This window comes from Haliotis rufescens, unplaced genomic scaffold (assembly GCF_023055435.1).
Source record: "Haliotis rufescens isolate VD_foot unplaced genomic scaffold, xgHalRufe1.0.p SCAF_18, whole genome shotgun sequence".
NCBI lineage: Eukaryota > Metazoa > Mollusca > Gastropoda > Lepetellida > Haliotidae > Haliotis > Haliotis rufescens.
In genome coordinates this window covers 10167943-10240031 of record NW_025963868.1, presented here as the reverse complement: position 1 = coordinate 10240031, position 72089 = coordinate 10167943, and the positions used below count along the sequence as shown (strand labels likewise).

Here is a 72089-nt window from a genome sequence, read left to right as displayed (position 1 = left end):
TGCTATAATTTTGCTACATTTTTGCTACATTCTGCTATAATTTTGCTACATTTTTGCTACATTTTTGCTATAATTTGCTACAATTTGCTACAATTTGCTAAGCAATTGCATAAGCAGCTGGTTGATCGGTTTTTAATACGAGTTTACAGTGCTTCGTTGCCGCTAACACTTTTCTGACTTTATCTCGTTCCCCCTTGGTATAAATGACATCATTTTCGCGTAAACATTCCTCGAATGAATCTCGATCTTTGCAATGAAAGAGTGCTACCCATTTGGTCTGCTCTCTGAGATCTTTCAGGACAGAGTTGTATTTTTGAGTAAGTACCCAAACGCTATGTTGAGTATGCCGACCGGAGAATGCTAAATAGGAAAGCATATCTTTCTTTTTTGTGAGTTCTTTACTCGCGCTGCAGTCGTCTATTATGAAAAGGGTCGATTCTCCTTTGTATTTTTCGTGACATACTCGGAGGCAGTCTTGTAAACGATCGCCCGGATCGACTCTGTGTACCCCGTCGTCATTCATTACCCAATCTCTCGATAGGTATGTTTTATTAACGCTTATAGTCGGACACAGAATAATGATATGATCGAAAACGTCCCGATAATGACTTTCTAAAATATCTAGAATAAAGGCTGTTTTTCCACAGCCTGTTTGCCCGCATATGATAGCGCAGTGCGGATCTTTAGGTAAAAGATTATCAATAGATTGCTTGCACGAATCTCCCATTCTGTATATTAAGTTGCGCATCAATAATCATGTACAAATATATGTTTAATTTACCAGCCGCTTCCTGGAGCTTCGTTATCTGTATGGTGGCACCCTCGCTAGCATTTTCTATTCTCCTCCCACTGCCGTGTAATTGGTCATCGTCCGTTGTTCGCATGTCGCATGTTCGCCATAGCGCGTACTTCGTGGTGAGGTATTCACCCATCGATACACTCCCGAGAGACAGATCTTTCACGACCGCGTTAACTTCCGGAGAACGTTTTATAGAAGGAAGTTTTTTAATCTCATCCCACTGGTGATACGCTAGCATTCCTTGGCTAAATAGTTGATTAGGAACGCCCTCGAAAGTCAATTCTACTTTTGTAATCTTGGGATTGTAGAACTTCTCGGTATTTCTTTTAAACGCATCGGAGGGGTCCTCGAACAACATTAAAATACCCTTCAGCGACCTCGTGGGAACGTTTAGATTGATATTCCACATCGTATCTTTTTTGTCCCTCGTGATCTTTCGGTGTCGCAGCACGCGATCGTACAAAATGGCTAAACTTCCCGTATACTGGTTACGAATTTGTCTGGCTAATTCGGGATCCGTTATCATATCGTACTCCAGCGAGATATTGTCAATGGAATAGCTAGCATCATCATTAGCAGATCTGATTACTCTACCGTAGTCATTAAAAGTGAGTTCGTATTCTAACCTATCGCCTAGGGATGCTTGATAAAAGGGCATGTGGGAATCTAGTAATTCAAAGTCTAAGGGAACATAGAATCTGTTACCTAATGCGTCGGCAACGGCCTTATCTTTTTCGTTGGTATCAACACCATTTTCAGCACCCACGCGCAGTCTCAATGTGTTCTTATTACAAATACCTTGGTACTGTAAGTTTTCCCGCTCTTTATCCGTTCTCCAGAGATCCATGTAGCAATAGTATACATCGCTATCGTCGATACTCAAAACTTCATTACCGCTAATTTTAATGGCGATTTTCTTAACGATAGCACGACCTATGTTCTGAACGGGCTCCCTGTTAACGTCTGTAGAAGTCAAACTAATCGTAAACGCTAGTCGGACAGTTCCCGGAACTAACACATCGTGTGCGCCGAGATTAGGAAAGCGAACCAGAAGCGTTTGATTCTGATCTATGGTACTAGGGTTATTAGTTATAGTTACAGACTGACGAATTGCCTTGACCCCTAATGGATCTCGAAGTCTACGTTGTGGGTTTAACTTGCGTCCGTATTGCGAAGACATTGTTTATATTGAAATTATGTACCCTATGTTTAATATAAAAATGGCTAATTTTGAACATAATGAATTAGATCAAAGAACATTTGATGACTTTGATAACCCAAACGAAGAGGGTACTGATGAAACCAACTTTGGTGGCACGAATCTTAACGATGAAATTTTACAATCAACCATCAATGATTATTACGATGCATTAAAAGATGATAAAAATTATGTTATCCCAATAGGTCGTGACTATTCAAAGTTTAAGCTAGATGGTAAAGGAATATTGCGAGTGCGTGACTCTCCGCATATTGATCTTATGCATTATAGTACTCGTAAGCCCCTAGCCTTGTCTACTATAGCTGGTAAACATAGCCGCGAGTTTGTTCGTGATAAATTAGGTTTTGTAGAATACGGACGAGCAAAACTTCCCGCGAAGACTACTAAAGTTCTTCGAACCGTGCGTACTGAACTCGGTAATACAGATGATTTGGAAGAAGCCTCTAATGTGGCCACGAACGGACTCGGAGAAATCTTAGATACCTATTACGATAATTCCACGGTCAGTGTATCACCATATTCGGAGTTTAGTATTAGGGAATTACGAGGTCTTGACAAGGCAATGCGAACAATGCGGGGAGAACTCATCAATAATACAGCCATGATATCCGAAATCGACAAGCATATAGCTCAAGAGAAAACAAAACTCGAACAGGCGGGTGATGAGTTCAGTAGACGCCGCGTAGCGGAAAGATTGCGTAACTTAGAAGACGAAAGATCGGCCCGCCTCGAAGCTGCTTCCAGTAATAGAAAGGCACTTCGTTCGCAAATCAGTCGTATTCGAGAAACTATCGATCAAGTCCTCAACGATGACACTACACTGGCCGATAAAATTAAAACATTGTTCAGAGAACAGGGAATAACCATTGCCAGTATTTTAACCGCGTTGGGATTTATTATATCGACTTTGACTCTCTCGTTAACAGGTGGTAGTACAGGTGGAGGTTCACCGCCCAGCGATAAAAATGGTATTAAAGAGTGGATAAAAAAGCATTTAAAAGCATTAGGTTCAGCACTGGGAAAGCTCGCTGAGAAAGCCGCAGCCGCACTTCCCGGTATAATAGGGAGTGTTGTTTCCTGGCTATTGAATTTATTAGCTAAGACCACCACTTGGCTTAGTCAAAACTTGTGGGGGTTGATCGTAGCAATTGCAGGGCTGTTGTACGTGTTCGCTAAGAACTATTTAACCAAATCATGAGTAAGCCAACCGAGACTCCACCCACTACGAGCGCTGTTTTTTCATCGATATGTTGTTGATTTTTAGCCTCAATATGCGGTGGTACTTGAGCATTAGTAGATGGTTAAGCGATAGTTGGTGTTTGTGGCTTGACTATTCCCTTTTCGCCCGTGATCGTTTGCGTTATTAATTTGACGTTAATATCTGAATTTATACCTGGTTTTTGTTGATCGGTAGCGATAACAATTTTATTATTATAGCCTATCACTTGACCGATCTTAAGTTCCATATTACTCGGGGACATGTATAGTCCCGGCGCATAAACGAAGTCCACTTTGGATTGAGCGTACTGTAATGCATCTTGAAAACGCTTTATAGACGATGGTATGTCAACTGGTGAATTAATGGCGTCCTCCACGTTTGCGACAAACTGTTTTTGCGCATCGAGCGCCGTCCCAGTACCGATAATGGATGTTCGTGTTTGCGATTGTGCACCGAGAATTGCCCATACATAAGTTCTTATCGATTCATTAAATCTTACAAATCCTGGGTTAGTAAAATTATTTTCCGTTTTATCATTAAGAAATTCATTCCAAGCGTTTGCGGTATCGTTCATTTGTATAAATTTTGTAACAATATAAGCCAAACCACCCTTAAAACTCATAAGGGAACCTCTCCAATCGTTACTCGAAAGTTCCCAGCCATGATTAAGATTATGCAATCTTACAAAAAGATTGTCTTTCTGTAAGAATTTAAATGGATCGAATGGTTGATGAGTTTTTTTAACTAAATCATCGCTGACTTCTTTAACAGTTCTTTGTCCGCTGTACGGAACACCTAGACCATGGTTTGCTCCTTTAATACGCCAATCTTTACTCGTAGAAATATTAAATTCATTACAAATACGCTCATACGCGGACCTATCATAATTATTATTTGTGGAATTCCACGCTCGATCCTGCGGTAATGGAGCACTAATTTCTTTAAGTATACGTCTAATCTGATAATACACATGAAATAATAAAACAGACTTATTTAGCATAAATCCTGGGGCATTAACAGATACGCCACATCCCGTTGTGGCACACCATATGGCAAAGTTTAACTGGTTCTGCCAAAATTGCATCGGATTGTGAAACCAATCGTGCACCATTTTATCGCTAGTTGCCGTGACCCTGTACTTTTCAAAGATATCTGGGAATTTAACGAAAAATTCAGCACCAGAGGCAGTTACTATAATCGATTGATTAGTAATGTATCTCGATTTCATATTTAAGTTATGATATAGTATCATTGTATATTTAATATGTATGTTACACTACCTGGAATAACAAATGGTCAGTCTATTGAACTGCTTCATACTATCGATAACTCGGATGGACAACTCGAAGTAGCTCTATGCGATGTAACATATTACCCACTGTGGACCAATATAAGTGCTGCAAAAAGGAATAATAAGATGATTTTACCAGGTGAAAACAGGGGTAGTGAAAAACTCATTATTATACCTGATGGGTATTACAGCGTATGCTCACTCAATGATGAAAATTTTAAGTCTAATGGAATGAGTATCACACAAAATGAGTCGAATGGGACAGTGAAAATATACACTGGAAAAACAGGTATAATTATTGACGAGAACTTAGCAATTACACTTGGATTTGGACAGTCAGTAGTATTACCACCTAAAAAAACAGTGAATGTATATGCATTACCAGATTTAGTTCCCTATAAAGAGTTGTGTATCCATCTTGATCAGATCAGTACGACGTATAATATTCAACAAGAAAGTCCTTCAACTCTACTCAGATGTGTTCCAGTTAAAGATGAAAAATACAATAGTGGTAGAACGGAATCTTTCTCAACATTACAATATAAAAAATTGAAGCGGGGTATTATTTCAGACCTCAAAATTTCTGTATTAGATGTAAAACATCAACCTGTACATATAGGATACTTAAGTGTAACACTCCATATTAAAAATAATGGTTAATTCCATATTTAAGTTATGATATAGTATCATTGTATATTTGATATGTATGTTACACTCCTGGGAATAACAAATGGTCAGTCTATTCAACTGCTTCATACTATCGATAACTCGGATGGACAACTCGAAGTCGCACTATGCGACGTAACATATTACCCACTGTGGACCAATATAAGTGCTGCGAAAATTAATAATAGGATACATATATTAGATGAAGATGCTCCTGACAAATACATTACTATACCTGATGGGTATTACAGCGTATGCTCACTCAATGATGAAATTTTTAAGCCTAATGGAATTAGTCTCTCACAAAATGAATCGAATGGGATGCTGAAAATCGACACTGGAGAAAATGGTGTAATTCTTATCCCATACTTAGGAATTACACTTGGATTTGAGCTTAAAATTATAAGTTCTAACGAAACACAACATGGAAATACATTGTCCGATTTAGTTCCCTATAAAGAGTTGTTCATCCATCTTGATCAAATAAGCACGACTGATAATATTCAACTAGAAAGTCCTTCAACTCTGCTCAGAAGTGTTCCAGTGAAAAATGAAAAATACAATAGCGGTAGAACGGAATCTTTCTCGTCATTACAATATAAAAAATTGAAGTGTGGTATTATTTCAGACCTCAAAATTTCTGTATTAGACGTAAAACATCAACCTGTACATATAGGATACTTAAGTGTAACACTCCATATTAAAAATAATGGTTGATGCATCAGGTCCTGGAACAGTAAGACAATGTAATACAATTGCGCTTTCCGATCTCGGAGACACAGAAGGATTTGATAAACCCGGTTACAATGGTAAGTTATACGCTTTACACTTACACGATAATGTATACAAGCGGAAAGAAGTCACATTCACGGGTAATCTAGGAGATTTAAGCGATGTCGATGTTAGTAGACTCATTAAAAACACTTCGTACAATATTACTCGCAACGACGATAATAAATGGGCTATGATCGAAGCAAACATCGAGTGGCTACTGAATATCGTCATTACCCCACCTTATGTGATGATGGGTAAGGTACATAATTTAACTAAGATAATAAATAGTGGCATCGTACTCGCGGCTTATATCCCGTCAAAACGAAAAAGTGTGTTGGTCACTCCCCTGCCAGAAAACCCAGGTCATATGTTATATAGTCGTCCGTCCTTAAAAAACATTAGTTTAAATTTGGTTACTGAATTCGAAGATATTAAAGTTAACCTGAGTGCAATACCTAATATTTCTACGCTTATTATTGAAGTCTTGTTCGGAGATGTACCGGTAGATGCCTTCGAAATATTACCAGGTCTATCGATTAAATGGTTCAAGAATCACGAGCGTCAACGTTGCAGTATTATTCATATCGGAGCATCGCCCGTTGCAACCCTCGAGGGGGTCCAAATTATTAAAAGTGGTAGTATTTCTCTTTCTAAGATATTCTTGCCGTATAATATACATTTAATAAGGTTGATGTATAGTCTCAAAACATTTAAGCAAGACCAATTAAAGACTATTATATGATCGTTATATACACTATGAGTTTATATCCGGCGCTCAATGAAGCATTTGAAAAGATGGAAACTGTTGATGGATTTCGATTACATCAAATAAGCGACATAAAACATCGAATAGAGAAGGATAGGGAGTTGAGACTTGGATTATATAAAAGGTATCGCAGAGCCGTGAATGCTCTGGACGGAGTTAACACCGCTCTTGTAGTATCTGGCATGGGACTCGGTGTAGCGGGTATCGGTTTACTATCAACTATTATCGCCGCGCCTATCGTGCTTGGCATGGAAATAACCGCTGGAGTCTCGGGACTGGCAGGAATAGCGATAAAATTCATTTCTCGTAGGTTACAAAAGAAAGCATTAAAACACGATAGTATTCGGATACTCGCCGAAGCAAAGTTGAACAGCATTGAGGATCATATTTCGACAGCAATGGCCGATTGTAAGATATCCGAGGATGAGTTTCGTTTAGTGCTGTCGGAGCTCAACAAATACAATAAAATGAAGCAGGAGATTCGATCAAAATCTCGTAAGACCAGTGGTATTAGCGAAGACGAGAAAAAAAAGTTCATAGAAGAGGGGAGGCAACAAGCGCGTCAATTATTCCGTGCCAAAACCAAAGAACTGGTTGGAGATTAAAAATAGATTGTTTACTATCGTGTGATTACATTTAGACAAATGCTAACATAAATATATAATAATGGAGAAAGCTATTCAATGGAAAGAATTACCACAAGGTTTTTATTATATCAGTGATGCCAAACCAACCAAATACGGTTATCAATTGTTTCTTATCAATTTACAAAAAGAGTGTAGTTATATAGTCTGGTCTCCTAGTAAAATGAACGAAGAACTTAATAAAAATGTTGAATATCGCTTTATCGATAAAAATAATAAAGAATATTTTTATTACCATTTAGACTCATCTAAAGCAATGATTGGCCCCAGGTATTGGTGAGCTAGAGCCAATTTAACTTAATCTCATGACTATCATTAAATCGCATCATCATTTTGGCATAAAAAATTCCTCCTGTAGTAGCAGTATAGGTATATGAATCCTGCTCCAGTGGAGTTGCGGCAGAACCATCATTACCTATACTACTAGACGACTGAGACAACTATCCTGTGTCACAAAACAAATCGACGTGGGTCATTTCATCGTTCAAACGTGACAATAAAATAATTTCATCCATACCAAATGTGGTCATACCTTCTCCCTAGGTTTCCCTGGGAACTTCATATTCATCACACATACACTCCCTAAATTACGGGGCTTTGTGAAAGAGCAACAACAGCGTGATTATTCCCTCTCCATCTGACTGTCTGATAATCAATGGTTGCTATGCACATCTGTCATCACAGTGGAGTGTTCCACAAACACAAGCTAAATTACGGGGATTTGCGACATAACAACAATACAGTCACGTTGACGGGAAACAATGTTATCCCTCGTGCGAGAATAGTATTCTTAATGATTAGGCTGGAAAGGAAAGTTGCTTTTCCCGAGCATGGGCGCTTGTGCGTCCCGCGTCAAATGAGCAGACTGCTTATCAACTAATAACTAAGAATCCCTACTTAATTTCCCTCTTACGTTGGCCTTAGAAACATTATGGCTAAATCATATTGTTTCTTTCATACATACTGTGTACCTTCAGTCCAATGTCAGAATCCCAGATGAAAATATAATCGACATCTAACTCAGCTTATAGTATGAGACGATGAATAGGCTCGCGTGGTTAAGATCAGTGAATTGGTTGAACGTGTGTTTCCGTACCCTGATGTTGTGCTTGTAAAATCAATCATAAACATCAAACATATGAAATATTGATGAAAAATGAAAAATGTAAATGAAAAACAGTTACTTATTAAATGGAGAACAAAGCAAACACTTACAATCGCCGATTCCACCTCCAATAAACACCAAAAAATAAAATGGCAAAAGAAGCTGTCTTGGCCTCATGGCGAAAAACACCTTGTCCGCTGCTTATCCTCTGCAGAATGGAAGTTTCAGTGCGCAGTTGGTGTGTACCGGCTAATTGCATCTAAAGTAGTTTTAACATAGGTAAATATTTGACATAAAGTGATGTAATTAGCAGCATGTCAGTGAGTACACATCATATGACAATTCAACCGGTGGCAGCCAGACAGGAGCGACATTAAATATCTAACACTAATCGTGGCATTTATGGTAGCCATGGATTCGAAATATCAGATCCATCACATAAGGACAAAGTCATCCATACCTTCCATGTATGCATACAGCTTTATATTATTCTTGGTTTGTGTGAAAACAACAATCCTTGATAGTTAAATTCATCAATTCACAAGGTTCTGTATATACTTCCTTACATGTTAATAAGATTGATTCAAAAAATAAAAGTGACAAAACGTATATTTCCATGGTCGTGGAGTCTAGTGTTCGTCTCTGAAAACACAATCAGCATGAGTGTAGGAATTAAAATCAACTAGTGATGATACCAGGTGTTGCTGAGCGCATCCTGAACCAAAAACACATGCTTCTCGTAAGAGGCCACTAACGGGATCGGTTGGTCAGTCTATCTGAATTAGTTGATGCATGTCATCGTATCCCATATGTGTGGATCGATGCTCATGATATCAATCAATGGCTTGTCTGGTCCAGATTCGATTATTTACAGACCGTCGTCATACTGTTGGGATACTGTTGAGTGCAGTGTTAAACAAACAAACAAACCACACACATGCAAAAAAAAGAGTCAAACCCTTTCCATAATCATAAGTGAGAGTCCATTGTACGATTCCAGTACGAGGGCTGGTCATAAAGTTCTAAGCCTAACAAACAAAACCAACAATTGTGAAAGTGTTTTAAAGTTATTTTTCAACAAAATCTCTCAATACACTTCATATATCGATAGTTAAGCTTTTCAATTCCAGTCAGAAAGAAGTATCCTGACGCCACCCTGAAAAACCCATTCACGGCAGCATTGAGGTCATTGTTGTCGTCATAGTGCTTTCCACCAAGTTCTTTCTTTCAGTTTTGACAACAGGTGGAGATCACTTGGTGTCAAGTCTGGCGAGTATGGAGGGTGTTGGAAGCTCTTCGGTACCCACATTGTCGCCCAACATCCTTTGCATGTTGAGAGGTGTGAGACGAGGCATTGTCATGAAGTAGTAGAACAGGATCATAGTGGTAGACCCGTGTTTCATCACCCGTTATGAATCTTTTTTTATATCTTCCAAAATCCTCCTCAAACAGCTCAAAATTTTCTCTGGCAATGTCTGTTCTTGTTTCCTTAAGATCGGAATTTAGAAACTGTGGCACCCATTGAGCTGATATATTATTTAATCTGTAAATGTTCAAGTCAAATAGTGTCTTCCTCAAGTTCAGCAATGGTAATACATCTGTCTGACAGGATACGTTTTTTCCATCTCCTTGATTGAATCTTCATGGGTGGAAATTGAGGGACGACCAAACCTAGGGGCATCATCAAGGCTTGATTTATCAGCCTTAAACATAGCTGTCCAACGTTTAACGGTGGAATAGCTAGGGCACTTATCCCCATACACTTGTGACATGCAGTCTTGAATTTCCTTGGGAGTACTTTTGTACGAAGTAAAAAAAATGGTGACTGCTCAGTACTAGTTCTTTTACATTCCTCTGTCCATTTGAACCCCAATCACGTTCAACTGGCTGTCACTAATATATGAACGGCCTCAACAGACCAATACACTTGCAATAAACTACTCAAACAATTTACTACGTTGACTTTTTCACATTTTTTTATTGACCTTAGTTGAAAGTTAGTCAGGCTTAGAACATTTTTACCAGCCCACGTATAACAAGTCTGTGCTTTCTTTATAATCAAGACACACCAGGACATTTAAGGATCATGGGAAGACTTCAAGCTCTCAAGTCCACATATTTCCAATTTAATTGGATGTATTAAACATTGACATTACAGCTACTTTCACCTGAATCCTTAAAAATAAATGAGTTGTGTGAAAAACATATAAATAATAATACCCTTAAAGAGAATTAAAGAGAAACATGAATGAAGTGCTTTTAAGGCCAAACGCTGTCAATACAGAGGAGAGGAATTCTTGCGTCACCATCACCTCAGGTATTAAAAGGTAAAAAAAGCCGAATTCAGAACAAAACACAGGGTTCAATGTCACAGTTATTCAAACAATTCAGCAACATATCAGAACGCCAAAGTGGAAACATCCCTGTAAAGCATGAAACAACTTAACATAGCCATTCCCAGATTGCACCAATTCAAGATCTTAAACAGTTCAAGAGAAGCAATATCTACTTAAGGACTCTCTTCATTGAAACTTACTGTAGGTAATAGTGCATCAAAAGACAGAACACAATGTCTTAATATTGCTTTACCAAATGCATCAAGTTGATGCAGCAGATGTTGTGGCGAAATGTGTACCAGTCAAGAGGAATTTACTTACTGTGGACATGATGGCTGATAAACTCTGTTCGTTAACAAGAGCACCAGGTCCATCTCTTCTGAGAACCACGGGCAAACATTCCAGTCTGATGACTGAAGACATAAACTGAGGGCCAAAAGAAACGTTACCAACATTAACTGATTTGCCACTTTGAAACAAAGATGCCAACCTGTTCAAAAACAGTAAAGAACACATCTCACGATTACAGCCTGCATGTTCTCTGTCGTTCTTTGCATGTGCTTTACGGATTTTAGGAGATATTGGTGTTTTTCAGCAATTTTTTAAACATTCTTTCCGAAATTATCGTGCAATTTCCAGGTCTAAATTACGCACGGATCTGTTCCCTATCATTGGTTGCGATGATTAACACCAACGAACATGCCAAGACTGACCGCTGTCCAGAGGGAGAGAGCCAAAGGTATGCTGCAGAAGGGAGCGACACAGAGAGAGGTTGCCATTAACATAAACTGCTCCAAGATGACCATTACCAGACTGGTCGCACGTCTCCGACAGATTGGCAGAACCGCAGACAGACCACGGAGTGGCAGATCAAAGGTCACGACCCCGCAGGATGACCGCTTTTTACGGGTACATCATCTGAGGAACCGATTTCTTACTGTGACGTCATCAGCTGCCAACAGCTTAGGACATCCGGTCAGCAGACAAACAGTGACCAGACGGCTACGACATTATGGTCTCCGGGCTTATCGCCCTTTCAAAGGCATGACCTTGACCCGTCAACATCGACGTGCCAGATTGACGTGGTGCAGGCAAACTCAGCGATGGCAACAAAGGGAATGGCGGCGAGTGCTGTTTAGTGACGAGAGCAGGTTCCAACTCTTCAAACCTGATGGGCGGACGTGAGTTTATCGACGACGTGGTGAACGTACGGCTCCTTGTTGTGTCCAGGAGGTGGAACCTAACGGGGGCGGAAGTGTGATGGTCTGGGGCGGCATTTGCGGGGACGAGAAGACGGAACTTGTCAGCATCGAAGGCAATCTGACAGCACAACGCTACATTTCTTACGGCCAGTGGTTCTCCCTTTCATCCAGCGTCAACAACGGACGGCGTTCCAACAAGATAACGCCACACCCCATAAAGCCCGTATTACTAGAGACTTCCTCAACACCAACAACTCCTGCCGTTGGCGAGCTCGATCACCAGATCTGTCACCCATAGAACATCTCTGGGACCAGCTGGGGCGTCGTCAACATCCTCCCTTCACGAGACAAGCGTTGATCGTTGCCCTCCGTGAGGAATGGAATCGGATACCTTCAGTCGATGTGAGGACGCTTGTCTACTCAGTTCGACGCCGCATTCGAAGATGCATTGCCGCTCATGGAGGTCATATCCTGTATTGAACGGTCTGGGCCGTCGTCACCTTAAGGTTGTAACCAATGTTATTGATCGAATACTGAACGAATGGCCCCTTGTCAAGAAATGTCCCTGTTGGAGGTCAAGGACTTTTGTTGTTGAATTAGTAAATTCGCATTTTACTGTTCTGAATGATGAATTTGTACAATACAATTGTTATTGCTGCTTCAAATTGTGTTGGTCATATTTTATCCTAGAAATATCGTTGGTAACCTTTCTTTTGGCCGTCAGTTTATATCCCCAGACTGTTCAGAAAATGAAGTCTGTGGAACCATTTGATGTGGACATGTTGACAATATGCAGACCAGTCCATGTTTCAAGCAGCAAGTCCATATACATTGTAGAAAGTTTGTTAGCTATGGCCAATAACCAGCTACATGTATCTCTATTACAGAGACAGAGATTGTCAGATACCACGCAGATAATGAGGTAAGTATTTTAGTTCACACCTAAAATCACCACTACTGTAATCAGTGCTATATTTTTAACCTTTTTAACATATATCAAAACAGTGTTTAATTCCTGTGGAAGCTCAAATTTAATATGTTGAAATAAGTCTACGTTGTTATTTGGCAATGCATTTTAGTGTTCAACAGTGATTACAGCTGTGGTGCACAGTTTCTGTTGAGATTCGGTAGACGCTCGTTCCATTGTGTTTGGGCAGTGACAAGTCATCAGGAAGTTATTATATTTAGATGCTCGTTCGGTGTGTAAACGTCCTGTTCAGTGTGCCGCGGTCGGTGATAGTATGTTAGAGAAACATTCTGAGGTGTTCTAGTGCTGCTAGACCGGTGTTGACATGGTATAGAAACATCCAGTAGCTTGTTAGGCTGTTTTGATTGTGGGACAAGAGCGGGTTTACATATTTCTCACACATTTCATCTCTCTCACATTTCATCTCGCGCGCGTTTCAGCGCTTCTGAACCAGCTTTCATGTGAGGATCGCTCATCATCCCTGATTCTCTGCCTATAGCTAGCCCATCTCGGAAGCTTGACTACTTTCAACGTTGGCTGAATATATATTATTATCACTGACACCACTGCCATCATAGTATTTATTGCCATTGAATATCGTACTACCACTCTGTTCACTACTTCCTCAATAATTGTTGTGCGGTAATTTGTATTACAACTTGTTTGTTGTTTGATGGTTTCACACAACGTTCTTTAACGTAAAGATTTCTGGATTAACATATTGTTTCAGTTTGGGAATTGGGAACACAGTTATGTATAAGAAATATTTAAAGACATATAAAATTATATTCTTACATACAATAATGATTATTTGAAGTATACAGTGTGCTTGGTTTATCATTTCAGCTGCTGTCAATTATTAACAAGAGCAGTTTTATTCTAAGTGAGAGTTCCAAGCTGCCATTATTCGACAATTTGGGCAAGTACAACCTTGCTGATGTTCAAAATTCAATAAAGGGGGGACTGTTGATAATATTGATGATAGTTTAATCATATCCAAACAGATCAGACGGCCAGAGTACAAAACCTATCACAACACACATGCCACATACCTGCCTGACAGAACGGATTTGTCACATCTAGATGCCAAGACAACACAAGGAAATAGTCATCGGATTCACCGGGTAGGACAGATCGCTAAGAATAAGTATGTCTAAATATATTTCATCATGTATTATAAATATTCTTAACAATTATCATTGGTTAACAATATGCAATTTCTCAAGAACTACCCTTCAGCCACTGTCATACGGGTATTTCTAAGAGGCCCCAAGTACTATGGGGAGTGTGTCCAGGTATTTGATGAATTGAGTGCCTTACAGGAAAATGCATTCAATGTGGCTGTGAGAGGTACCATAATGTTAATCATGACAACATTCCTAACAACTTACTTCATTTGTTGCTATTATTTCAGCTTTGACCTTATTTCTGCATTGTTTATCAACTTCACATAAAACAATGATGCACATAGTGACAACTACCAGGGCTACAATGTACCATGTTTTCTAACAAACGTCCCTATCAGTCACTGTCTTTATGGATCACCGTGAACTCACAAGACATGCACCAACTAATAACTTTTGTGTTCATGCTTTTTTCATGTTTTACGGTTAATATTGTCTTGATACATGTGATAGTAACTGAACTCTGTTCAGGATGCAATTTCGATATATTGTCAACTGTACCTTGCAGGCTGCAGTTAACAACTGGTTACGCAACAGGAAAAGGATCTGTCAACTTAATTATAGCCTGATAACTTTTCCTCATTATACTTAACAGAACACACATTTACAATCTCTTTGCTTTAAACAGATCAACATCGCTTGAAATATTATCAGGATCATTAAACTACTATTACGTGACCTGATTATGCACCAAAATAACACCACTAAGCTTATTTTTCGTCCAAGGTGGGGAATTCAGGAGTGTCCATGGTTTGAGTCAAATTTTCATGACTTCTTCATCTTTTGATAGAACATACATATATCTTTAACAAATTATCTGCGGGACAAGTTTCATTACAATCAGTCAGTGTCCTAGAAATACGCATTTATCTGTTCTAAAACTAACAAAATTAATCCTTTATTCCGTCAAAGACATTGTTCATTAATCTTATTGATGCATGGATTGAAAGCCGTGATGAGGGAAGGCTTTCACATTTCAATGTTTTTGTGTTGCCACAACAGCTGAAGTAACCAATATGTCTTTATGTTGCCACAACAGTTGATGTAAACAATATTTCTTTCTGTTGACACAACAGTTGAAGTAAACAATATATATTTATATCGCCACAACAGTTGATGTAAACAATTCTTCTTTGTGTCGCCACAACGGTTGATGTAAACAATCTCTTTGAGCTGCTACAACAGTTGATCTTAACAATATGTATTTGTGTCGCCACAACAGTTGATGAAAACAATATTTCTCTGTGTTTCCACAACAGTTGACGTCACAATATTTCTTTGTGTTGGCACACCAGTTGATGTAAACAATATTTCTTTCTGTCGCCACAACAGTTGGTGTAAACAATAATTCTTTGTGTCGCCTCAAAAGTTCATGTAAACAGCATTTCTTTGTGTCGCCACAACAGTTGATGTAAACAATCTCTTTGTGTTGCCACAACAGTTGATGTTAACAATATGTATTTGTGTCGCCACAACAGTTGATGTAAACAATATGTCTTTGAGCTGCTACAACAGTTGATCTTATCAATATGTATTTGTGTCGCCACAACAGTTGATGAAAACAATATTTCTTTGTGTTTCCGCAACAGTTGACGTAACAATATTTCTTTGTGTTGACACGCCAGTTGATGTAAACAATATTTATTTGTGTTGACACACCAGTGGATGTAAACAATCTCTTTGTGTTGCCACAACAGTTGATGATAACAATATGCATTTGTGTTGCCACAACAGTTGATGTAAACAATATTTCTTTGTGTCGCCACAACAGTTGATGTAAAAAATGTCTTTGAGTTGCCACCAGTTGATGTAAACACGATTTATTTGTGTCGCCACAACAGTTGACGTAAACAATATTTCTTTGTGTCGCCACAACAGTTGATGTTAACAATATGTATTTGTGTCGCCACAACAGTTGATTAAAACAATATTTCTCTGTGTTTCCACAACAGTTGACGTAACAATATTTCTTTGTGTTGACACACCAGTTGATGTAAACAATATTTCTTTCTGTCGCCCCAACAGTGGATGTAAACAATAATTCTTTGTTTTGCCACAACAGTTGATGTAAACAGCATTTCTTTGTGTCGCCACAACAGTTGATGTAAACAATATTTCTTTGTGTTGCCACAACAGTTGATGGAAACAATATTTCTTTGTGTCGCCACAACAGTTGATGTAAACAATATTTCTTTGTGTCGCCACAACAGTTGATGTAAACAATAATTCTTCCTGTTGCAACAACAGGTGATGTAAATAATATTTCTTTGTGTCGCCACAACAGTTGATGAAAACAATATATCTTTGTGTTGACACAACAGTTGATGTAAACAATATTTCTTTGTATTGCCACAACAGTTGATGTAAACAATATTTCTTTGTGCTGACACACTAGTTTAAGTAAACAATAATTTTTTTGTGTCGCCACAACAGTTGATGTGAACAATATTTCTTTGTGTTGACACAACAGTTGATGTGAATAATTTTTCTTTGTGTTGCCACAACAGTTGTTATAATAAATATTTCTTTGTGTCGCCACAACAGTTGTTATAATAAATATTTCTTTGTGTCACCACAACAGTTAATGTAAACAATATTTTTTGAGTTCCCACGAAAGTTGATGTAAACAATATTTCTTTGTGTTGACACACCAGTTGATGTAAACAATATTTCTTTGTGTCGCCACAACAGTTGATGTAAACAATATTTCTTTGTGTTGCCACAACAGTTGATTAAACAATAATTCTTTTTGTCGCCACAACAGTTGATGAAAACAATATTTCTTTGTGTTGCCACAACAGCTGATGAAAACAATATTTCTTTGTGTCGCCACAACAGTTGATGTAAACAGTATTTTTTTGTGTCGCCACAACAGTTGATGTTAACAATATTTCTTTGTGTCGCCACAACAGTTGATGTAAACAATATGTCTTTGTGCTGCCACAACAGTTGATGTAAACAATATGCTTTTGTGTTGACACAACAGTTAATGTAAACAATATTTTTTGAGTTGCCACGAAAGTTGATGTAAACAATATTTCTTTGTGTTGACACACCAGTTGATGTAAACAATATTTCTTTGTGTCGCCACAACAGTTGATGTAAACCATATATCTTTGTGTTGCCACAACAGTTGATTAAACAATAATTCTTTGTGTCGCCACAACAGTTGATGTAAACAATATTTCTTTGTGTTGCCACAACAGCTGATGAAAACAATATTTCTTTGTGTCGCCACAACAGTTGATGTAAACAGTATTTTTTTGTGTCGCCACAACAGTTGATGTAAACAATATGTCTTTGTGTCGCCACAACAGTTGATGTAAACAATATTTCTTTGTGTTGCCACAACAGCTGATGAAAACAATATTTCTTTGTGTCGCCACAACAGTTGATGTAAACAGTATTTTTTTGTGTCGCCACAACAGTTGATGTAAACAATATTTCTTTGTGTCGCCACAACAGTTGATGTAAACAATATGTCTTTGTGCTGCCACAACAGTTGATGTAAACAATATGCTTTTGTGTTGACACAACAGTTGATGTAAACAATATTTCTTTGTGTTGACACACCAGTTGATGTAAGCAATATTTCTTTGTGTCGCCACAACAGTTGATGTAAACAATAATTTCTTTGTGTCGCCACAACAGTTGATGTAAACAATATTTCTTTGTGTTGCCACAACAGTTGATGTAAACAATATTTCTTTGTGTTGCCACAACAGTTGTTATAATAAATATTTCTTTGTGTCGCCACAACAGTTGTTATAATAAATATTTCTTTGTGTCACCACAACAGTTAATGTAAACAATATTTTTTGAGTTCCCACGAAAGTTGATGTAAACAATATTTCTTTGTGTTGACACACCAGTTGATGTAAACAATATTTCTTTGTCTCGCCACAACAGTTGATGTAAACAATATTTCTTTGTGTTGCCACAACAGTTGATTAAACAATAATTCTTTTTGTCGCCACAACAGTTGATGAAAACAATATATCTTTGTGTTGCCACAACAGTTGATGTAAACAATATTTCTTTGTATTGCCACAACAGTTGATGTAAACAATATTTCTTTGTGCTGACACACCAGTTGATGTTAACAATATGCTTTTGTGTTGACACAACAGTTGGTGTAAACAATATTTCTTTGTGTCGCCACAACAGTTGATGTAAACAATATTTCTCTCAGTCGCCACATCAGTTGATGTAAACTATATGTCTTTGCGTTGTCACAATGGTTGATGTAGACCATATTTACAGTGAGACTACAGATAATCATGCATGCAATGATGTCCTGTCGGTTGTTGTTATGTCCATTATGTAATGCTATCACAGATAGGGAGACCACAATTAATCATTGTAGCCATGTCGGGAATCGAACCCGTGTCCTCCGCGTGACGAGCGAACGCTTTAACTACTATGCTACCCGACCGCCCCTAATGTTAATAACATTCCATTATGTAATGCTATCGCAGACAGGGAGACCATGGTTAGTCATATATACTATGATGCCATAACAGTTGATGTAAACAATATATCTTTGTGTAATGCTATCACAGACAGTGACAGTCAACCATGGGTTGAATGATGTTATGTTAGTTGATGTAAACACCACTCCTTTATGCAACCCTATCACAGACAGGGGGAACGTAGTTTATCATGATTATGATCATGATAATTGCGACGATGACAATGACTATGACAATGAAAATGACGACGATGATGATGATGCAACATGTGATATTGAAACAAACACAAGTCAGCTCAACTCACAACTCCAAAGACTCCATATCTGTATTAAAAAAGAACAACTCTTTTCCTGCTCTCATTCTCATCTGTTATTTTAATGCATCAGGAACATCACTTTTGTCTGAAGTTTGCTACTTTCATATTGATACTATTCTTTTCTGTTGTGCGCGTATGATGATACTGATTCATAAGTAAATCAGTTTTTTTCATTGATGCAAAGAGCACTCCTTTATGCAACCCTATCACAGACAGGGGGAACGTAGTTAATCATGATCATGATCATGATAATTGCGACGAGTGTGAGTGAGTGAATTGGGTTTTACGCCGCTTTTAACAGTATTTCTGTTATATCACGGCGTGTCACGGGTATGGTGCTGACAAACCTAGAAACATAATCGGGGGGAACCGGGATTCGATTCGCCTTAGACGACTGGGCCACCCGTGCCCCCGATAATTGCGACGATGACAATGACTATGACATTGAAAATGACGACGATGATGATGATGCAAACATGTGATATTGAAACAAACACAAGTCAGCTCAACTCACAACTCCAAAGTATTTATAAAAAATAGAACAATTCTTTTCCTGCTCTTATTCTAATCTGTTATTTTAATGCATCAGGAACATCACTAAAGTTTGCTACTTTCATAATGATACTATTCTTTTCTGTAGTACACGTATGATGATACTGATTCATAAGTAAATCAGTTTTGCCTTAAATGTATCAGTTTCTCCAGACACAACACAATGATACTGAGTACGGTCCCCGCACACACGACGATGAAACCACCTCCAATCTGGTTCACTGTGATTGACTTCAAGGTTCGTTTTTGTGGACAATTTGTCAGGTTTCTCTTGACAGTCCATTTCTCCCAAATTACGTCCAGTATGCCACTCGCGGTGAGATGCGACATTCTGCCAAGGAGACAAGAAAACGCTTGAGTTCTGCTGCTTGCACACAGACTTGCACACATTTACATATTGCGCTGATTTTATGTTGTGTAAAATGTTATCCGTACAATTTACACACTAAATACACAATAATACGATTCCACTAGTTATCTGTTTTGGTGACATTTGTAAAATGGCATCAAGGAATTAACTTGAGATTCTTCAATTACCAGTTAAAAGTTGCAATGTTTCCGTTTTATGCATTTCATTACAGTTTTAATTATTGAAACTTGATTAATAGATGTTGACTGAAGATTTGATCACAACTTACACGTTCTCGAAGTCGGCTTTCAGGGGGGACCTTTGAGGCAATCCAAATGCCACGTGTAACCACAGTACACTTTCTCCTAGAAGCTCCAATTGGCAGTCTTCAGCCATGAGACGGTTTATATTTGATCTCAACTCCACAAAGGCATACTTCTTACTTCTCACTCTTTTGAAATGAACCTCAACATTGGAGTCAAGATACACGGGGTCGTTGGAAGCTATCTTGGCCCAAATCCTTCCACTGACACTTGATGGAAGACTTGACTGACAGTGAAAAATTTCATCAGAAATTAATACATTCATACATTGTACACAATTCTTTAGCAACTAGGCTAAACAAATCAATTACATCACAGTGTCTCTGCTCGAGGACAGATGCTCAGTTACTATTCACACTATTGATGTCATAGAAGAAGCGAATCACAACATGCTGGTACCGCCCTGTCCTTAATGTGGATAGATTAACTTATTTCAATAATGATCAAGGCACAGTTGTTGTGTCCATTGTAAGAGTTTCGTTTTTGAATATATCAACTTATATGTACAACATAATGTATTCCTAACTGAGGTTAGTTTTGATACATCTTTATATGATAAACATGTATTTTAGCTAAATGTAATCTTTTGTCTGTACCATGCACTTCCCGGGTAGAGTTCTAGGATATTTACTAAAACCTGCAAGTACAAAAGTAAGTAGGTATCTCCGAGAAATATGCTTACTGAAACACTTTCAATTGACCCAAGATTTCGAACATATTTCCATTCTCATATTTTAAAGTCTGCTTAGCCCTAATCATCACTGAAATGGAGGCACAACTAGTTGTAGTCATTGCCAGTATTGAGTGTGTATGGTTTTACGCCGCTTTTAGCAATATTCCAGCAATATCACGGCAGGGGACACCTGAAATGGTCTTCACAGATTGTACACATGTCGGGAACCGAACCCGGGTCTTCGGCATGACGAACGAATGCTTTAACCCGACTGCCCCTCATTACTAGAACCACAGCCATCATGATTAATCCATCAACTTTCCATCTATTGTAAAAGTAGAATGTACTTACACAAGTTTAACTTGAAACATTAATGTTAAAATAATGTGTTTATGATTTATGGCCTGGGATACACATACGTTTTCATGTACACTTTGTTAAACTGCATAGCCATCAAATTTAGAAAATATAAAAAAGCTTTTGGTCTGCACATTTCCTATATATCATAAATGTACATAAACACAAAATTGGTTGATTTTCATAAAAATATAATAAGAAACCCTAAATCGTGATGCACTTCATTTTGTACATACCCTGCTTGAACAGAGATCCGGTGACCTCCCAGCAAGCACTTAGCAGATTTTGTTTCACTTTCTTCACATAAGTAACGCCCACATCTCCAGAGCCTGCAGCTGTTTCGTTCCAGCCGAAATCCACACTTTCGAACACAGCCAACAACAGTGAACATAATCCCGCCATCAGGAACAGAATGAGGCACACCATAGGCCTGAGTGGTAGCGCCAGAAGGAACAGGGAAGTAGTACGTTGTTTATCATGCCTCTTGTAAACCACGTTAATGTAAGCTGTCCTGATAGGCGGGTAAATGTATTCCATGAAAGCAGATCGGCCTTCATCTATTGTTAGGTCACAAGCGGCAAGGTCCACCTCCTACAATATATATAACTGTTCTGGGTTACAATAAACTTGCGATAATCTACTGGGTGGATCAGTCCAATTCTAATATGCGCTCCAACGAAGTTACATAATGGTAACGCAGTGGTTAAGTTGGTTCATTTTTTATGTTTTCATAGGAAAGGTTTAATAGCATTGCCAACACGTCAATGTTCTCGGTCCGGATATTAAGTTTTAGGGTAAGTGATCAAATACATAAAATGCGAAGGTCTTAAGTCAATCTACCGTTCTGTTTAGCTGCCTCACAATTCCGTCATAGGTTCCGTTGACAGGAAGTCCCCAAGACTGATCCTGTGGTTCAGTAATACTGTAACTGGAAGGAGAGGAATTCTTCATACAGTAAAAGGTTACTCTCAAACTACAATCTCCCATTCAATAAAGAGACATAAAGAGAACTACAATAAAACTATTGATAGTGGTCAGGTGGAACGAAAAATAACTTACCTAAAATTTAGGACAGCGGCGATTGTATCTAGGATATCAATTACATATCCTTGATACTGCGTTGTTCCATTGTTGGTGGACTTCCAAACATACACTGATGACTGAAACATGGGGGAATAAATTCTATCGTCCATATGAAACAAATATGAGGGTTGTATCATATACATAACATAAACATATGCATTTAGATTTTCTGCATAGTGTGATAGTGGGGTTAAACTTGCATTAATGTCTTGATAAAAATAGTCGATTACAAACTTACCTTTATTCATATTTGTTTAATGCTACATGTGTCTTGAAGTACTGTTGAGTGCAAATCCGGATATATACATATAGCAGGATAAGACATGAGTTGTAAGGGGAAAGCATGTCAACTTATGTGACCAAAAGAAGAACAGACACCAATCATTTACATTTATATATGTATCATACACATCTTGTGGGGTAGTCAGTGTGATTTGTAGGTACAAAGCTTTATCCTCAACTGCATGAGTGAGTGATTTAAGATTTAACGTCGCATTGGCATTGTTCCAGCCTACACTAAATGATGGGACATATCTTATGAGGGGCAGAAAAATATTATTAAAACTTTTATTTCCAACTATGTTGACTGGTATGTATATTCCAAATTAGTAACTGATAAAAATCGTCGATGCGATATCTTGCCCCAGACTGGCATAATACCATGATGTTTTCTGACGTAGAAAATGACGTGGAAATGTATCATTTATCATGGCGTTTTTCCGGTAGTGGTCAATCGCGTTAATGCGTGTTTTCGTTGGAAGAATGTTGATATTCTAAACAAGTAATCAATACAAAATGTGCTGGTTAAAAATATTAAGTAGTAAACGACCGTTTTTGAATGTAGGTGCAACAGGTAATATTCTAGCTTGGCTCCGTCTCTACGTGTCACTAGTTGTCGCAGTGCACATTGATCCGGGAGCCATTCTTGAAGCAAAAGGTTAAACTGTCGCTTATCATTCAAAAAGAGAGTTATTGCCCTTTGGAACACAAAGATTGCACTTTAAAAATATGAGCCTAAATAATATTTGTTTGGAAACATCTTGCAAAAATGTATTTTTTGTGACAGACAATTTTGTTCTTTTTTTCAACAATCTTAATCATTTTTTTATATTTTTAAGCACTGCAATTGGGATACAATGAAGTCAGCGACCCTGACCACCCTATCCGGTTAGTCGCCTCTTACGACAAGCAGCATGGCCTTTTACGGCAAGTATGGGTTGCTGAAGACCTTCTCTAACCCGAATCTTCACGGACAGCATTGCTGGGTTTTTCTTCTGCTTTTTTAAACTAAGGGTGTCCGAGCATGTCAAGAATGCAGTAATTGAACATATACAGTGTTTTTACATAACATGAAGGCTATGGGTCATGTGTGCGTCAAACATAAAATATGAAGACAAACATATGCATATATAATATTCTGTATATTGTATACTTGCTGGACATCAATGTTATAAAGATACATTCACAAATGGCGGAATACCGGGCCAAAACCGCTGTCTATAAAACCATAACGGAATTATGTGAGTAGTTATAGAGACACGACAGTCTGGCTCATCAATGCAAAGATTTACTCTCATGTCCTTTTTGACGAGATATAAAAACTTCAACTGTGGATGGGCAGACGAAGGTCAACGCAACACAACAGTTTAGAGCAATATTCCTGGTTTCAAGCATATCTATGACAACGGCTAGGTGAGTCATTTACCATGTGGAATATTTTCATTGTTACCTCGAGAGTAGTCACCAACAAACGTCTGTTGTTGTAACCATAGGCAGCATTAGGAAAATAGCACAGGTTGATGTTTCTTTGGGTACAAGCGGCTACTGGTACCCACTCATTTCGGGGAAGGTGATGTTTTAAGGTAAGAACGCCCTGCAACCAACCCTAAAAAGATATGAAGCACGAGTTGAAAGAAAGATTAGAAAATACTTTGCAGTCAAGATGGCATGGAATAACATTAAAATCCCGTATCTGGTATGACACAACACTAAAGTGCAGACTGTAGACACTTAACACACCAAACCCAAAGAACTGCAGTGTAAGAAAATGTAGGATGTTGTGAAACAAGAGATATTCTAAAGTCAACTATCATCTCATGCAGGTACACTTTTGAGACTGTTAAGAGTCACACTAAGTTTGGCTAGTATCAAGGTGTAAAACGCAAGTTCATCAGATGTATGTCTGTCGTAGCCAAACAATTACATAGACAGATATCTTGAGTTATGAATGATAACATACTGCACAGTTATGCACCACCATCAAACGCAAATGTTTCAATTAATTGAGTATACCTACCTTATAATGATGAAGCACTGCTACAACATTGTCCAGGTAATTGAACTCCGGTAGATCAATGGTGTTCTCTTCTTCATGAAGAAGTAGCCACTTTGAATGATGTCGAAAATCAGTCATTCCCCTTGTCTTTATATCGAAAGAGTCGACCTAAATCACAATGATTTCTATAATGTCCAATAAGCGATAATATTACAGATAAATGTCCAAATTTTACATTTCAATTCGGGCGTGAAACATTTCGCTTGCGTCATGGTCGCTCTGAACACTATTTCAGTGAAGTGTAAGGTTCAAGAAGTGTAACCTTACTGTGGCCACATTGGCACAAGTAACATCCTCGATTATGTTGTATATCGAATCTCCAATCCTTTATAATAAATACCCTACCTTCAGTCCTGTTCATATGACACAATGCTAAAAACAGACATCCAATGAAATTACATTTTTTCAAAAATTACACAAATTTCGACTTTTCGGCCCTGTCTCGGATAGGACCGCGATGTATTGTAGCAAATGATTTCCCTCCCCTGTATCAGCATGAAGGAAAACAATCTTTTCAAACTAAAATTTCCTTTCATACAATTTCAATTATATGACGTCATTTAATATATATTTGCATATTTATACAAGGTCACGACCTTGTTATACGAGAAATGTTACTGGAAGAGATAGGATTGAAAGAAAACATAACTCAGTGAACATCTGTTGTATTTTTTGCTTGTAATCCCAGCAAAATTAGTCTATCGGATGTTTTCAATCCCTTCTGAGTGAGTGAGTGAGTAAGATTTAACGTCACATCGGCAGTATTTCAGCCATATCGTGACGAGAAGTACATTAATAATACATATTTTACATACAGACGGTAGTCTGTAAATAATAGAGTCTGGACCAGACAATCCATTGAATGACATCATGAGCATCGATCAACGCAATTGGGATACGATAACGTGCATTAACCAAGTCAGCGAGCCTGACCACCCGATCCCGTTAGTCGCCTCTTACGACAAGCACAGTCGCCTTTTACGCAAAGCATGGGTTGCTGAAGACCTATTCGTTCCCGGATCTTCACGGGTCACCATTGTATCCTTCCACAAGGAAGGATACAATTGTTTAGCAATGTTACAGGATCATATAGATTCCTTCTACATAACAACGAGGTAATTCCTCTACACATCTCGGTCGTGCAGACATGCTGGTGAGGAGGATACCATATAAAGCTAATAATGTTGAAATAAACCATTTTCATGGGGCCATTGTATCCTTCCACAGCAACTTATCGACACCATTATAGGATCATATAACTTCATATTGTTGAAACAAACCATTTTCATCAACTCGGTCATATGCCTATGACTCATAGAAGCAACCACGTGTATTTCTGGGAAGAGAGCCTCGTGGATTTCCTGTAAGGTATTATTTGCATCCATGATGCTGAGGTCATACACAAGAAACTGGATACTGTTGGCCAATGACGGGGTACGAGCAGGTACTAAACAGTCATTCTCTGAAACAAATAATCAAAGCATTTGTCCTTCATGTCAAAAGAGTAATGCGTTTACAAAGATTGCATATACTAGTGAGTGAAAACAAAGGCAGGCATAAGACACCAACGTTTTGTTCCTCCTAGTAAGTGACTAAGTATAGTTTTACGCCACTGATATCAATATTCCAGCAGTAGGGTTATAGTTGTGTAATTGTCTGAATTGAAACACAACAGCCCAATAAAATCTCTGATCAATATGAAATGTAAACGTTTTACCATTCATTGAAGCTTCTTCTTATCCAGGCTTAAGACTGTCTCTCAAAGGTCTGCAGACTCGAACTAGACCCCATTTCCTTGGGATACACCCTTAAATTCTCTTAGACTCCGCTACCTAAATCAGCTCACTTTTTACTCACTCCTACTTAAACACTGATTTGGTTGGTTTGTTGTGTAACGCCGCACTGAGCAATATGCCAGCTATATGACGGTGGTCTGTAAATAATAGAGTCTGGACCAGACAATCCAGTGACTTACATCATGAACATCGATCCACACAATTGGCAACCCATGATTGCCGTAAAAGGTGACTATGCTTGTCGTAAGAGGCGACTAACTGGATCGGGTCGTCAGGCTCGCTGACTGGTTCATGCATGTCATCGTATCCTAATTGCTTGGATCGATGCCCATGACATCAATCACTGGACTGTCCGGTCCAGACTCGATTATTTACTTACCGCCGTCATATAGCTGGAATATTGCTGAGTGCGGCGTTAAACAACAAACCAATCATGATGGTGTGAATGTTGTATTATCTATAGTTTTATTACCATATAGCTGGAATATTGCTACCTATGGCATCAAACAAACCAACAAGCAAAACATACTTCCTCTCGTGATTACCCTAAATCAAAAACATATCTACTACAAACCTCCTAAAAATCAAATGCGACAAGGTGTTTTCGTGTATTTCACTTGTTAACACGTGATAGATTACAGTTGTGCTGCTAAGGTCATCACCATTCCAGGGTGTAAAAAAGCAACTCCCTGTTCACTCTCAACTAAAGCCTGAAGATCTCTAGTACTTTTGCTATTTAGTGTTTGTTTGTTTTGTTGTTTTACGCCGCACTCAGCAATATCCAAGCTATATGACGGCGGTCTGTTAATAATCGAGTCTGGACCAGACAATTCAGTGATTGACATCATGAGCACCGATCCACTCAATTGGGATCGATGACATGCTTCAACCAAGTCAGCGAGCCTGACCACCCAATCCCATTAATCGCCTTTTTCGGCAAGCAAGGGTTGCTGAAGAACTATTCTTCCCCAGATCTTCACGGGTTGATATTTAGTCGTGTGGTGTTCTGGAAAGAGTATTTATATCATTCCAATTCTTTTCAGTTTCCAAGTAAGGTGTATACATATCTTTATTACAAATCAATTTTAGAAAGTAATATTTCACCAGAAAAGGATAAGGTAAAATGACAGACCATTACCATTGCTCCCATGTCGTAAGATAGCAACTTTTCTCCACTGAAGTCTTTGCAATAAATGATGAAAGGGTTCACCGTTCTCTGAAGCAATGCTTGGTGTGATACCTGAATGATAACAACATAACTCGGCAGTCGACATCCAGAATATGAAACTGTCAGTGGGGTTTCTGGGTTAGAACTAGTTCCCAGACAACTACACTTGTTGATCAAAGATATGAAGAGGATTTCCCAAGAGAGGCTCATCCTGTAATCACTTTTCAGCAGTTTCTAACCAGATGATGACGCTATTTAAATGTATATTTTGATTGAGCTATTGAGCCCAATCTTGTGCTCAATGTGTAACAAGAGGAAAAAGAAACGAGGCGACTAAAACAACTATCTTGTGTAACAACACAATTCGACGTGGGTCATGTCATCCTTCCAACGTGCCAATGACAAATTGTCACCCATAGCAATGTGGTCAGACCTTCTCACTAGGTTTCTCTGGGATGAAGGGGGCACGGGTGGCCTAGTCGTCAAGGGCGCCGCGATTCTCTGTGCAGAGTTGCGTCTCATGGGCACGCCAAAAACCTATAATTGTGGGTTCGATTCCCGGTTCCCCCCAATTATGTTTCTAGGTCCGTGCTCGTTGGTTTCACCGAAGTGGTAAACGTCTAAGACCTGCATCACTTCGGGCTTTCCTCCCACATTATGCTGACACGCCGTGATGTGACTGTAATACTGTTAAAAGCGGCGTTAAACCCAACTCACTCTCTGGGGTGATTATATTCATCTTACATACACTCTCTATATTACGGGGTTTGTGAAAGAGCATTCCTTCTCCATCTGGCTATCTGATGGTTGCTGTGCAAGACATGCAAATCTGTCATCACAGTGGAGTGTTCCCCTACACATCCTTAATTACGGTGATTTGCGACATAACTGAAATACCATCACTTTGACGCGAAACAACATAATCCCTCTCGCTAGAATAGTATTCTCAATGCTTAGGCTGAAAAGACAAGGTGATGTTTTCTGGGCAGTCATGCGTCCAAACTTTCCCGCATCATATGCGCAGACCGTTGAGTATCCTCGACTGACATTGTGTTAATAAGCCACACTAAGTGTGTGCTCTGTACTTGTTGGTATGCTTTGGTGTGAAAATGATAATTTTGCTTTCCAATTCTGACCTACTTCCTCCTCACTTTTACCTTAAAAACATTTAGTTTATTAATGCAGCCTTATCAGAGCATTAGAAAGCTTTAAGTTTTTCATGATTAAAGGATAAATCGTATTGTTTGTTTTAAACATACTTGATAACTACATTCCAAAGTCAAAATTCCTGATTAGAATAGGTCGACAACTAACTAAGCTTATCGTGTGATGCGACGAAGAGGCTCATGTGGTCAAGCTCGGTGAATCGACTGATTGAGTGTCATCGTACCCTCATGTCGTGCTCGTAAAATCAATCCTAATCATCCATCATATGAGTGAGTGAGTGAGTGAGTATGGTTTTACGCCGCTTTTAGCAATATTCCAGCCATATCACGGCGGGAGACACCAGAAATGGGCTTCACACATTGTACCCCTGTCGGGAATCGAACTCTTCGGCGTGACGAGCGAACGCTTTAACCACTAGGCTACCCGATCGCCTGTCCATCATATGAAGTAGTGATCATGTGGTAAGGGAAAAACATTTACCGATTTAATGGAGAACAAAGCAGAAACTTACCATCGCCGATTGCACCTCCAATAAACACCCCAAAAACAAATGACAAAAGAATCTTGCTTGGTCTCATGGCGAAGAACACCATGTCAGCTGCTACTCCTCTGCAGAATCGAGATTTCAGTGCGCAGTAGGTGTGTACGGGCTAATGGTATCTAAATTAGAGTCAACATAAGCAAATATTTAACATCCCATCAGAAAAGATAGGACATAAAGTTGTGCAATTAGCGGCGTGTCATTGAATACGAATTATACTATTCCTCCATTGTATGGCACGAGGAGGAGTGACAATAAATATATAACGGTAATTAGTGTATATCTGCTAGCCAACATCAGATCGATCGCAAATATCCACTGTGATGACAGATTTGCATATCTTGCATAGCAACCATCAGATAACCAGATGGAGAAGGAATGCTCTTTCAAAAAACCCGTAATTTAGGGAGTGTATGTAAGATGAATTTAATCATCCCAGGGAGTGAGTGAGTGAGTGAGTTGGGTTTAACGCCGTTTTTAACAGTATTCCAGTTACATCACAGCGTGTCTGCATAATGACAACATCAGATTCACAACAGCAGATCGATCGCAGGAAGTCATCCATGTACCCTGCTTTTCTTTGTGTGCTCACAACTTCAAAGTATTTTAGGTTTTTGTAAAAACAACAACCATAGCTTGCCAGACAAATCAATTCACAAGGTTTTGGGAATGCACCATCAGTATGTGTGTATGAATCAATATCAAACAGTGACAAGATAACTGTGATCCAGGTGAGGTGAGATGAGATGAAATTGGGTTTAACGTCGCGTCCAAGATTATTGCACATGTACAACGATGTGCATGCACGTGTGTGTGTGGCTGCTTGTACTAGTCCGGACTGATGCCGATTTAAAGTGCTAGGTCACTGAGATACCATGCCGCAGTTTAACATGAATACCTCACTCAGACACAGTATACTGACGCCGAGCCGACAGTCCTTGTTTTAGCCCCTTAATGCCGAGCGCCAGACAGGGTAACAACAAGTACCATCTTTTAATGTCTTTTGGTATGACGCGGCCGGGGATCAAACCCCGGACCTTCCGCTCTCCGGGCGGACGCTCTACCACTAGACCACGGAGGCGGTTCGCACATGTGTAACCCAGAAGATAAAACAAACAGTTATTTGCATGTGGTACCTTCAGAATCAGGAATGCACTTTATATTCTAGATATATTTGTAACATAAAAGTAGAAAACAAACATATCATGAAAACAAAACTAGTAATATGTTCACAACAATGAATTCCTGAAACACGTGTTATTGCTTTCAAGGATTGGTTGGTTGGTTGGTTGTTTAACGCCGCACTCAGCAATATTCCAGCTATATGACGGTGGTCTGTAAAATAATCGAGTCTGGACCACACAATCCAGTGATTGACATCATGAGCATCGATCCACGCAATTGGGATCGATGGCATGCATCAATTAGGTCAGCGAGCCTGACCACCCGATCCCGTTAGTCGCCTTTTACGACAAGCATAGTCACCTTTTACGACAAGCATGGGTTACTGAAGACCTATTCTACCCCGGATCTTCACGGGTCTAATTTCAAGGAACATGGGGTATTAATTTGACACAATGGAGTTGTTGTCGCACGATGAACGAAAACCGAAGTTCAAAAGCAATGTTTATTCTGTCAGACATCATCACAGTTTCAGTCTTGCACGTGGTCAGATTTTATCTTTCAGGTCATGAATGCATCACATGTACGCAAATATGTACGTAAAACATTATGGGTCACCGAAGGGTGCAGCATTACACACGGAGACAGTTCAAGCACATCGATCAAACTCACGCAATCGCACACGGCTCCGTATTTGCAGTTCACAATCTGACAGCATGGCAGTTTTCCAAGGGACGTAACTCCAGTCTGACTGTTAACAACCAACATCACACACAATCACATCATACTGTTGACAGTGATATGTCAAAGGGGTAGAGTTATTAATATCTGTTTATAATACATCTTAACGCAAATTTTAAAGTAATGAATAGCAACATTGTTTTAATATTATTTTATCGTGAAGTAGATCTGTGGGAGACGTGCAGATATTGTTAACATTCTGTTATTTTTAACCATGAACCACACATATCTATGAGTGTTACCTCGTGGTAATATGTTTACTCCTGTAGCTTGACACGTAAATTATTCAAGCTGTCCAAAAGTGCTAATATGTCGCTACATGCACACTTGGTCAATGTTTCCCGAACAGCCATATGTTATAGGCCTCTCCCCGGCTTTCTCGACAGGCAGCTCTTACTCCACGGAAATGAATCAACGATTCACCGCAGCAAAATACTGTATGGGACTTAATGGGTAGAGCTAGACTACTCCCCTACCCTTCGCCTCCCAGCGGCTGCAGACGAGGAGCTCAAGCGCTCTAGGGTTGGTAAACCAGTCTTATGATTGTTGTCGAATAATATAAACATGTTCCGTGCAATAATTTAGAGTCAGGAATTTTTTAAAACATTTTCATTTTTTTATGTATTTTGTATGTATGCATATCATTGAACATATGAGAGACAAAAAGAGACGTCTCAGATGAGATGTCGCTATGCTGCATATTTTGTATGCACCCATGCTTATAGTTCGATTCCCTAGTATTTGATGATGGGGTTCACTAACCCCTTGATGGCCAATTTTCTCGTAACGTCGATGTTGAAGGGCATCAAGAGGTCCAAAGAATCAGTCCCTAACTTCAAATTGCCTTTCACTCCAAACATGCTACTGTAAAGTTTCCTCAACCAAGCCAGATGACGTGCGTTTTCTTGAGGTTTAGCGAGTTTGCTTCTTTGGACTATTAAGAATCAGCACTGTTACTGCGGGATCTGTATCTTCAAAGTATGCCAAGTCAGTGTGCCGATCAGAAGTGAGGTCCACTAAAAAGGGGGCGGTACTGTGCGTGCGATTTTCGAAAACCATTCAGTTCAACGACAGATTCTATTATGTGACGCTACCACCGTGTCCAGGGCTTCCTCTGTGTGCAACAACGGCGCTTATGCATTTCTTTGAGATTGCCGGATCAGTGCCCCAGTATCACATACTCGATTTAAAACTAGTTGAGAAATATATAAAAGCAGTAAGTATTAGTGAACAACACAATATATAAATGGGCTAGAGATGTCAGTAACTAAAGGGAGATCACCATACTAGGGACCATGTGGACTTACAGTGCCTTTGCTTCCTGCATGGACCCCGGCAGGATTTACATGTATATTTACATCCCTTCAGTCACTGGCGGTAGTTTACCAGTTAAGCCTTATTTAAAATGACGACAATACTACGTTTAAATGTCTGGCATGCATAAAAATACTTCGAGTTATGTGGGACTTACATAACACTACTTCAACAACATCTAATGACGTTTGATATCAGTGTATGGGATACAAAGTAGCGTCACACATTTGTTGAGTGCTGCTTTTGCAGCAGCATCGGCCATTGTGTTCCCAGTGATTCCAACATGGCTGGGTAACCAACAGAAAACGACGCGCATTGGCCAGTAGCAAGATCAATTAACAATTCAACAATTTCAATTATAAGTGGATGCGTGGATGACATGTTTTTAAGAGCCTGGAGGCAAGAAAGAGAATGAAAAAAGAATTATGAACTGTTTATATTCACATTGGCTGTTGATGTATTTAAGTGCTGTTAAAATAGCATTTTCTTCTGCTGTTAAAATAGAACAGTTATCTGGTAATCGGGATGAGATAGTCCTGGATCCAATGAGAGTGGCACTGGCAACAGCGTCACCATCTTTGGATCCATCTGTAAATATAGATTTGTAAGTAGCATAAGTGCTTCGTAATTCATTATATTGTTGTTGATAAAGTAGTTGATTTGTGTCAGATTTCTTCACTTTAGTTTATGTTAGGTCCACCTCTGGCTTTACAAACTGCCATGGTGGAGAAGAGAAAAGCTGAGTGGGGGCAATGTGTCTAAGATTTATTTGCGCAGCAGAAATATGAGATTGTATTCTTATTCCAAGAGGTGGAATAAGAGATGATTTTGTTTGGTAGAGATTTTCGTGTAGAGGATTAGAAGGCACGGGTGGCCCATTCATCTAAGGCGCCGCGATTCGCTGTGCAGACCTGCGTCCATTGGGCACGCAAGAAAACTATGATTGTGGGTTCGAATCCCGGTTCGCACCGATTATGTTTCTAGGTTTGTCAGCACCATACCCATGCTCGTGGGTTTCACCGAAGTGGTAAACGTCTGAGACCGGCATCACTTCGGGCTTTCCTCCCACATTAAGCTGACACCCTGTGATATAACTGGAATAATGTTAAAAGCGGCATTAAACCCATCTGGTTCTCAGAACAGATGGACCTGGTGCTCTTGTTAATGAAACAGAGTTTATCACACATCATGTCCACAGTAAGTTAATTCCTCTTGACTGATACACATTTCTCCACAACATCTGCTGCATCAACTTGGTGCATTTGGTAAAGCAATATTAAGATATTGTTTTCTGTCTTTTGATGGACTTTTGCCGACAGTTAATTTCAATGAAGAAAGTCCTAAGTAAATTTCTCATGAATTGGTGCAATCTGGAAATGGCTATGTTTAGTTGTTTCATGCTTTTCAGGGATCTTTCCACTTTGGCTTTCTGATATTTCGCTGTAATCTTTTGAATAACTGTGACCTTGAACTCTGTGTTTTGTCCAGATTTCCGCTTTTTTACCTCTTAATTTCTGAGGTGATGGTCAAGAATTCCTCTCCTCTGTCTTGTCAGCGTTTGGCCTTAAAGCACTTCATTCATGTTTTGTTGGCAAATCTCTTTAAGGGTATTATTTTTTATAAATGTTTTACACAACTCATCGATTTTTAAGGATTCAGGTGAAAAAGAGCTATAATGTTTAATACTTTCATTTAAATTGTAAATATGTAGACTTGAGAGCTTAAGTACTTCTCTATGTCCTTGTGTGTCGTTATTATAAAGAAAGCACAGACTTGTTATATGAGGGCTGGTGAAAAAGTTCAAAGCCTGGCTAACTTTCAACCAAGGGCCATAACAAAAAGTGAAATAGTCAGTCTAGTACATTGTTTGAGTAGTTCATTGCACGTTTAGTCGGTCTGTTGAGGCCGTTCATATATTAGTGACAGCCAGTTAACGTGATTTGGGTTCAAATGGACAGAGAAATGGAAAAGAACTAGTACTGAGCAGTCATCAATTTTTTTACTTCGTACAAAAGTACTCCCCAAGAAATTCAAGACTGCATGTCACAAGTGTATGGGGATAAGTGCCCTAGCTATTCCACTGTTTAAGGCTGGTAGAACAAGCCTTGATGATGCCCCTAGGTTTGGTCGTCCCGCAACTTCCATCCATGAAGATCCAATCAAGTATATGGAAAAACGTATCATGTCAGACAGACGTATTACATACAATAATGATTATTTGAAGTATACAGTGTGCTTGGTTTATCATTTCAGCTGCTGTCAATTATTAACAAGAGTAGTATCACTCTAAGTGCGAGTTCCAAGCTGCCATTATTCGGCAATTTGGGCAAGAATAACCTGGCTGATGTTCAAAATTCAATAAAGGCTTTGATAATATTGATGGTATTATCATATCCAACCAGATCAGACGGCCAGAGCAACAAAACCTATCAACAAACATGGCACATACGTGCCTGACAGAACGGATTTGTCACATCTAGATGCCAAGACAACACAAGGAAATAGTCATCGGATTCACCGGGTAGGACAGATCGCTAAGAATATGTATGTCTAAATATATTTCATCATGTATTATAAATATTCATAACAATTATCATTGGTTAACAATATGCAATTTCTCAAGAACTATCCTTCAGCCACTGTCATACGGGTATTTCTAAGAGGCCCCAAGTACTATGGGGAGTGTGTCCAGGTATTTGATGAATTGAGTGCCTTACAGGAAAATGCATTCAATGTGGCTGGGAGAGGTACCATAATGTTAATCATGACAACATTCCTAACAACTTATTTCATTTGTTGCTATTATTTCAGCTTGACCTTACTTCTGCAGTGTTTATCAACTTCACATAAAACAATGATGCGTATAGTGACAACTACCAGGGCTACAATGTACAGTGTTTTCTACCAAACGTCCCTATCACTCACTGTCTTTATGGATCACCGTGAACTCACAAGACTCACCGTGAACGCACCAACATTCCTAACAACTAATAACTTTTGTGTTCATGTTTTTTTTTCATGTTTTACGGTTAATATTGTCTTCATACATGTGATAGTAACTGAACTCTTTTCAGTTTGCAATTTCGTTTTATTGCCCACTGTACCTGTGCAGGCTGCAGTTAACAACTGATTGCGCAACAGAAAAAGGATCTGTCAACTTAATTATAACCTGATAACTTTTCCTCATTATACTTGACAGGCTTTCACATTTCAAGGTCCTGATTCAAAGTTTTTTTGTGTTGCCACAACAGTTGATATAAACAATATTTCTTTGTGTCGCCACAACAGTTGAAGTAACCAATATTTCTTTATGTTGTCACAACAGTTTAAGTAAACACATTTTTTTGTATTCCCACAACAGTTGATGTGACCAATATGCCTTTGCGTTGCCACAACAGTTGAGGTAAACAATATTTTTTTGTGTTGCCACAACAGTTGATGTAAACAATATTTCTTTGTATTGCCACAACAGTTTATGGAAACAACATTTCTTTGTGTTGCCACAAAAGTTGATGTTAAAAATATATCTTTGTGGTGCTACAAAAGTTCATGTAAACAATATGTCTTTCTGTCGCCACACCAGTTGATATAAACAATATTTCTTTGTGTTGACACAACAGTTGATGTAAACAATATTTCTTTGTATTACCACAACAGTTCATGTAAACAATATGTATTTGTGTTGCCAGACCAGTTGATGTAAACAATATTTCTTTGTGTTGCCACAACAGTTGATGTAAACAATATTTCTTTGTATTGCCACAACAGTTGATGTAAACAATATTTCTTTGTATTGCCACAACAGTTGTTGTAAACAATATTTCCTTGTCTTGCCACAACAGTTGATGTAACCAATATTTCCTTGTATTACCACAACAGTTGATGTAAACAATATGTATTTTTGTTGCCAGACCAGTTGATGTAAACAATTTCTTTTTGTCTTGCCACACCAGTTGATGTAAACAATATTTCTTTGTGTTGCCACAACTGTTGATGTAAACAATATGTTTTTGTGTTGACACAACAGTTGTCATAACAATATTTCTTTCTGTTTCCACAACAGTTGATGTAAACCATATTTCTTTGCGTAATGCTATCACAGACAGTGACATTACAGTTAACCATTGGTTGAATGATGTTATTCTAATTGATGTAAAGAGCACTCCTTTATACAACCCTATCACAGACAGGGGGAACGTAGTTAATCATGATCATGTTGATGATAATTGCGACGATGACAAAGACGATGACAATGACTATGACAATGAAAATGACGACGATGATGATGATGCAACATGTGATATTGAAACAAACACAAGTTAGCTCAACTCACAACTCCAAAGACTCCAAAGTATTTATTAAAATAGAACAATTCTTTTCCTGCTCTTATTCTCATCTGTTAATTTAATGCATCAGGAACATCACTTTTGTCTAAAGTTTGCTACTTTCATTATGATACTATTCTTTTCTGTAGTACACGTAGGATGATACTGATTCATAAGTAAATCAGTTTTGCCTTGAATGTATCAGTTTCTCCAGACACAACACAATAATACTAAGTACGGTCCCAGCACACACGACGATGAAACCACCACCAATCTGGTTCACTGTGATTGACTTCAAGATTCGTTTTTGTGGACAATGTGTCAGGTTTCTCTTGACAGTCCATTTCGCCCAAATTACGTCCAGTATGCCACTCGCGGTGAGCTGCGACATTCTGCCATTGAGACAAAAAAGAATCGAGTTCTGCTGCTTACACACAGACTTGCACACATTCACATATTGCGCTGAGTTTATGTTGTGTAAAATGTTATCCGTAGAATTTACACACAAAATACACAATAATACGATTCCACTAGTTATCTGTTTTTGTGACATTTATTAAATGCCATCAAGGAATTAACTTGGGATTCTTCAATTACCAGTTAATAGTTGCAATGTTTCCGTTTTATGTATTTCAGTACAGTTTTAATTATTGAAACTTGATTAATAGATGTTGACTGAAGATTTTATCTCAACTTACACGTTCTCGAAGTCGGCTTTCAGGGGGGACCTTTGAGGCAATCCAAATGCCACGTGTAACCACAGTACACTTTCTCCTAGAAGCTCCAATTGGCAGTCTTCAGACATTAGGCGGTTTGTAATTGAGGCATGCTCCACAAGGGCATACTTCTCACTTCTCACTCTTTTTAAATGAACCTCAACATTGGAGTCAAGAAACACGGGGTCGTTGGAAGCTATCTTGGCCCAAATCCTTCCACTGACACTTGATGGAAGGCTTGACTGACAGTGAGAAACTTCATCAGAAATTAATACATTCATACAGTGTACACAACTATTTAGCAACTAGGCTAAAAAAATCAAATAAATCACAGTGTCTCTCCTCGAGGACAGATGCTCAGTTACCATTCATACTATTCATGTCATAGAAGAAGAGAATCACGACATGCTGGCGGGGGCACGGGTGGCTCAGTCGTCTAAGGCGCTGCTATTCGCTGTGCAGAGTTGCGTCCAGCCAGAAACCTTTGATTGTGGGTTCGAATCCCGGTTCGCCCAGATTATGTTTCTAGGTTTGTCAGCACCATACCCGTGCTCGTGGGTTTCATCGAAGTGGTAAACGTATGAGACCTGCATCACTTCGGGCTTTCCTCCCACATTAAGCTGACACGCCGTGATATAACAGGAATACTGTTAAAAGCGGCGTTAAACCCAACTCACTCACTCACTCACGACATGCTGGCACCGCCCTGTCCTTAATGTGGAATAGATTAACTTATTTCAATTATAATCAAGGCACAGTCGTTGTGTCCATTGAAAGAGTTTCGTTTTTGAATATATCAAATTATATGTACAACATAATGTATTCCTAGCTGACGTCAGTTTTGTTACATCTTTATATGATAAACATGTATTTTAGCAAAATATAATCTTTTGTCTCGTAAACTTTCCATGCACTGAGTCAAACTCATTTGTTCCATGTAGTGAGCTAATCCATACCTTTATCACATGACGGCTCATTCCTCGAACTCTCGTACCAACAGAATAGTCACTGTCCAGAAGCCCCTCTAGGTCAGAGAAAGGTTTGACATCAGTCTGTGCAGACAGGGCGGCCACCAGGTTGGCACTGTAGACTGTCGTCATCACTATCAGCAACATCCACCATGACGTCACTAACACCTTCCCGGGTAGAGTTCTAGGATATTTACTAAAACCTGCAAGTACAAAAGTAAGTAGGCATCTCCGAGAAAAATGTCCACTGTAACACTTTCGATTGACCCAAGATTTCGAACATATTTCCATTCTCATATTTTAAAGTCTGCTTAGCCCTAATCATCACTGAAATGGAGGCACAACTAGTTGTAGTCATTGCCAGTATTGAGTGTGTATGGTTTTACGCCGCTTTTAGCAATATTCCAGCAATATCACGGCAGGGGACACCTGAAATGGTCTTCACAGATTGTACACATGTCGGGAACCGAACCCGGGTCTTCGGCATGACGTACGAATGCTTTAACCCGACTGCCCCTCATTACTAGAACCACAGCCATCATGATTAATCCATCAACTTTCCATCTATTGTAAAAGTAGAATGTACTTACACAAGTTTAACTTGAAACATTAATGTTAAAATAATGTGTTTATGATTTATGGCCTAGGATACACATACGTTTTCATGTACACTTTGTTAAACTGCATAGCCATCAAATTTAGAAAATATAAAAAAGCTTTTGGTCTGCACATCTGTCTTGTGATATATGTCAACCATGTATTTCCTATATATGACAAATGTACATAAACACAAAACTGGTTGATTTGCATAAAAATATAATAAGAAACCCTAAATCGTGATGCACTTCATTTTGTACATACCCTGCTTCAACAAAGATCCGGTGACCTCCCAGCAAGCACAAAGCAGACTTTGTTTCACTTTCTTCACATAAGTAACGCCCACATCTCCAGAGCCTGCAGCTGTTTCGTTCCAGCCGAAATCCACACTTTCGAACACAGCCAACAACAGTGGACATAATCCCGCCATCAGGAACAGAATGAGGTACGCCCAAGGTCTGAGTGGTAGAGACAGAAGGATTAGAGAAGTAGTTCGTTGTTTATCATGCCTCTTATACACCACGTCCATGTAATCTGTCCTGATCGGCGGGTAAATGTAGTCCATGAAAGCAGATCGGCCTTCATCTATTGTTAGGTCACAAGCGGCAAGGTCCACCTCCTACAATATATATAATTATTCTGGGTTACAATGAACTTGTCTTATTTTGGCATTTACGTATATGCTTATCTCATATATTTATGTATAAGTATCATCATTAAATAGATGTAGTCCACTGACTGAAAAGACAAGAGAAACGTTCCACGTCATCAGACTCAGTGATAGGTATGCGAACAAGTCACCGAGTCACACAATCCATTTTAGGTCGCAACTTGCGATAAACTACTGGGTAGATCAGACCAATTCAAATATGCGCTCCAACGAAGTTGCATTTTGTTAACCCAGTGTTTAAGTTGGTTCATTATTTATGTTTTCAAAGGAAAGGTTTAGTAGCATTGCCAACACGTCAATGTTCTCGGTCCGGATTCAGTCCGCATTTAGCCTTCATTTACTGTCAGGCCACAAACGGCAAGGCCTACTTCCTACAATATCATATACAAGTAATTACTCTGGGCTACAATAACTTTTGGCATAAAACGTATATGTAGATCGTATTTATTTTAGTTTCAGGGTAAGTCATGCAATACATAAAATGCAAAGGCCTTAAGTCAATCTACCGTTCTGTTTAGCTGCCTCACAATTCCATCATAGATTCCGTTGACAGGAAGTCCCCAAGACTGATCCCTAGGTTCAGTCATACTGTAACTGAAAGGAGACGAATTCTTCATACAGGTACCCTTTTACTCTCAAACTACAATCTCCCATTCAATAAAGAGACATAAAGAGAACTACAATAAAACTATTGATAGTGGTCAGGTGGAACGATAAATAACTTAACGGTTCTTACCTAAAATTTAGGACAGCGGCGATTGTATCTAGGATATCTATTGCATATCCTGTATACTGCGTTGTTCCATTGTTGGTGGACTTCCAAACATACACTGATGTCTGAAACATGGGGGAATAAATTCTATCGTCCATATGAGAACAAATATGAGGGTTGTATCATATACATAACATAAAATATGCATTTAGATTTTCTGCATGGAGTGATAGTGGGGTTAAATTTGCATTAATGTCTTGATAAAAATTGTCGATTACAAACTTATCTTTATTCATATTTGCTTAATGCTACACGTGTCTTGAAGTACTGTTGAGTGAAAATAAGGATGTATAGATATAGCAGCATAGTGCACGAGTTGTAAGTTGAATCTCAACTTATGTGACCAAAAGAAGAACAGACACCAATTATTTACATCTATATATGTATCATACACATTTTGTGGGATAGTCAGTGCGATTTGCTGTTTGTAGGTACAAAGCTTTATCCTCAACTGTATGAGTGAGTGAGTTAAGATTTAACGTCGCATTGGCATTATTTCAGCCTACACTAAAAGATGGGACATATTTTATGAGGGGCAGAAAAATATTATTAAAACTTTTATTTCCAACTATGTTGACTGGTATGTATATTGCAAATTAGTAACTGATTGGTTAATAAATGCATTGTAGGTTGTCATTTTAAATATTTCCAGAAAGTATTGTCAGAATAAAAACAAAGAAATCAGATGCAAGAGGAAATGTTACATTTAAAATCAGTTGTTTTATTCTGAACATTATTTCTTAGTAAATTAAGTCGTTAATGCTCGGATGTATGATCATAACTGATCCGTGGAAAAGGCCTGTCATTGGCGTGTGCTGCAATGGAGGCTTTTATTTCCAAGTTTGTAACATTTAAGTCCATGGTAGTATGAAAATTACTTGTTAAGATTTGAACGCTGCAATAGTTAAAGACTTTTCGAGGGAAATAACACATAGACTGATATAAAAAAATCGTCGATGCGATATCTTGCCCCAGACTGACATAATACCATGATGTTTTCTGACGTAGAAAATGACGTGGAAATGTATCATTTATCATGGCGTTTTTCCGGTAGTGGTCAATCGCGTTAATGCGTGTTTTCGTCGGAAGAATGTTGATATTCTAAACAAGAAATCAATACAAAATGTGCTGGTTAAACATATTAAGCAGTAAACGACCGTTTTTGAATGTAGGTGCAACAGGTAATAATCTAGCTTTGCTCCGTCTCTACGTGTCACTAGTTGTCGCAGTGCACATTCATCCGGGAGCCATTCTTGAAGCAACAGGTTAAACTGTCGCTTATCATTCAAAAGGAGAGTTATTGCCCTTTGGAACACAAAGATTGCACATTAAAAATATGAGCCTAAATAATATTTGTTTGGAAACATCTTGCAACAATGTATTTTTTGTGACAGACAATTTTGTTCTTTTTTTCAACAATCTTAATCATTTTTTTTATATTTTTAAGCACTGCAATTGGGATACAATGACATGCGTCAACGAAGTCAGCGACCCTGACCACCCTATCCGGTTAGTCGCCTCTTACGACAAGCAGTATGGCCTTTTACGGCAAGTATGGGAATCTTCACGGACAGCATTGCTGGTTTTTTTCTTCTGCTTTTTTAAACTAAGGGTGTCCGAGCATGTCAAGAATGCAGTAATTGAACATATACAGTGTTTTTACATAACATGAAGGCTATGGGTCATGTGTGCGTCACATAACATAAAACATAAAACATAAAATATGAAGACAAACATATGCATATATAATATTCTGTATATTGCATACTTGCTGGACATCAATGTTATAAAGATACATTCACAAATGGCGGAATACCGGGCCAAAACCGCTGTCTATAAAACCATAACGGAATTATGTGAGTAGTTATAGAGACACGACAGTCTGGCTCATCAATGCAAAGATTTACTCTCATGTCCTTTTTGACGAGATATAAAAACTTCAACTGTGGATGGGCAGACGAAGGTCAACGCAACACAACAGGTGAGAGCAATATTCCTGGTTTCAAGCATATCTATGACAACGGCTAGGTGAGTCATTTACCATGTGGAATATTTTCATTGTTACCTCGAGAGTAGTCACCAACAAACGTCTGTTGTTGTAGCCATAGGCAGCATTAGGAAAATAGCACAGGTTGATGTTTCTTTGGGTACAAGCGGCTACTGGTACCCACTCATTTCGGGGAAGGTGATGTTTTAAGGTAAGAACGCTCTGCATCCAACACTAAAAAGATATGAAGCACGAGTTGAAAGAAAGATTAGAAAATACTTTGCAGTCAAGATGGCATGGAATAACATTAAAATCCCGTATCTGGTATGACACAACACTAAAGTGCAGACTGTAGACACTTAACACACCAATCCCAAAGAACTGCAGTGTAAGAAAATGTAGGATGTTGTGAAACAAGAGATATTCTAAAGTCAACTATCATCTCATGCAGGTACACTTTTGAGACTGTTAAGAGTCACACTAAGTTTGGCTAGTATCAAGGTGTAAAACGCAAGTTCATCAGATGTATGTCTGTCGTAGCCAAACAATTACATAGACAGATATCTAGACTAATGAATGATAACATTCTGCACAGTTATGCACCACCATCAAACGCAAATGTTTCAATTAATTGAGCATACATACCTTATAATGATGCAGCACTGCTACAACATTTTCCAAGTAAACGAACTCCGGCAGATCAACGGTGTTCTCTTCTTTGTGAAGAAGTAGCCACTTTGAATGATGTCGAAAATCAGTCATTCCCCTTGTCTTTATATCGAAAGAGTCGACCTAAATCACAATGATTTCTGTAATGTCAAATAGGCGATCATATTACAGATAAATGTCCAAATTTTACATTTCAATTCGGGAGAAACATTTCGTTTGCTTCATGGTCGCTCTGAACACTGTTTCAGTGAAGTGTAAGGTATCACCTTACTGTGGCCACAGTGGCACAAGTAACATCCTCGATTATTTTGTATTTCGAATCTCCAATCCATTAGAGTATATACCCTACCTCAGTCCTGTTCAAATGACACAATGCTAAAAATAGACATCCAATGAAATTATATTTTTTCACAAATTTCAAACATTTTGACTTTCGGCCTAGTCTCAGATAGGACCGGGATGTATTGTAGCAAATGATTTCCCTCCCCTGTGTCAGCATTGAGGAAAACAATCTTTTCAAACTAAAATTCCATTCATACAATTTCATTTATATAACGTCATTTTATATATATGGGCATATTCATTCAAGGTCACGACCTTGTTATACGAGAAATGTTACTGAAAGAGATAGGATTGAAAGAAAAAATAAGTCAGAGTACATCTGTTGTATTATTTGCTTGTAATCCCAGCATAATTAGTCTATCGGATGTTTTCAATCCCTTCTGGGTGAGTGAGTAAGATTTAACGTCACATCGGCAGTATTTTTAGCCATATCGTGACGGGAAGTGCATTAATAATACATATATTACATACAGACGTCTATAATAATAGAGTCTGGACCAGACAATCCAGTGATTGATATCGTCATCATTGATCCACGCAATTGGGATCGATGACATGCATCAACCAAGTCAGCGAGCCTGACCACCTGATCCCGTTAGTAGCCTCTTACGACAAGCATATTCGCCTTTTACGCAAAGCATGGGTTGCTGAAGACCTATTCGATCCCGGATCTTCACGGGTCACCATTGTACCCTTCCACAAGGAAGGATAAAATTGTTTAGCTATATTACAGGATCATATAAACTCCTTCTTCATAACAACGAGGTAATTTCTCTCGTATCTCGGTCGTGCAGACATGCTGGTGAGGATACCATATAAAGCTAATAATATTTAAATAAACCATTTTCATGGGGCCATTGTATCCTTCCACAGCAACTTTTCAACACCATTACAGGATCATATAACTTCATTCTACACACGATATGCTGGTGAGGATACCATATAAAGCTAAATATATTGAAACAAACCATTTTCATCAACTCGGTCATATGCCTATGACTCATAGAAGCAACGACGTGTATATCTGGGAAGAGAGCCTCGTGGATTTCCTGTAAGGTATTATTCGCATCCATGATGCTGAGGTCATACACAAGAAACTGGATGCTGTTGGTCAAAGATTGGATACGAGCAGGTCCTGAACAGTCATTCTCTGAAACAATAAATCAAAGCATTTGTCCTTCATGTCAAAAGAGTAATGCGTTTATAAAGATTGCATATACTAGTGAATGAAAACAAAGGCAGGCATAAGACACCAACGTTTCGTTCATCATAGTTAGAGACTAAGTATAGTTTTACGCCACTGATATCAATATTCTAGCAGTAGGGTTATAGTTGTGTAATTGTCTAAATTGAAACACAAAAGCCCAATAGAATCTCTGATCAATATGAAATGTAAACGTTGAATCTTCTTCTTATCCAGGCTTAAGACTGTCTCTCAAAGGTCTGCAGACTCGAACTAGACCCCATTTCCTTGGGATACACCCTTAAAGTCTCTTAGACTCCGCTACCTATATCAGCTCACTTTTTACTCACTCCTACTCAAACACTAAGTGATTTGGTTGGTTTGTTGTTTGACGCCGCACTGAGCAATATGCCAGCTATATGACGGTGGTCTGTAAATAATAGAGTCTGGACCAGACAATCCAGTGATTTACATCATGAACATCGATCCACGCAATTGGTTGGTTGGTTGGTTTGTTGTTTAACGCCGCACTCAGCAATATTCCAGCTATATGACGGTGGTCTGTAAATAATCGAGTCTGGACCAGACAATCCAGTGATTAATATGATGAACATCGATCCACGCAGTTGGCAACCCATGCTTGCCGTAAAAGGTGACTATGCTTGTCGTAAGAGGCGACTAACTTGATCGGGTCGTCAGGCTCGCTGACTGGTTCATGCATGTCATCGTATCCTAATTGCTTGGATCGATGCTCATGACATCAATCACTGGACTGTCCGGTCCAGACTCGATTATTTACAGACCGCCGTCATATAGCTGGAATATTGCTGAGTGCGGCGTAAAACAACAAACAAACACTACCATGATCTGTTCCATCTCTCGCCGTGACCTTGCCCTTCACGAGCCACCTCTTGATCTGTCATTGTTATGACCTAGGCACATCCCAAGCAAACTCGGTGCGACTTTGTCAATTCCTTTTTCTCTGCTCCCATATGTGAAGGAAGATAAACCTTAACTTATGTGGTCACAGTGATTTCTAAGGCTGGAAACGAGCTCAACTGACAATAATGTTCAGAATGCTGACCGTTGAATATACCGGCAGTGTGAGTGGCCGAAATTCAAATTGGAGGCGACGTTGACTTTTTACTTGTTCTTTGTCAGTTGTGTACACATTATACACATTTCAGTTAGTTTACTCTCCAAATTATCACTGTTATTTACTGACATGAGCTGCATTGTCAATTATTCTACCATGAATTTGGAATTTACTCGATTCTGATTGGTCGATCAGAGGCTATTAAATCACAATAAGCCCCCTCTGATTGAAACGGCCGCTGAGCATTCGGTTCCAAATTCAATTTAGCGCGGTTAAATCTACAGGTAACCTAGCTCTACATTGAAAACACAGTATGTTTATCTCCTAATTCACACACAGGAACTGGAATCATTTACCAATGTGTAAGTTAGCATTTCTATATTTGGGCAATTTACTATTCGTGCGCAACCAGAGTTTGAGCCTGCCGTAAAGTAAAGAAAACGCTATTTTCGTCCATCAAAGTGTTGGTAATAAATAAACTACAACACTCGTTCAAGTAAGATGCTATTTTTACAAAACAAGAGAACGTTCTATGGGATCTAGCTTTCGCTCGGTCAGAAACCATAGAACGTTCACTTCTTTTGAAAGAATCGTAACTTATAAGACCGAGTGTAGTATTCTACATATTTATCATCCAAAACTGCCTCCAACAGGAGACATCACTTGGGGGAATTCAAGCGATATCAAAATTGTAGATATCGCTACAATAAAATTGCATCACAATGCTTTGCAGATCATTGTGACGTCATTGGTTACCATGACGTCACAATCAAATGACATCACTAATGGCTCTGCAACTGAAGCTGTTAGCAGTACTTTTTACACTTAAGACACTGTTTATTACTGTCTACAAACTGAAAAAGTTGCAAGAATGATGTTGGATGATAAATATAATCACATCCTCGTGTCTTTTGATATCAAATATATCAACACTCGTTGTTAAAAGTGGAAACCGAGGAGTTTCTCCACTTTTATCAACTAGTGTTGATATATTTGATATCAAAAGACACTTGGGTGAGATTCGCTATATGTCATGATGGTGTGGATGTTGTATTATCTATAGTTTTATTACCATATAGCTGGAATATTGCTACCTATGGCATCAAACAAACCAACAAGCAAAACATACTTCCTCTCGTGATTACCCTAAATCAAAAACATATCTACTACAAATCTCCTAAAAATCAAATGCTACAAGGTGTTTTCGTGTCTTTTACTTGTTAACACGTTACAGATTACAGTTGTGCTGATAAGGCCATCACCATTCCAGGGTGTAAAATAGCAACTCCCTGTTCACTCTCAACTAAAGCGTGAAGATCTCTAGTACTTTTGATATTTAATGTTTGTTTGTTTGTTTGTTTTGTTGTTTTACGCCGCACTCAGCAATATCCCAGCTACATGACGGCTGTCTGTAAATAATCGAGTCTGGACCGGACAGTCCAGTGATTGACATCATGAGCACCGATCCACTCAATTTGGATCGATGACATGCTTCAACCAAGTCAGCGAATCTGACCATCCGATCCCGTTAATCGCCTTTTTCGGCAAGCATGGGTTGCCGAAGACCTATTCTTCACCGGATCTCGACTGGTTGATATTTAGTCGTGTAGTGTTCTGGAAAGAGTATTTATATCATTCCAATTCTTTTCAGTTTCAAGGTAAGGTGTATACATATCTATATTACAAATAAATTTTAGAAAGTAATATTATACGAGAAACGTATCACGTTGGATAAAATGGATATGTAGCATATCAGAGGTGTAGATGAACTGAAAAGGATAAGGTAAAATTACCATTGTTCCCATGTCGTAAGATAGCAACTCTTCTCCACTGAAGTCTTTGCATTAAATGATGAAAGGGTTCACCGTTCTCTGAAGCAATGCTTGGTGTGATACCTGAATGATAACAAGATAACTCGGCAGTCGACATCCAGGATACATGAATCTGTCAGTGGGGTTCCTGGGTTAAAACAGGTTCCCAGACAACTACACTTGTTGATCAAAGATAGAGAGAGAGGCTCATCCTGTAATCACTTTTCAGCAGTTTCTAACCAGATGATGACGCTATATGAATGTATATTTTGATTGAGCTATTGAGCACAATCTTGTGCTCAATGTGTAACAAGAGGTAAAAGAAACGAGGCGACTTAAACAACTATCTTGTGTAACAACACAAATCGACGTGGGTCATGTCATCTTTCCAACGTGACAATGACAAATTGTCACCCATAGCAATGTGGTCAGACCTTCTCACTAGGTTTCTCTGGGATGAAGGGGGCACGGGTGGCCCAGTCGTCAAGGGCGCCGCGATTCGCTGTGCAGAGTTGCGTCTCATGGGCACGCCAGAAACATAAGATTGTGGGTTTCAATCCCGGTTCGCCCCAAGTTTGTCAGCATCATACCCGTGCTCGTTGGTTTCGCCGAAGTGGTAAACGTCTAAGACCTGCATCACTTCGGGCTTTCCTCACACATTATGCAGACACGCTGTGATGTAACTGGAATACTGTTAAAACGGCGTGAAACCAAACTCACTCACTCACTCTCTGGGACGATTATAGTCATCTTACATACACTCCCTAAATTACGGGGTTTGTGAAAGAGCATTCCTTCTCCATCTGGTTATCTGATGGTTGCTATGCAAGACATGCAAATCTGTCATCACAGTGGAGTGTTCCCCTACACATCCTTAATTACGGTGATTTGCGACATAACTGCAATACCGTCACTTTGACGCGAAACAACATAATCCCTCTCGCTAGAATAGTATTCTCAATGATTAGGCTGAAAAGACAAGGTGATGTTTTCTGGGCAGTCAATGCGTCCCAACTTTCCCGCATCATATGCGCAGACCGTTGAGTATCCTCGACTGACATTGTGTTAATAAGCCACGCTAAGTGTGTGCTCTGTACTTGTTGGTATGCTTTGGTGTGAAAAAGATAATTTTGCTTTCCAATTCTGACCTACTTCCTCCTCACTTTTACCTTAAAAACATTTAGTTTATTAATGCAGCCTTATCAGAGCATTAGAAAGCTTTAAGTTTTTCATGATTAAAGGATAAATGGTATTGTTTGTTTTAAACATACTGGTTAACTACTTTCCAAAGTCAAAATTCCTGATTAGAATAGGTCGACATCTAACTAAGCTTATCGTGTGATGCGACGAAGAGGCTCATGTGGTCAAGCTCGGTGAATCGACTGACTGAGTGTCATCGTACCCTCATGTCGTGCTCGTAAAATCAATCGTAATCATCCATCATGAGTGAGTGAGTGAGTATGGATTTACGCCGCTTTTAGCAATATTCCAGCCATATTACGGCGGGTGACACCAGAAATGGGCTTCACACATTGTACCCCTGTCGGGAATCGAACTCGGGTCTTCGGCGTGACGAGCGAACGCTTTAACCACTAGGCTACCCGACCGCCCGTCCATCATATGAAGTAGTGATGATGTGGTAAGGGAAAAACATTTACCGATTTAATGGAGAACAAAGCAGAAACTTACCATCGCCGATTGCACCTCCAATAAACACCCCAAAAACAAATGACAAAAGAATCTTGCTTGGTCTCATGGCGAAGAACACCATGTCAGCTGCTACTCCTCTGCAGAATCGAGGTTTCAGTGCGCAGTAGGTGTGTACGGGCTAATGGTGTCTAAATTGGAGTCAACATAAGCAAATATTTAACATCCCATCAGAAAAGATAGGACGTAAAGTCGTGCAATTAGCAGCGTGTCATTGAATACGAATTATACTATTCCTCCATTGAATGGCACGAGGAGGAGTGACAATAAATATATAACGGTAATTAGTGTATATCTGCTAGCGAACATCACATCGATCGCAAATATCCACTGTGATGACAGATTTGCATGTCTTGCATAGCAACCGTCAGATAACCAGATGGAGGAGGAATGCTCTTTCACAAACCCCGTAATTTAGGGAGTGTATGTAAGATGAATTTAATCATCCCAGGGAGTGAGTGAGTGAGTGAGTTTGGTTTAACGCCGCTTTTAACAGTATTCCAGTTACATCACAGCGTGTCTGCATAATGACAACATCAGATTCTCAACAGCAGATCGATCGCAGGAGGTCATCCATGTACCCTGCTTTTCTTTGTGTGCTCACAACTTCAAAGTATTTTAGGTTTTTGTAAAAACAACAACCATAGCTTGCCAGACAAATCAATTCACAAGGTTTTGGGAATACACCATCAGTATGTGTGTATGAATCAATATCAAACAGTGACAAGATAACTGTGATCCAGGTGAGGTGAGATGAGATGAAATTGGGTTTAACGTCGCGTCCAAGATTATTGCACATGCATAACGATGTGCATGCACGTGTGTGTGTGGCTGCTTGTACTAGTCCGGACTGATGCCGATTTAAAGTGCTAGCTCACTGAGATACCATGCCGCAGTTTAACATGAATACCTCACTCAGACACAGTATACTGACGCCGAGCCGACAGTCCTTGTTTTAGCCCCTTAATGCCGAGCGCCACACAGGGTAACAACAAGTACCATCTTTTAATGTCTTTTGGTATGACGCGGCCGGGGATCAAACCCCGGACCTTCCGCTCTCCGGGCGGACGCTCTACCACTAGACCACGGAGGCGGTTCGCACATGTGTAACCCAGAAGATAAAACAAACAGTTATTTGCATGTGGTACCTTCAGAATCAGGAATGCACTTTATATTCTAGATATATTTGTAACATAAAAGTAGAAAACAAACATATCATGAAAACAAAACTAGTAATATGTTCACAACAATGAATTCCTGAAACACGTGTTATTGCTTTCAAGGATTGGTTGGTTGGTTGGTTGTTTAACGCCGCACTCAGCAATATTCCAGCTATATGACGGTGGTCTGTAAAATAATCGAGTCTGGACCACACAATCCAGTGATTGACATCATGAGCATCGATCCACGCAATTGGGATCGATGGCATGCATCAATTAGGTCAGCGAGCCTGACCACCCGATCCCGTTAGTCGCCTTTTACGACAAGCATAGTCACCTTTTACGACAAGCATGGGTTACTGAAGACCTATTCTACCCCGGATCTTCACGGGTCTAATTTCAAGGAACATGGGGTATTAATTTGACACAATGGAGTTGTTGTCGCACGATGAACGAAAACCGAAGTTCAAAAGCAATGTTTATTCTGTCAGACATCATCACAGTTTCAGTCTTGCACGTGGTCAGATTTTATCTTTCAGGTCATGAATGCATCACATGTACGCAAATATGTACGTAAAACATCATGGGTCACCGAAGGGTGCAGCATTACACACGGAGACAGTTCAAGCACATCGATCAAACTCACGCAATCGCACACGGCTCCGTATTTGCAGTTCACAATCTGACAGCATGGCAGTTTTCCAAGGGACGTAACTCCAGTCTGACTGTTAACAACCAACATCACACACAATCACATCATACTGTTGACAGTGATATGTCAAAGGGGTAGAGTTATTAATATCTGTTTATAATACATCTTAACGCAAATTTTAAAGTAATGAATAGCAACATTGTTTTAATATTATTTTATCGTGAAGTAGATCTGTGGGAGACGTGCAGATATTGTTAACATTCTGTTATTTTTAACCATGAACCACACATATCTATGATTGTTACCTCGTGGTAATATGTTTACTCCTGTAGCTAGACACGTAAATTATTCACGCTGTCCAAAAGTGCTAATATCTCGCTACATGTACACTAGGTCAATGTTTCCGGATTGATTGTTGTCGAATAATATAAACTTGTTCCGTGCAATAACTTAGAGTCAGGAATATTTTTTTAAATATTTTCATTTTTTTTATGTATTTTGTATGTATGCATATCATTAAACATATGAGAGACAAAAAGAGACGTCTCAGATGAGATGTCGCTATGCTGCATATTTTGTATGCACCCATGCTTATAGTTCGATTCCCTAGTATTTGATGATGGGGTTCACTAACCCCTTGATGGCCAAATTTCTCGTAACGTCGATGTTGAAGGGCATCAAGAGGTCCAAAGAATCAGTCCCTAACTTCAAATTGCCTTTCACTCCAAACATGCTACTGTAAAGTTTCCTCAACCAAGCCAGATGACGTGCGTTTTCTTGAGGTTTAGCGAGTTTGCTTCTTTGGACTATTAAGAATCAGCACTGTTACTGCGGGATCTGTATCTTCAAAGTATGCCAAGTCAGTGTGCCGATCAGAAGTGAGGTCCACTAAAAAGGGGGCGGTACTGTGCGTGCGATTTTCGAAAACCATTCAGTTCAACGACAGATTCTATTATGTGACGCTACCACCGTGTCCAGGGCATCCTCTGTGTGCAACAACGGCGCTTATGCATTTCTTTGAGATTGCCGGATCAGTGCCAAAGTATCACATACTCGATTTAAAACTAGTTGAGAAATATATAAAAGCAGTAAGTATTAGTGAACAACATAATATATAAATGGGCTAGAGATCGTCAGTAACTAAAGGGAGATCACCATACTAGCTAGGGACCATGTGGACTTACAGTGCCTTTGCTTCCTGCATGGGCCCCGGCAGGATTTACATGTATATGATCCCTTTAGTCACTGGCGGTAGTTTACCAGTTAAGCCTTATTTAAAATGACGACAATACTACGTTTAAATGTCTGGCATGCATAAAAATACTTCGAATTATGTGGGACTTACATAACGCTACTTCAACAACATCTGATGACGTTTGATATCAGTGTATGGGATACGAAGTGGCGTCACACATTTGTTGGGTGCTGCTTTTGCAGCAGCATCGGCCATTGTGTTCCCAGCGATTCCAACATGGCTGGGTAACCAACAGAAAACGATGTCGTATTGGCAAGATCAATTAACAATTCAACAATTTCAATTAAAAGTGGATGCGTGGAAGACATGTTTTTAATAGTCCCGAGGCAAGAAAGAGAATCTGAAAAAATATGAACTGTTTATGTTTAGATTGGCTGTTGATGTATTTGAGTGCTGTTAAAATAGCATTTTCTTCTGCTGTTAAAATAGAACAGTTATCTGGTAATCGGGATGAGATAGTCCTGGATCCAATGAGAGTGGCACTGGCAACAGCGTCACCATCTTTGGATCCATCTGTAAATATAGATTTGTAAGTATCATAAGTGATTCGTAATTCATTATATTGCTGTTTATAAAGTAGTTGATTTGTGTCAGATTTCTTCACTTTAGTTTATGTTAGGTCCACCTCTGGCTTCACAAACTGCCATGGTGGAGAAGAGAAAAGCTGAGTGGGGGCAATGTGTTTAAGATTTATTTGCTCAGCAGAAATATGAGATTGTATTCTTATTCCAAGAGGTGGAATAAGAGATGATTTTGTTCGGTAGAGATTTTCGTGTAGAGGATTAGAAGGCACGGGTGGCCCATTCATCTAAGGCGTCGCGATTCGCTGTGCAGAGTTGCGTCCATTGGGCACGCAAGAAAACTATGATTGTGGGTTCGAATCCCGGTTCGCACCGATTATGTTTATAGGTTTGTCAGCACCATACCCATGCTCGTGGGTTTCACCGAAGTTGTAAACGTCTGAGACCGGCATCACTTCGGGCTTTCCTCCCACATTAAGCTGACACGCTGTGATATAACTGGAATAATGTTAAAAGCGGCGTTAAACCCAACTCACTCACTCACGTATAGATGATTCAAAACACAATCATAAGCTGGATTCGATTTCAAAGAACGTAATTTAGAGGTATTTTGCAAAGATAATTTAATGCGACGTTGTTTAAGGAACGGCTCATCAGCCTCCACATACAGATTTGTATCGGCGAAGTTCGGAAGATCCAAGGCAAAGCCTCAGAATTTTGAATTGCTTTTACAAGCTCCATCATAAATGATCGAGCCATAATCTAGTTTGGAGCAGATAAGTGCTATGTATGGTTGAAGGAGGGTTTTCTGATCTCCTCCCCACTTAGAATATGAGACAACTTTCAGTTAGTCCAGGGCCTTTAGACATTTATTCTTCAAACTTTTAATGTGAGGCAGAAATGTCAAATGGTGATCGAAAATTATACCCAGGAACTTGGCTTCTTCTACAACTTTAATAGGAGTGTTATCTAAAAGTAGTTCCGGATCTTTTCTGCAACAATGAATGCAGTTTGTTTTAGATTTTTAGAATTTAAGTCCATTTTCCAAAGACCAATTCTGAATAGCTGCAATTGCCTTTCTATTGTATGCATGTACATTTCGACAGGAAATATTAAAATCATCCACAAAAAGTGATCCATCAATTGAATCATTTAAAACTTTCGATGAGCTATTAATTTTAATGCTAAATACTGTGACAGTCAAGACACTGCCTTGTGGGACACCCTGATCCTGATTATAATGATCAGACAGGGTAGAACCCAGGTGGACTTGAAATTGTCTGTCTGTTAAAAAGTTGGATATAAACTGAGGCAAACGACCTCGCAATCCAAAGTAATGTAAATCTTTTAAAATACCATGTTTCCATGTAGTGTCATATGCTTTTTCAAGATCGAAAATGATAGCCACTGCATGTTGTTTGTTTATTGTGGCATGCAAATGATTCTAAACGTATTAAATGATCGATAGTACTTCTTTTCTTACGGAAACCACATCGTATATTTGTAATGAAATTTTTGGTTTCTCAGTTCCAAACAAGTCGATTATTTATCATGCGTTCCATGGTTTTGCAAACACAGCTTGTCAGTGAGATTGGTTTGTTTGTTTGTTTGTTTGTTTGTTGTTAAAAGCCGCACTCAGTAATATTTCAGCTATATGACGGCGGTCTGTAAAATAATCGAGTCTGGACCAGACAATCCAGTGATTGACAGCATGCGCATCGATCCACGCAATTGGGATCGTTGACATGTATCAACCAAGTCAGCCAGCCTGACCACCCGATCCCGTAAGTCGCCTTTTACGACAAGCATAGTCGCCTTTTACGGCAAGTATGGGATGCTGAAGACCTATTCCACCTCAGAATCTTCACGGGTCAGTGAGATTGGTCGATATTGAGATGGATCTATCTGATCGCGTCCTGGTTTAGGTATTGGAACACAAATGGCATCACGCTAAGACGGTGGAAATCGTCCTGACGTCCAAATTTCATCAAACATATTTAACAGTGATTGTAAACATGATTCTGGTAAGTGCTTCAGGAGTTGATAATGTATGTTATCAGCTCCTGTAGCAGTATCGTGAGATTGTCCGAGGGCAGTATGTAGTTCATGAATAGAAAATATTTCATTGTAATCTTCCCCATTATCTGAATTAAAATTAATAGCTTTCTTTTCCTGCCGTTTTTGGTATTTTTGGAATTGAGGTACATACTTGGATGAGGAAGTAGGTTTAGCCAAAGTTTCATCCAGTTTATTAACAATATCTGTTTTATCAGTAAATCATTCATTCCCATTTTGGAGATGGTGGATACTAGATTTAGATCCCTTACGTTTGATTTTTTAATCATGTTCCATACCATCGACATGGGCGTACGTGAACTTATTTTTGAAACGTAAGCTTGCCAAGACATGCGTTTATTTTGCTTAAACGCACACGGTGCTTTAGCATTTACAAATTTCAGTTTATTTAAATCATGTTCCATTGGATGGTGACGGAAATACTTTTCAGCTCTCTTCTGTGCCTTCCTTGTTTGTTTGCAAGTATCATTAAACCATGGTTTACAGATGTTTTGCTTGGCAGAGGACTAAGGAATACATTCATCAGCGATTTTATTTAGTTCATCAGAAAACATTTGTATTGAATCAGGAGCATCAGTAAAACAATCAGGATGTAACTTGTTTTCACAGAGTAATTCGAACAACGACCAGTCAGCTTTACTGAAGTTCCATCAATGGTCACTTCCACGGAGGTCGTCGTGGACTCACCATTCAAATTCATGTAGAAGTTCAGAGTTGGTAAGTGATAGATCAAGAGATGAATATGTGCCTGTACCGTTAGAAGAATAAGTTTTAGAGTTACGATTAACAATTCATTAGTCATTGTTGGAAATAAAGTCTTCTAATATTTTTCCTTTACTCTTTGTAGCAGAACTACCCCAAAGTGGATTATGCCCATTGAGATCTCCCATAATGATAGCTGGTCATATAGGGCTTGAAGATCAATTATTTGAAGAGTGGAAGATGGAGGTACATATAGAGAACATAATGTGAAAATAAAGTTTAAATTTAACCGAACAGCAACAGCTTGAAGTGGCGTATTAAGAGGAACAAGGCTATGTATAATACCCTGCCTCACCAAGACAGAAGAGCCTCCAGTGGCTTTAGCAGTTGAGGGTGACTAGAAATGATACGAATCATACTTTGTTTGTTTGTTTGTTGTTTAACGCCGCACTCAGCAATGTTCCAGCTATATGACGGCGGTCTATAAAATAATAGAGTCTGGACCAGACAATCCAGTGATTGACATCACACTGCAAACACGAAAACGTCGTTTTTTTCCGTATATGGTCATTGGACGGAAAAACGACGTTATTTGGACGTTTTCAAACCATCGTTTTTCCGTCCAAATAACGTCGTTATTTGACATCGGAATTTACTGGGAGAGAACGATACCGTTAAGCTCCTCCCTTTCTTGATTGACATTGTCAATCAAGCAACAGCGTCTACCGGTATTTCTACTTCTCAGATTTCATTGGTCAGTCCTCGCGTGTTAGATTACAGGCCCGCGTTTGACGCTGCACTCGAAGCGCTAAGCGGAAGTACTGAAATCAATCGTTCTGCGCATGCTGATTACTTAATGCCTTGACCAAATTTCCGTTCTGTGCATGCGCGATTTCGCGTATTGTTTCCTAGATTTAATGTCAACACTATTTGACAATGATTCATAAACACAGTCACGTGAAGGTTCGGAATCGTAACAAGTTAACTCCATTTAAATTGAAGAGGATCCCCAGTGATATGGGAGATTCCAAGATGAAACTATTCTATGGCTATCTAGGCTGCCACCCAAACCGAACGGGACCCGATAGCTTATTGTATGCTGTATAGTCATATAGAAGTGGACAAGAACTATACAATGTATTCCGGCCGATTGTTCTTGCATTTACTTATAAGTCAGGAAAATGGACTTAAAAGGGGAGTTGTTGAATGTAATTATTTTAATTATTAAATGTTGCCTATACACTAATCTGGACGAACTTCTCATTGTTCTGTTTATGTCATCCTATATACTATTAGTATGTTACCGTTCTAAAGTCAACCTCTCACATAACATTATATTGTTTATAGTATCAAAGTTTAATCAACAATATCAAGAGCAGCAATTTAAACCACTGAAACACCCAAACACAAGGCTGTTATCAAGCGCTAGTGCAGACGTGATGCATCGTAAAAACTGTATCGTGATGTCTTCAGAAATTCAATTTATTATACTACGAGATAGTACGGCTAACGATTGAATCACGGGGGAACGAAGACAATATCGCTAATACAGATATAACGTATTTGAATGTTAGTACTAAAGACAAACAATCATTATTTTTGCAGTGACGATATAACACTTATACACGTTTATTGGTAACTTTCATCAGTTTTGCTCTTCATTTTAATAACTGTGTTTTCACATATGAATGTAGCGATACCCGAAAAGCATGTCATACATAATTATGGGGCAGTTTTCAATCTTGTACTGACTTAATCTGGTGTTAATGAGCGAAGTTTATTGGCTTGTGTGTAAAACCCCGTTTTTCTGGTAATCCTTTTATTACTTAGTTTATTTCTATCTAATGACACCCTGTTTTCTGGATCATGGCTCCGTGACTATCCATAACAATTAAGATGAACATTCAGTTCAAGTAAATGATTGAGTTTGTTTTGACGCTACTGTCAGTCAAAAAAACAATGCTGTGAGGTTTGATAACACACTTCTACCAGGTCGAACATCGTGGATCCTCATTTTCTGCCTAATGAGAACCATAGTTCATATGCTAATCCATCTGCGAATACCCTCCCACTCAAGATGACCTTACTTGTTGCTAAATCTATCATCTATCCCCCCCATCTCACCCCCACGCCCCCACCCCACACACGCACGCACGCACGCACGCACGCACGCAAACACGTACACACACACACGCACACGCACACGCACACACACACACAAACAACGGACCTAAATGACCTGGAGAGTAAATACTGCTGATAGCCTCTAGTCAACTCAGCCGCGCCACCGCAGAATGTTCGTCCAACTCTGCAGGGGGCATTCTCAGTGGCTTCAAACGCGCTGAAATGTTTTCGCCTTGCATCCAAGATGGTGGACAAGTGAAATCGTATGAAATTTGGCTATTTTAGGTCCTTTCTCTTTTTTGATTACCCAATAAAGTCAATTCATAGTTACACGGTTGTGAAGAAGCTTACAACTTTATAAGACTTATTCATCTCATTCCAAAAAAGCTACTCGCACTCACATAAAGTTGTAGTTATTATGTCACTGTTTTATTTCTTTAAAAATATATTACATGTTCAACAATAACAATTAAGATGAACATTCAATTTCCGATATAAGTAAATGAATAAGTGTGTTTTACGCCACAATCAGTCAAAGACCAACGTTGTCCGGTCTGATGACACACAATCTACCAGGCAGCATATTGTGTACACCCTATCCCCATTGAAGTCTCCACTGTGGGTATTCCTGGGGACGAAAAGGCCCCATGTACCTAGGAATTTCATCAATACATTCATGCGCGGCATTCTCTGCCTAAAGAAGATCATATAGTTAACATGCTTATCCAACTCGAACTACCATCACGTTCAAGACGAATGTTTTATGTAACATCCAACAGGCCCACATTTACGCACGCACGCACGCACGCACGCACGCACGCACGCGCACACACATATTTGGATTTATCAATCCCTGAATTGAGAAGACGTGCGCTACGAAGCTCCTCCAAGTCATCATCAATATCCGTATATGTCTGTGATATCATTACCTATCCAAAGCCGAATATACATTTATTGTGCTTTCTTGACAACAAATGTTATAAATGGGATAACACTTTCGGAGTAAAGTACAGATTCTCGTACTTTCTTGGGTTGAGTCCCGTCCGGGATTTGAACCCACACTGTGAGTGGGGCACCCAATCGCCAGAACACAAAGTTGGCGATCTAACCCAGCCACCGAACCAAAAATGTTAGTCCAGATGACGTATACTTTGTGTTCTCCTCTGACAAGAGAAAATGGCACGGCTTCTATGGCCGAAAGCTTTGAACCAACAATGCCTTTAAGAAAGTTGTCAACAGTAACACACATTATATTTGGATACCACTTTCTCAGTACACTACATATTTTTAGGGTGGAGATAATAGACGTTGATGGTTGATTATCAATGGACAAATTAAAGCCAAAACTTAACTTATGAATGATTGGTAATGGGAAATGGACAATGGGCAAACGGGAGGCGGGTAAATCAGCGCCAGTTATCTGTAGGCTTCCCTTGTTGCGTTCCCTTCTTTGCTATCTTTTTACTTTTGTTGTTCTTACAGGTACAAATATATGTTCTCTGCCTCTTAGCATTTAATAATATTCACCTGATGAAGGAGAAAGTATATATTCCGAAACGCAGTGTTCCTCCGTTGACATCCATAAATATTTTTCCTTGTGTGTATCAGTTCTTAATGCCCTTCAAAGACTCAATCTAGCTTTCTTTTTAAATGTGGTGATATTTGCGTAGAATATAATATGGTCATGCCTATATACATTTGGGTCCTTGTCTACATAAGCATTTAGACATACAATTTAGAGCTAAGGACATTGCTAATTCTGCAGGAATGAAGTACACGTCATAGCAAGCTGTGATCTTTATTCATACTTCGATATTCGTAATGGAGATCTGTAACTGAAGTTTACCGTAATCTTCCGCAACTCTCACCTCCTGACCAGTTGAACGTCTTAGTGCATTCAGATGCCATTGTAAAATTCCAGGCTGCCCCTCTTTCTGTGATGTTTTGACAGATGAAATCTATTGCGTTATAATACTCTATGTTTGCTGATATATAATATGTACATGATGTAAAATATTTACGATATTTTAAACGTGTAATTCGATGCATATGCAATGCAACGTGAACATAAGTGCGGATGCACGAAGGCGGTTATAGTCATAGTTATACTGCGATGGATGTAGGGGAATGGTAGGGGGGTGTATGTATGTATGAAAGCACGAATACCGATACATGAGGGCGGATATAGTTATAGTTCGATGGATGTTGGGGAATGGTGGGAGGATGGATTATGTATGAAAGCATGCGCATGGATCCATGCTGGCTGACGTGGACATAATGGTGGGGAAAGAAGAATGTGAATCTTTTGTTTCACTCACTTATAGTGTTTTCTTTCACTCAAATACTGTTTTACGCATTTTAATGACTGAAACTGTAGTGACTCAAAGGTCATACTGGCCGGGCTTTTAACATATCTACCCCAACTACATACGTAGCCATTTTTATGGTGTACAATTCACACACACACACACACACACACACACACACACACACACACACACACGCATTAATTGTTTTATTAAATGTATCTTCGAGAGTCAGTAAGAAACTAGAAATAACTGCCTTTGTTCTGTAAACCTCACGAACTTTCAGCTTTCGCCTCTTCCTTTGTGGACTGAGGTTTCACATTTGTAAAATGATCTCTCTTATCTGTCTGTACCATCAACTTAACTGCCCTCACCCCCTGCAGATTTCCCGTCCCATATTGCCAAGCAGGTGACCCACAAGGAGGAATACCGCCCTCCCTCAGTCCAGTGATACTGTGCCTAGTACAATATGTTGGGGATACGTAGCCTTGCTGTGGGCAAACATTTTGTAACAATTTGGCAAACTTTGATATGTAAACAGCAAATATAATTCAGTTTTATTTCAACAAAAACGGACAAAATCGGATCCTACTTATTTTGTGGATACCATAACAATAAATCAAGCCAATAGATCGTTTGAGCTGGCATGAATATAAAAAAAATAATTAGCAAGTCGATAGTCATAATTCCCTCTGTTGGTCCCAAGTGAAATGTTCTTCATGAATAGAATAGATGGCTGATAGACGTTCGACCGAATAATATCATTTGCTAACTTCAACTGTTCATCTAATTTCCATGAATGTATGTTACATAGTTCATATGTTCATGGGCTTCTTCACTGAATGTATAGTGTGGAGGACTACTTCACTTGAGGATAAGTAACATAAATAATGATGATAATTATGATAGTATTGCCATTATTATTCCTTCAGATTATTAACAAAAAGTTATTATGTTTTCATAGAGAGAAAGAGGTATGGAGATTGTGAGATTATTTTTAGCATCGGAATTGTTAACATAATTCTTAAAGATATTATGTTTTGTTTGTTTGTTGTTTAATGCTGCACTCAGCAACGTAAGTATATTAAAACATTAGATTTAGGTTCAGTTGTATTTTTATATTTGTATCATTTTGCAAATGTTACAGAGACCTGATAAGGGATATAATAATGTATAGTCGCTATTCTTAAAGTAAGGATATGTTAGATTTATCAACCAGAAATATTGCCAACAAGAGGATAATCATATTTCATGACACTATTCAACGTCGAAGTCAACGATATTTGTGTATGTTATTGCTACATGACACGGATACGTCATGATAAAGCAATTAGAAGTAGGCATTTGATGATATAAGATAGCTACGCGATGTTGCTGGAGAATCCGAAAGTGAGAGTGATATGACAATTGGTATTGGGAGAAAAGGTACAGATGATTGACGAGAAAATTGTGAGAATATGCGGGACCAAACTCAAATCCTAAAATGGATTTATCTAGCATGGCCGCTGTCGGATTCTATTCAAGGAATCATCATTATTTAAGTACGGGTAAATATTGTAAAGCGTGTATTTTTTCCTAATTTAACACCCTCAAAGAGGCTGTACGTAATGTTGATATCTCATATAGAAATAAACATGTCTCTGGCGTTGTTTATCGTACAATAAACAACTCCCACTCGTCGTTTGTTTCTTAATTACATGACCATATACACTAACATTATATCTTTTCATGTGTATCGGTCAACAAAAGCAACATAAGCATTTCCATTATCATGAGAAACCCTTGCCAAAAGTAGCGCCAACTGCACCATTGCGACAACATCAGGAGCATGTTTCATGATTCATCATAATAAATGATGACATTGGAGGCTCGCAAAAACGCGAGCTCATTCCGATCCACTAGTGGCACCCGCCACAAACACATCCAAAGGCAAGCCAATTGTTCACCCGAAAAGGCAGAGAATTGCATCTGACATCATTTTTGTCATTGATACGTCAAACCTTGAAATGCCGTCTACACGTCCAACACAAAGCCCAAGCCAGGACCCAAATCCTTCAAACCCGGCCAAAGTTCTGTTAATTACATACATTTCCCCCTAACCTTAAATAATCTATACAAGTTCCGAAGTAAATCGTATTTACCCGTATGAATCGTATTATGTTATTTATTGCCGATAAACAGAATATGCGCACTTTCTGAAAGTACAGTGTGATAAGTCACGCACCAAACCTGTACTCTCGATATACATGCTGCTCTTACTTAAAAAAGAATATCGGGTTAACAAGATACGTATATTAAAGTACCATGCTTTCCTGATGTGCTCTCATTCTTATTTGAAATAATGGCATAAATAGTTACCACTCATCTTTCAATATTGTTCAAGGTTTGGTTAATCACGAACATATTTGAATATGTACAACATCTATACTTACTTATCTTTATACTTAAAGGCATCAGGTTTGTCTGCCATAAGACCCCGAAACAAATATGTCCAACATTTGGCTCTTGGCTCCTTGTTCTTATATTTTATAACTATTGTTTAAACAACTGTTTTTTTCTGTAAAATATGTTCATTTCAGAAATTAGATGTTATTCTAGCATTAGGTCTGTGGTACGTTTACTGCATCAGCATTACATTAAAACGATATTACATTATATAAATCTATACAGAGGAAATACTTAACATTTATCTTTTAAGGAAGAGTGCAGGACGACTTGCTTTATACATATAAATGTGGACATATATGTATGGACATTTGGATGATACAGATATACCTCCTTAAAGATAGTGTTCGTAGATGACTGTAGAAAGTGGAATAATTATGTGATTAATCTGGTTAATACCACGTTCAGCAATATTTAGCCATATTGCGATATTGGTTTCCAACATACAAGACGGACCATGAAATTATGACTTGAATTTGGACCTGGCTTTCTGGTGTGATGTAACACCCCAGAATCTCCGGTAGAAAAAGGGCTCAAAGCACGAATTAAGATCACGAGATGATACTGATGTATGCATCTGGACATATATTTGCGTAGTATTACTACCTTAATTCATCAGTATATATGTATTTTGCATAAAAGGATATTATAGGATCGACGCTGACATGTGCATATAACCTATTCACCAGTGCTGTAATATTTCATTTCTTCTGACACATATCGACACGAGAAACTATAATTTAAATTTAAAAGGAGCCCAAGTGGGATGGAAATTTCAGTCTGAACCTGTTGAACAAGGCTTGTTTCATTTTGGGCTATAGCACTGCCGCAAGGCCTGGGCGGAAGGGAACACCTGTTTGCACCCATCAGATACCAATCACAACTTCTCTCTCCAAACGAAAACAAAATACGAAAAATGTCGGAAGTGTATCCTTCTAATTTTCTATTTAGATACATGTTTTAACTTTATAGTAATTATATGTATCTCATGTATTATTGGTATCTGTGATGCTGGTACCGTTTTGTTGCCATTGTGTAGCTTTTGTGGAGTTATTATGAATATCAAATACATGTCTTGAAATATGGACTTGTGAAAGAACTCATCATTGAATCATTTGCATTTAAATTAATGCATATACCATTTACTTGGCGTGTTTGGACATATTATCCATCTACTTATACACACTTATTATGGACATATACAGAATTTCATTGTACCTTATTATTTAAAAAAATACCCGTGAAGATCCGGGTTAGAATAGGCATTCAACAACCCATGCTTGTACGAAGGCGACTTGGCTCGCTGACTTGGTTGATGCATGTCATCGTATCCCAAATGCGTAGATCGGTGCTCTTGATGATAATAACTAAATTGTTTGGTCCAGACTGGATTATTTACGAACCACCGTCATATAGCTGGTATATTGCTGAGTGCGGCGTTAAACAACAAACAATCAAACAAAATCTATATAATTATTAAACACCTTCCAACAAAGAGAAATTAAACTTATATTTTCTAAATATTCTGTTATATTTATAACATAATTTGATTCATAATTTAATTATTGCGTACGTTGCTTTCTTCCCTGTCATTCAATGTGCATGTTCAAACCCCTAAACTTCTAATATTTCATTTTTCATAAATGGCTACGTTAGTGAGTTGCCTAGATCTCTCGTTACCTACTCACAAGAATATATTAAAATAATTTGTTTTACTATCATATTTCTGTTTATCTAATTCATAATACGAAATTGATAATTCATTTATCATAGTATAGATCATATTCGTGTTTTTCACTATCTGATGCTAAGGTTTTATTTCAGAAAATATAATTAATTCAAAATGTAGAAAGATACACAATTTGCCATTATTTGACTTTTAAACTGTACAAAGTATGATGTAATGATCAGAATGCCTGTAACGGGTAGTATTTAAGAAAGAAATATTTGTCGAGAAGTCCCATTTTTCAGATATGCCCTTCAGTAGTATTATTGTATATCTCCAGAGAGAGGTTTACATTGTAGTTCTTATTATTTGTGGATAATTCAAAAAGCAACATAGAAAATATATATGCTACCATGACGAAAGAATACAGAGTATACATAACTCGCAATTCTATATATTCAGCAAACAGCCCAAAACCGAAACTCCACAACATATCCGATTACACTGATTAAGGCTGCCCCAGTTCTCCATGCGATACTGACGCCCGTTCGTCTCCCAGACCATACAGAATAAATCTAAAAGGAATCCAGCTCAAGTCTAGAACGATTTGGCAAGCCTCGATTGCCTTAATTCTATCCATGAAAGTAAGCATTAATAAAAAAATATTGTTCTTGTCTGCTTCAGATTATATTTTGTAGATACTTATTTTAACTAGGAAAATTGTACTGACACCGGCGCTGTCCCTATTGAAGCTATTTATAAGAATTTCGAATTGCCGTCCATGTCAATACATCGATGACAAGTGAGGATATCATAAAGTAATCGTTGATGCCGCGCTACACTTTGATAAAAATTATAATCAAGTTGACTAGTGTGTACATTACTACAGTGAACATGTACATGATCATGCCCTAATAATCAAATGCCGTAATGTCAAATACTAATTTATTATTGTGTGATGAATTTAACTGGATCAGTTGTAACATGTGATATTAATATTCCATCAATTTCTTTCCTGGTTGGTCCATCCATGTCTACAAAATGAAAACAATACAATTAAAATGGAGCATAGAACAATTCTTAATTTCAGGCTAGAGCTGTGGAAATCTAGACTTTCCCAATCATTATAGACTTGAGTTGGTCTCATGTTTTACTTTATTCTCTTGGGTCAACGTCACAGCTCATACCATACACTAACAAGACCAGCTTGACCCCCGCCGGAGCTCCCGGATTTTGGTTATATCATCTAACATGGCCAACTCTGCTCTTAAGTAAACAAGAACCTAATCAGCGAGGGGTCCTTTATCATCCCTATGTGGCTGCTTATAAAAATCTGATATCTTTTCCCAAAGACCTGGTTAATAATATATTTTCTGCTGAATATTCGAAACAAATAGAGTGAGTTGGTACTACATGTACATATGTATACGGTTCTATTTTAAATGACTGCAGCGCTCCATTGTGAAAACAATTTGTTTTAACCCCGCTCTCAGCAGTATTCCAGTGATATATGACGGCGGTCTGTTGTATATGAAATATATGCAAATTGAATCTTGAATCTTGAAATTTCCGCAAATAAGTATCACATGCAGTATACAGTATATCAACTGCAATATACTGTATACAACATTCAGTATGTCGTGTGTCGCGAGCTCTGCGCTGGGCTGGAGCACACACTTCCTACACCTCTCCCTTCGGCAAACACATCACGAGGGTTGCAACGAGGTCACAGGTCAGGCGTGCACTCGTCAGTTGTCTAATACGGTCAAGAGTAAGATCTTCCGGAAGACCACTGCACTGGATGTATGTGGATTATTGAGGAGGTACTACGTGTTTGGAACTGGGAGTTGAACACTAAACACTTTTAGAGAAGAGCTCACAATAAAACGTTATGGACTCGCGGACGGACTTGTGTTTTCATTTCAAGACGTTCATTTATCAGGTTGAACTTCCTAACTGTAACAATAACTGAACTTTACGACTTTTATACACATTTGGGATGGGGCGACAATGCGACAACGAGACATATTTTGACCTTGAAAATGTCGCGTTACGGCATCGTCGCCCTTTTGTAAAATAAAGAAAAGGATTATCAAAGAGCAACAATGCGAACACGCGACAATGCGACAAATGGCCAATTGTCGCGCTTTTGTTAATTTTGACACGTTTTGCTTGTTTTTGTAAAGGCGTCAATGCGACAATGCGACAACGAGACAATGTCCCTTCCATAGTAATCCGTGCAAATAAAACTGAGTTATGAAATAGAAGTCTGACATGCCAGTTAAAAGATAAAGTGTTGCATAGATCTTCAAGAAGGGTTATCAATAATGGGGCGGGTGATGAGTTCAACTGCATACGCTGTGATTAACAATAAAGCTCCGAGTCAATACACATTTTGTTAAATGTATGACATGTATTACGTGAATGAAGATATTGTTTATACTCGTCCATGTTTTTGACGGACAAAATAATTTACATGCTCGGTAAAAGTGAGGACGGGCATCACTGTGTGTTTCCGTGTTTTGTTCAGGTGAACATTTGACTTGTCCTTGCATGTGTTTGTGACGGGTGCCACTTGTGTGGCAGGATACGCTCACCTTTTCCCGAACACCCATTGGATGACCTGAACCACTTCGGATTTTTATCCCACATCAGTCTGATACACCATGATATAACTGAAATACTGAAATACTGTACAGTTAAAAAAGATGTTTAATGCGATTACCGTAGTGTGTTACTGCAACTGTTCATATTTTGTGCAGTGATGTTATGTAATATGTAAAAGAAAGCATATTCAATTATCCAATTGATTTGAATAGAATATACTTGCGTCAGTGTATTTTATTAACGCCCCAAATCGTAATTTAAACACATAAAATAACAGATCACGCATGGTGCCTTGACTTACTACTAGATTTAATGGGCCACCCCGGAATAAAATAGTTCCCCCAAAGCGAGGAACATATGTTTTAGTATGTTTACAAGAAATATATTCCAAACAATATCCTCATTAGATGAGAAGATCTTTTACAGAATTACCTCAGTAAGTCAATTACAATGACAGAGCGTTGTAATACATTTACATCAAGTACAATACGTCAAAATGGCCGACACGATAAACGTGACGGGAGATATTTCCGAAGTTGTTAATTAACCTGTGGCTATTTCAAGCCTTTGGCATCACTGATCAATTGGCCGATCATTGAAAGGTGATTGTGAAGATGTGTCAAATAGATACTAAGGTAAATTCATAGATTTCTGTAAATTGTCACTGCGACAGTTTGGATTTTTTTTTCGTGTTTTTTCTCTCTGGGATGGGTTGTAGCGAGGGTATCCTTAAATTGGGTTGCAACCACGCTTCTGTATGAATTCGTACCAGGAAATTCCAAGGATTTTCCCCAGGAATGTGGAAGTAGTCAGTGTTTGCGCCTTTTCAAGAATACAGTCACGTGAAGAACGTCATGTGACCGACCTCGCGTCCAAGTCGTATATCTTGTAAACTTCACATTAAAAAATTAGTTATTGTTATAACCAAATGAAACACAACCCATTATCCGATAGGGTAACTGTACATAGCCGTTACCACAATAAACTTAGTAACATTGTTTGGTTTGACTTCTTGGCGCGTGTCTGAATTCCATTAACATGTTACATATCCTAAAACTAGCTTATCAGCAAATCTCGCTGCACTGCGCGCGACAGATACTAGAGCAAGGCATGCCAGAAATACGAAACCTAATTTAAAAGCTTCCGAAAGGAAGCCTTGGATATCACGTGCGTCGGGGGACCAGCGCCATCTGATTGGCCGTTAACAGTTGTACAAGGCGGAGCAAAAAGCATCGTTTTTCCGTCCATTTTACGCTTGAAAAACTCGACCCTTTTCTGGACACTTTCTAGACGCTTACCAATTAATCAATTTTAATGAATTTTTAGTCGTTTTTCCGTCCAATGACCATATACGGAAAAAAACGACGTTTTCGTGTTTGCAGTGTCATGAGCATCGATCTACGCAATTTGGATCGATGACATGCATCAAACAAGTCAGCGAGCCTGACCACCCGATCCCGTTAGTCGCCTTTAACGACAAGCATAGTCGCCTTTTACGGCAATTATGGGCTGCTGAAGACCTATTCTACCCCGGATCTTCACGGGCACATATATTTGACACACAGCTGTGAAATGGTACCTTCGTTTCCTGAACAGTCTGGGAATATATTTCTTCGGTCATGAGACTGGAAGGTTGGCCCGTGGTTCTCAGAACAGATGGACCTGGTGCTCTTGTTAAAGAAAAGAGTTTATCACCCATCATGTCCACAGTACGTAAATTCCTCTTGACTCATACACATTTCTCCACAACATCTGCTGCACCAACTTGGTGCATTTGGTAAAGCAATATTAAGATATTGTGTTCTGTCTTTTGATGGACTTTTGCCGACAGTTAGTTTCTATGAAGAAAGTCCACAGTAAATATCTCTTGAATTGGTGCAATCTGGGAATGGCTATGTTTAGTTGTTTCATGCTTTTCAGGGATGTTTCCACTTTGGCTTTCTGATATTTCGCTGTATTCTTTTGAATAACTGAGACCTTGAACTCTGAGTTTTGTCCTGAATCCGCTTTTTTACCTCTTAATTTCTGAGGTGATGGTCAAGAATTCCCCTCCTCTGACTTGTCAGCGTTTGGCCTTAAAGCACTTCATTCATGTTTTGTTGGCAATTCTCTTTAAGGGTATTATTTTTTATGAATGTTTTACACAACTCATAGATTTTTAAGGATTCAGGTGAAAAATAGCTGTAATGTTTAATACTTCCATTTAAATTGTAAATATGTAGACTTGAGAGCTTGTACTTCCCTATGCCCTTGTGTGTCGTTATTACAAAGAAGGCACAGACTTGTTATATGAGGGCTGGTGAAAAAGTTCAAAGCCTGACGAACTTTCAGCCAAGGGCCATAACAAAAAGTGAAATAGTCAGTGTAATACATTGTTTGAGTAGTTCATTGCAAATGCATTTGCATCTGTTGGGGCCGTTTGTATGTTAGTGAATGACAGTTGAACGTGATTGGGGTTCAAATGGACAGAGGAATGGAAAAGAACTAGTACTGAGCAGTCATCATTTTTTTACTTCAGACAAAAGTACTCCGTAAGAAATTCATGACCGCATGTCACAAGTGTATGGGGATAAGTGCCCTAGCTATTCCACTGTTAAACGTTGGACAGCTATGTTTCAGGCTTGTAGAACAAGCCTTGATGATGCCCCTAGGTTTGGTCGTCCCTCAACTTCCATCCATGAAGATTCAATCAAGGAGATAGAAAAACGTATTACCATTCCTGAACTTGAGGAAGACACAGGTCCATCCATGAAGATTCAATCAAGGAGATAGAAAAACGTATTACCATTCCTGAACTTGAGGAAGACACAGGTCTAAGCCATGGATCCATTGAAACTATTTTTCTTGAACATTTACAAATGAATAAGATATCTGCTCGTTGGGTGCCAAGGTTTCTAAATTTTGATTTTAAGGGAACAAGAAATTACATTGCCAGTGAAGAATTTGAGCTAATTGAGGAGGATTTCGACAAATTCAAAAAGAGATTAATAACGGGTGATGAAACATGAGTATATGACTATGACTATGAGTCAAAACATCAATCCATGGAATGGCACCATTCCACTTCTCCGGCACAAAAGAAATTCAGGTCTTCAAGATCAGTGAAGAAATTTATGGCCTCTGTATTCTGGGGAGCAAAGGGTGTGATCCTTGTTGATTACTTAGAAAGTCAAATGACGATTACCGATGACTACTATGCTAATTTGTGTCATTGCCTGAGATATTCTATCCAAGAAAAGCGGACTGCTGGAGTTCTACTACTTCATGACGATGCCTCTTCCCACACCACACCAGGCTGCTGTTGGTTCGAAGAGCTCCCACACCCTCCATACTCGCTAGACCTGACACCAAGTGATTTCCACCTGTTTTCGGAACTGAAAGAACAACTTCATTGAAAGCGCGATGACGACAACAATGACCTCGATGCTGCCGTGAATGTTTTTTTCAGGGTGGCTTCAGAAAACCTCTTCCTGACCCGAATTGAAACGCTTCACTATTGATATGAGAAGTGTATTGAGAGATTATGTTGAAAAATAATATTATACACTTTCACAATTCTTCGTTTTGTTTGTTAGGCTTATAACCTTTTAACCAGCTCTCATACTATAGCTAGTAGTTGCAATCGTACAATGGACTCGCGATTCAGCTGATTATCGAGAGGGTTTGACTCTTCTTTGCATGTGTTTGTGGTTTGTTTGTTTGTTGCTTATCACCGAACTCAATAATATCCCAGGAGTACGGGGCGGTCTGTAAATAATAGAATCTGGATAATTATTAGAAGAATCAATCTTATCAACCTGTAATGATTTTTCAACAGAACCTTGTGAATTGATGTGGTTAACTAGCTAGGATTGTTGTTTTCATAGAACCAAGAATAACATAAAGTTGTATGCATACAAGGAAGCCATGGATGATTTTGTCTTTTGTGATCGATCTGATATTTCAAATCCATGGCTACCACAAATGTCCCTATTAGTGTTAGATATTTAATGACACTCCTGTCTTGCCTCCATCGATTGAATTGTCATATGATGCGTAATCAATGACATGCTGCCAATTAAATAACTTTATTTCTTTTATGATAGGATGTCAAATATGTACCTGTGCTGCACCTAATTGAATACTATTAGCCGGTATACACCTACTGCGCACTGAAACTTCCATTCTGCAGAGGATTAGTAGCTGACAAGGTGTTCTTCGCCATGGGACCAAGACAGTTTCTTTTTACATTTGATTTTTTAGTGTTTATTGGAGGTGGAATCGGCGATGGTAAGTGTCTGCTTTGTGTCTAACTATTTTTCATTTCCCTTACCACATCATCAATATTTCATGTTGATGTTTACGATTGATTTTACAAGCACAACATCAGGGTACGGAAACACACGATCAACCAATTCACTGATCTTGACCACGCGAGCTTATTCATCGCCTCATACTATAAGCTGAGTTAGATAATATATATTTATCTGGGATTCTGGCATGGAACTGTAGTTACTCTATAAAACGAACAATATGGTTAATTTATAAATCATGCACATTTACATATGTCGGAGAGTTAATCCAATGCTCTGATAGGGTTGCATAAATATACTAAATGTTTCTAAGGCAAACGGAAGGAGGGTGTGGGATTCATTAGTTTTTGAAAGCAGTCTGCTCAATTGACACAGGACACAAAAGTGACAAGCGCCCATGCCTGGGAAAATCAGCTTTCCTTTCCAGCCTGATTATTGAGAATACTATTCTGGGGATAATGTTGTTTCGCGTCAAAGTGACGGTATGTAATTATGTCACAAATCCCAGTCATTTAGGGTGTGTTTGTGGAACACGCCACTGGGATGAGAGATCTGCAATGCCTGCATTGCAACAATTTATTATCAGATAGCCCCGAAAGTTAGGGAGTATATGTAAGATGAATGTAAACATCCCAGTGATACCTTGGGAGAAGGTATGACCACATTGCTACGGATGAGCATATTGCATTGTCATGTTTGAAAGATGCAATAACCCACGTCGTTCTTTTTTGTGGCACAGGATAGCTGTCTCAGTAGCCTCGTTTCTTTAACCTTTTATTACTCATTAACTCGTAAGGATCCGGGTTAGAATATGTCTTCAGCAACACATGCTTGCCCTAAAAGGCGACTATGCTTGTCGTAAGAGGCGACTAACAAAATCGGGTGGTCAGACTTGCTGACTTGGTTGATGCATGTCATTGATCCCAATTCTACCATGAATTTGGAATTTACTCGATTCT

General features: G+C 38.8%; 1 protein-coding gene across 1 annotated transcript; it reads right to left on the bottom strand.

Annotated features, from left to right (window-relative positions):
* Positions 1-37693: 37693 nt before the first annotated feature.
* Positions 37694-49388, bottom strand: LOC124128123 (glutamate receptor ionotropic, kainate 4-like). The gene is made up of 7 exons (XM_048398665.1): positions 49307-49388; positions 44496-44677; positions 40494-40594; positions 40285-40351; positions 39352-39706; positions 38517-38693; positions 37694-37764 (listed from the first exon to the last, which is right to left on the bottom strand). The coding sequence occupies exons 1-7, from the start codon at positions 49386-49388 to the stop codon at positions 37694-37696; spliced, it is 1035 nt and encodes a 344-aa protein (XP_048254622.1).
* Between the last annotated feature and the right edge of the window lie 22701 nt (positions 49389-72089).

Bases quoted from the DNA above. Each gene is read 5' to 3' on its own strand.
- LOC124128123 (XM_048398665.1), bottom strand. From the start codon at position 49,388: ATGGTGTTCTTCGCCATGAGACCAAGCAAGATTCTTTTGTCATTTGTT. The intron at 39,707-40,284 runs GTGAGGCAGCTA...TATATATTGTAG, and splicing joins ACGGAATCTATGATGGAATT to GAGGTGGACCTTGCCGCTTG. The intron at 38,694-39,351 runs GTATGTACAAAA...TTGTACTTGCAG, and splicing joins CGGATCTTTGTTGAAGCAGG to GTTTTAGTAAATATCCTAGA.